This window comes from Balaenoptera borealis (genome assembly GCF_965194805.1).
Source record: "Balaenoptera borealis genome assembly, chromosome: 15".
Taxonomy (NCBI): domain Eukaryota; kingdom Metazoa; phylum Chordata; class Mammalia; order Artiodactyla; family Balaenopteridae; genus Balaenoptera; species Balaenoptera borealis.
Genome location: NC_138871.1, coordinates 12,776,317 through 12,847,556, shown reverse-complemented (window position 1 = coordinate 12,847,556; position 71,240 = coordinate 12,776,317). Strand labels below are relative to the sequence as shown.

The 71,240-nt window shown below is 45.2% G+C and overlaps 1 protein-coding gene across 2 annotated transcripts; it reads left to right on the top strand.

Annotated features, from left to right (window-relative positions):
• Window positions 1-26,821: 26,821 nt before the first annotated feature.
• RPIA (ribose 5-phosphate isomerase A) lies at window positions 26,822-60,015 on the top strand. Of its 2 annotated transcripts, XM_082357887.1 has the most exons (9): window positions 26,822-27,319; window positions 33,034-33,094; window positions 35,247-35,302; window positions 47,268-47,327; window positions 49,534-49,598; window positions 50,841-50,909; window positions 51,615-51,756; window positions 53,265-53,364; window positions 59,074-60,015. In XM_082357887.1, exons 1-9 carry the CDS (start codon window positions 27,047-27,049, stop codon window positions 59,166-59,168), a joined length of 921 nt encoding a protein of 306 aa, XP_082214013.1. In that variant the 5' UTR covers window positions 26,822-27,046; the 3' UTR covers window positions 59,169-60,015. The 2 variants fall into 2 exon arrangements, with proteins under 2 accessions (XP_082214013.1, XP_082214014.1); XM_082357888.1 differs by lacking the exon at window positions 53,265-53,364 and having other exon boundaries at window positions 26,831-27,319.
• Window positions 60,016-71,240: the final 11,225 nt, after the last annotated feature.

Here is a 71,240-nt window from a genome sequence, read left to right as displayed (position 1 = left end):
GAGCTTAATCCTTGACCCAGATACCAGGTATCAAAATTATAATAAGAGATAGCAAACCAGTAACACTGAATGAGCCAAGGGTAACATCTGGAACACAGGCAAAGCAGGGTCAAAACAGATGTAGCTTACAAGGAGACGAGTGGTGGAGCCATAGGACATCCATGGACAGGCCTGATGGTATCCAGGATCCTTGTAAGGACATGGACTTCCCCTATATGAGAAAGTCCCCCACCTTTTGTTTCTTGTTTTTCAAAGTCAAAGACCTTTGAACTGGCATCTAGCCCTTAAGAACTCCTGGAGGTATCAAATGTTTCTTTGGGGGATCCTGAAGGAACATCGTTCTAGAAGGGTGGGGAGACTCATAACTGGTATCGAAGAAAGAAGCGTTAAGAGATTAAGAAGGGGAAACTCCCTTATTTTCCCAGGATCCTATGTGAATGGGGGAGTCTCTTGAGTCTGGGATCAAGCTGTAACTTGGATCCAAGCTACCTCCGCTTTCTTCACATGTTGATCCCAACCTCAGGGACCAAGGAATTATTGCCAGACTTCTGAAAACCCATGCAATCACCAAGCCTTTGGCTGTAGGTAGAATAAACAATGTGTCACACACATATATGACAATCCAATAAATGTAGAAATGGCATCTTTAATAAAACTCAAAGATATTTAAAATCACTGAAGAATTTATAGCAGATTTTTCATTGTGAGTTTCATTTGGTTCACAAATACTGGAAAAAACAACTGCTAACAAGTAGAGATCTACAAGCTTTTTTTTTTTTTTTTTTACATAAGTTAAAAAAAAGAGCCCTCATACTTAAGTATTGATATCATTGCCTACTCCTTCTTGAAGTAGGGATTGTTTGCTCACAGCTGTTTCAGAAGGTCTAATAGGAAGAGTTTGTTCACAGCTGGGCAAGCGAGGAAAAAGACCAAGGAGTCTGAACAAGGGTGCAACCTCAGGGCCCAGCTGCCTGCACTTCACATGGAGATTCTTGGTCTAGTATCCAGTTTGGAACCTGGGTTTTGGTTTTATTAAGAAGGCTCCAGGGCTTCCCTGGTGGCACAGTGGTTGAGAATCTGCCTGCCAATGCAGGGTACATGGGTTCGAGCCCTGGTCTGGGAAGATCCCACATGCCGCGGAGCAACTAAGCCCGTGCGCCACAACTACTGAGCCCGTGCTCTAGAGCCCACAAGCTGTAACTACTGAGCCGCGTGCCATGACTACTGAAGCTTGCACGCCTAGAGCCTGTGCTCCGCAACAAGATAAGCCACCACAATGAGAAGCCAGCGCACCGCAATGAAGAGTAGCCCCTGCTTGCCACAACTAGAGAAAGCCCATGTGCAGCAATGAAGACCCAACGCAGCCAAAAATAAATAAATAAAATAAATAAAATTTTAAAAAATGCTTAAAAATAATGGATCTCTAAAAAAAAAAAACAGAAGAAGGCTCCATCCTGTCTCTGATTCAAGGTCAGAGAAGTACGAGAGAAGTCCCACTTGGAAGGTATCTGAGGTAGCAGCATAAAGGTAAAAACACAGACAAAATCCTGGACTGGAATACAGTCATTCACTCATTCAACAAACAGTCTTGGCTATCAACTATATGGCAGGTAGAGAACTAGTATCTCTGAGGATGATTGATACCACTCTTGCCCCCAGGAAGCTCGCAGTTGAGTGAGGGAGAAATGCAAATATATTGGTGACCAAATACAGGGGTAAAAGTATCAGGATGGGGCATTGTCAATTAGGACCATGTTGAAAGTGACAGTGATCTATAAAAAAAGAGAAAGATTCAGTCATTTATCTTTCATTTCCTATACAAACATTACTTCAGGCTAACCAAAGAGTAGACAAAGGAAGACTTATCTTTATAAACATCTGTATCTGTTCTCTCAGAGCCTAAGTATGACACAGGAAATGACTGCATCTCACTGAGGTTGGAGGAGGGGATGACGCTGTTGACGGTGCCTCATGATTCACCCAGCCTAGACTTAGGTTCTCCTGAGGGTTGCTGGATGGTTGCTCACCCGCCCTCCCCAGGTGCTGCCGTTCTCAGGTGCTATGAGTCATTATCATGGGATGCCTGTCTGTTCCTGCTCTGGTTCCCTGTGAGATCAAACACACTAGCCACAGAGACAATTGTCCACAGAGCCCTGAGCCTTGTTTCCCTTGAAAACCCGTCGCAGTCACTGCAGCGTATCCATTATTGATGTACAGGCTGTACGCGCTTGTCTACCCCACTGTCCCTCTTTGTTCCCAGCGCTGGAACAGCTTTCCAATGACAGCTCCAGGTGACAGCTTTCTTGGCCCAGGTGATCCAAGTTTGCACAATCCACATAACTCATTTTAAGCATGGAATTGGTGGTTGCTCTTACCACGCTTAACCGGACACAGAGCAGAATACAGAGCTGTATAATCCAAACACTCATTAGCCTCAGAGGGTTGTTGTGTATGTGTGTGTTGCAGTGGGCGGTATTGCTGAAGACTATGTGTGGCTGAGTATTTTTATTAGCATCAGCTGAACAATTCATTGCCTCTGCTTCCCCCAAGTTTCATGCCTGAATCACTGTCCGTTTGCCTATGCCCATTCCAAAGGTGAAATGGGGTTCCCAGAAGAGCAGGCAGCGTGACCCTTTGGGGGACCTGCTAAAATATCACTCTCTCTCTCTCAAAGCTCTAGTCTTTGCTACCAAAATTCTCCCCAACACCCAGCACCTGGGGCTGCACCCAGGCTCCACTCCTCGCTGGAACCTGCCCACCCCAGTGGCCTGGCATGTGGGCAATGGGCACCCGCTGTGCCAGGGGAGGCTGTCTGGTCCTACATTCATGCTCCCATCCATTTCAAGGATGGTAGCAATTGCATCCTGAGATTCTGCAAGAAACCTCCAATGGTTTTCTGCTCAGCTCTGGCATCGGGCTGGACAGCAAGGGACAAGTTAGGGGGATTGGGCAGTGAGTGACCCTTCAGGATTAAGGGTGCTCAAAAGTGTTCCCTGTTTTCCTGTTTCTCTCCTTTTTCTTTCTTTTATTTTTATTTTATTTATTTATTTTTGGCCGTGTTGGGTCTTCATTGCTGCACGCAGGCTTTCTCTAGATGTGGCGAGCAGGGGTTACTCTTCCTTGTGGTGCGCGGGCTTCTCATTGCGGTGGCTTCTCTTGTTGCGGAGCTCGGGCTCTAGAGCACAGGCTCAGTAGTTGTGGCACATGGGCTCAGTAGTTGTGGCTCATGGGCTCTAGAGCGCAGACTCAGTAGTTGTGGTGCACGGACTTAGCTGCTCCGCGGCATGTGGGATCTTCCTGGACCAGGACTCGAACCCGTGTCCCCTGCATTGGCAGGTGGATTCTTAACCACTGCGCCACCAAGGAAGTCCCTCTCTTCTTTTTCTATCATGTCTCCCCGCTCTCTCAAATTTCCTTATTCTGCTGACTCTCAGGGTGAAGCAGTGTAGACAAGCATGTTCTAAGGGCTAGGTGTCTATCTTTGGGGGACTCATCCTGGATCCATACCACAGACTCTGTGAGGCCTGAGGCTGGGTGCCTGAGCTGCTTCTTAGCTACAAAGTTGGGCTTGGGAAAGTGGGGTGACAGTCTGGTTGAAGCTGTCTTGGTGGCTGCCTTCTTCCCTCGTCCCATGCCCTGGACCCTCAGATGATGGCACGGGGGTTCTTGCCAGTCTGACACTATGAGTTAATTCAAACAGTGGGCGCCTCCCAAGTGCTCTGCTTTCCCTCTGGCTGCCTCATGGTCCACTCTGCCCACAGCAGCCAGGGTGATCTTTTTGCAGCAAGAACTGTATGATGTGCTCCCCGCCACTCCAAGACTCTCCAATGGCTTCTCTTTACTAAGAACAAAATCCAAACTCTGCACCAAGGCCCGTAAGACCACACCTGACCTGGTCCTGACACCTGACACACTCACTTCCTACCCTCCTTCCCCTTTTCACTCTCCTCCAACCACACAGAGTGTATTGTCGTTTCACCAACACTTTAAATTTCTCCCTACCTCAGGGCCTTGGCATTTGCTCTCTGTCTGCAAGGCTTTCCCCCAGACTTTGCATCGCTGCTTCCTCTCCATTTGGGGCTTAGTTCAGCTGCTGTGTCCTCAGAGTGGCCTTCCTTGGACTTGACTATATTTCCCCAGGCTTTGCTGACTCAGATTTGCAAGGGGACACCATCCCAGGGTGCACAGGATAGATTTAGGTCTACCTGACAGCTAGTCGTAGAACCCTGGTTGGCAGGCCTCATGACAAGCCAGGCTTAGTGACAACCCAGGAAAAGGTCACTCTGAAATCCCCTCAGACTGGGAGGAAGAGCAAGGTCATCCCCAGGTAGGGGATGCAACCATTTCATTTTGCCTGGAACTGAGGGCTTTCATGGGATGTGGGATTTTCAGATCTAAAGCTGGGAAAGTCCTGGGAAAACTGGGACAGATTGTTTACCCTACGACCCCAGATATTTTGAGAAGGTACAATAGTTGGTTTGAAATCCAACTGAATCACTTTTGCCCACTTGGTCTTATTCTTTCTAGCTTTGCCCAGGCTATAGCAGTTTGGGTGCAAAGTAGAACAAATGCTTTTTGCAATACCTTGTGTGATTTATATAGGAGGATTTGATGGAAAACCACCTTGCAATAAACACACACACACACGCACACACACAATCTAAAAGCAGCAGTGCCATACAGCCTACGGCTCTGGTCCCTCAGCCCTTCGCACAGTTATCTGTCATATGAGCTTGATGAATATTTGATATACTGTTGAACTAAGTTTAACTGAGTACAGGGTTGGATCATATTCAAAATCTCAGGGCCAGAAAATCTGGAGAAACTGGGCTGTTCCAGAAATTCTTCACAGCAGTAAATAGAACAAGACTTCAGAGTGGAAATACAGCGGGTTACCATCACCTCTGGTGACCAAATTGATCCTTCAATACAGAGGATGGCCTGCCACCTAGTGGTAACTCTTAGCATTGCTCCCTGGTAAACCACAATTCCTGTGTTGGGTGAATTTATTGGGCATAGAATTCCTGAAGGAAAGGTAAGGGCTGGGCGAGTCCCAATGCTATGACTATATTTCTAACCACTAAAATAGAGAAACCTGACAAATGTTTTAATGATTTTTGAATTCTTTTATATGAGAAATCTCATAATGGGATAAAGGAAAAGATAAAGAAAACTAAAATCTGTGGAATACTTAACGTGAGCTAAACATTCTATATAAATTTCTTCACCTCACAACAACCTTGTAATATGGATAGTATTATATCTATTTTACAGATGATGAAATGGATACTCAGAGAGGTTAAGACATTACTCTGAGATTAAACAATAATGGGTACAGCACAATTCTTGCTGGCTCCAAAGCATGAATTCAGGCTGTTACACTGCATTTTGCCAAACAATTAAAAGATCACTTAAAAATTAACTTTATTGTAGTATAGTTTACATACAACATAATTATATCTGTTTAACATTTTATGTTGTAATACTTATAGACTCACAGGAAGTTGCAAACATTTTATACCTTACCTAACTACAGTAACAATAGCAAAGCCAGGAAATTGATATTGCTACAGTACATGTGTGTGCACTTTTTATTTTATCACGTAAAAATTCACGTAAGCACTACTGCAATCAAGAGACAGAACTGTTCCATCACCACAAATACTCCTGAAAATCATGCCGTTTTGTGTACCTCTCAGCCTACAGGTAGTGATGCTTTGGGCTAGAAATGCCTAGGCTATAATGTTCTTGATAAGCCCCCTCAGACGTTTCCCCTTTTGGAAGCAGTGTTGCAGCTGGACTGGCCTTTGTGGTTCTTATTATGATTACAAGACACACCTCGTCAACAACCATCAGGGAACTTTGAAAAAACAAGGTTTATTACCCACAAGTCCTGGAAGGTACACAGCATGCCTGGGGCCACACAGCAAGGTCACAGGGAGAGAGAGAGAGAGAGAGAGAGAAAGAGAATACGGACCTGGGGTTCTGCCTTTACTGGGCTTGAGGATGGGTTGCCTAGGGTTTCTCAGGTTTACTCTTTTGGGAATTAAAGTGTGGGAAGGGAAAATGGGGTCACTCACTCAAATGGTCAGTTGTTGAGGTCAGCCAGGGCTTTCCAAAAGGGGAACTTCATGGTTGGGGCAGACTGGCTCTTTATCTGGTTGTGTAATAAGCAGTGTGTTTGTTCAAGATGAATGCCTTTGAAGTAGGTGCCTCAGCAATCGAAAGCTTAATGTCAGACACTTACATTTTACAATCAAAAAAGCTGATAGTCAGTTACTTACACTACACGCACTCACAACTCTCCCTTCCACCACTCCTAAACCTTGGCAACCATTAATCTGCCCTCCATCTCTATAATGTCATTTGACAATGTTATTTAATCGGAATCATACAGTATGTGACCTTTTGAGATTGGCTTTTTTTCACTCAGTGTAATGCTCTGAGGTCCATCCATGTTGTCGTACGTATCAATAGTTCATTCTTTTTTATTGATGAGTGAAGTTCCATGGAAACGATGTGCCACATTTGTTTAACCAGTCACCCGTTGAAGGACATTTTAGTTGTTTCCAGTTTTTAGTATTACAAATAAAGCTTTGATGAACAGTCGCACGTAGGTTTTTGTGTGGACGTGGATTTCCATTTTTCTGAACTAAATGTCCAGGAGTGCAATTGCTGGTCATATTTTAGTTGCATGTTTAGTTTTTTTAACTAAAGTAAGTTTGCCAAGCTGCTTTCCAGAGGATATACCATTTTATATTCCCACCAGCAATGTAAGAGAGATTCACTTTCTCCATATCCTTGCCATCATTTGGTATTGTCACCCATTTTTATTTTAGCTGTTTTAATAAGTGTGAAGTGATATCTCAATACGGTCGTTACCTGTGTCAAGCCAAAAGACACAACCAAGATAAAAAGCGATAGAAGGAAGGATTTATTACTTGCATCAAGTAAGCAGAACATCAGAGATCTTTTCCAAAGCAGTGTTGATGCCGAAAGCTCGGCCTCTGTGCACCAGCGCTGAATTGAATCTCAGAGACGGAGTTTTGGGTGAAGTAGAAAAGAATAATTCTATTGCTTTGCCAGGCGAAGGGGGACACAGTGAGCTCCTACCCTTGGAACTGTGTGTCCCAACCCAGGGGAGTTTGGTGAGGAGTTTTATAGCAGTGGTTCAAGGGTGGGGTTGCTGATAAGGATCAGGGTGTGTGCAGGGCCTGCACTCCTTTAATCTGGCCTCAGGTGGTCTCCTGATCTTCTCTGAAGAATGCTTCATCCAGCAGTTCCATCTTCCATTTGTTGGGGGTTTTCGTTCTATAAAGAGTTCAAAGATATTGTTATGTGTATCCCTTGGGGTGGAACCAGGACCCTGCCCCAAGCCTGCACTATTGTGTCCTGACTGTTCCTGCCTTGTCTCTGCAGTCCCTCCCTTCCCTGATGAGCAACTGTTTGAACCTGCCCTTTGGGACTCAGGGAAGGTCAAGGAGGCTGAACAGAAAGGGTCCTGTGCTCAGGAGCCCCACAGGGTCCTGCTCGGTTTCACTGTCTCCTCAAACAGCAAAATTGGGGAAGTTTTAAGCTTCATGAAGGGGCTGGAGCAGCAGAGAATTCAGCACAGAACTGGGGCAAAGGATGACAGTGTCCAAACTTCAGTTGATTGAAGTCATGAGGGTCAGAAAAGGTCAACATCATCATTCCACCCTCCACCTAGGTGGGGGGCTGAGTTCCTGCAGAACTCAAATGTAAGTATCAGATTGTGATGTATATCTCTTGAGGAGGAACTATTGATAGGACTCTGTTTTATCTCTGAACTATTGTTTCTTGACTGCTTTTCCTTTGTTCCTGCATTCTTTTGTTCCCTTAAAGATCATTAATTACTGAGACCTGTTCAAGGGCAAGCATCGTGGCCAGGCTTAGATCACAAAATGGCTTAGGCCAAAATGGCTTCTCTTCTGTCAAGAAAGCCATGCCTTGTTCTCTTTCGCTGGGGACCCCCTACCCTATCTGCTTAGAGTCTTAATTTGCTTTTCCCTAGGGGCTAGTGATGTTAAATATCTTTTTATGTGCTTATTCCTTTTTTTCTCCCCATTTCCTAATTGCATTCTTTTGTTTCTGTTTTTTACTGTTAAGTTTTCAGCATTCTTTATATATTCTTGTCCAACAATAATCAGATTGAGGCTGAAAGGAACAAAGAGTTTTATTTGGGGTCTTAGGAACTGCAATTCAGGAGACACAGATTCAGGTAAAACAGAAAGAGTGTTCCAAGGTAGAGAAAGAATCAGGGGCTTATAAAGGCAAAAGCCATAAGATTGTTAAAGTTGTCTGTCAAGCTTATGATTGGCTCTGAAGCAAAAAGAAAATATTTGTCCTAAAGGGGTAGCCTGTCATGAGTTATGTAGAGTAATGGTCTGATAAGCTATCTTGAGTTTCTGGGACATTGTGCAGATGTTCTGGAAGCCTGCTTTAAGACAATAAGTGGTCAAAGTTCAGATTCCATCTGGTTGAGCTGTGCATAAGTCACACTTCCTCAACGGTCTCCCGGCTCTGGTTTAGAACTCTCTTAGCAATACCGACTCCATTCTGATTTTCCTTTCACATTCTAGATATATGTCTAGATATATGTCCTTCTTCAGATTTATGGTTTGCAAATATTTTCTTCTAGCCTGTAGCTTGTCTTTTCATCCTTTTCATCATTAACAGGGTCCTTCAGAGAGCAATATAGAAGAATAAGAAATATATTTGGTTTTCATCTGTGATTCCTCCTAAAACCCTCATGTTTTCCTAAGTGATAAGAGCTATAGGAGCATCTTTTGTTATAATATTTAGTTTTTGTTCCCAGCTCCCGAAATAGTGTCAGAGCATAAAAGTGAGTATCTTGAGTTATTGTTACAAGCCCCTTGCAACTGAAGAGAGGAAGTGCACAGGGCACAACCTTTAAAAGAATGACAAAGCCATTGAGGGCACACCGTAAACTGGTTAGAAGCAGGAGTTCCCTGGCGGTCCAGTGGTTAGGACTCTGAGCTTCCACTGCAAGGGGCACGGGTTCAATCCCTAGTCAGAGAACTAAGATCCACGTGGCAAAAAAAAAAAAAGACTGGTTAGAACCAACTAAATCCAAGATGGAGAAAGATTCGACTTCCAGTAGACCTTGAGCTTCATTATAATCTCATTTTAATACATTAGCATATGCTAAGCAGACCATAAAAGGCCAAAAAGTGGGCGGTAACCCAATTCCTGGAAATCTCCGCCCCTTCCCCAAAATAGTTGCAATAATCCTCCCACTCATTAGCCTATGAAATTACCCAGCCTATGAAAACTAACTACCTCATATTTCAGGGCCTCTCACCTTCTGAGATGGAGCACACTCTGTCTATGGAACGTGTATCTCTCTAAATAAACCTGCTTTCACTTTACTGTGGCTCACTCTTGACTCCTTTCCTGCGCGAAGCCAAGGACCCACGCTCGGCAGCCCGTCCCAGGGACCCTCCTGAGACCTGGGATGTGACCATCCTCTAGAGGCCCACTCCTTCCGGCAACACAACCACAGCCTGAGTTTATGTTAATGAGGTGACTTTTGGAAGGACCCTAAGAATGGGGTGGGGAGTGCTGGTTGCCAGGGGAGCCAACCCTGTGATTAGAGAGCTGGAACTTCAGCCCCAACCCCACCCCAGGGAAGGGGAGAGGGGCTGGAGGCTGAGTTTAATCACTAATGGCCAATGATTTAATCAAGCATGCCTGTGTTATGAAGCCTCCATAAAAACTCTTAAAGTAAGGGGTTTGGAAAGCTTCGAGGTTGGTGAACACATGGAGGTGCTGGTGGAAGCAGAGAGGGTAACAGTCCCCGGAGAAGGAGAACCAGGCATGGTTTTCTTTCATTTTGACCTCAGGCATTTTGTGATCTAAGCCTGGTCACAAGGCTTGCCCTTGAACAGGTCTCAGTAATGATGGTCTTAAGGGAAGTGAGGGAACACAGGAACAAAGGAAAAGCAGTCAAGAAACAACAGTTCAGCGATAAGAGTCCTAGCTCCTTCTCAAGGGATATACATCACAATCTGATGCTTATCTTTGAGTTCTGCAGGAACTCAGCCCCCCACCTAGGTGGAGGATGGAATGATGATGCTGACTTTTTCTGACCCTTGTGACTTCAGTCAACTAAAGCTTGGACGCTGTCAACCTTTGACCCAATTCTGTGCTGAATTCTCCACCACTCAAACCCCTTCATGAATATACATGTTCTCTTAGCTTAAAACTTCCCCAGTTGGGCTTCCCTGGTGGCACAGTGGTTAAGAATCCACCTGCCAATGCAGGGGACACGGGTTCGAGCCCTGGTTCTGGAAGATCTCACATGCCGCAGAGCAACTAAGCCCGTGTGCCACAACTACTGAGCCTGCGCTCTAGAGCCCGCGAGCCACAACTACTGAGCCCATGAGCCACAACTACTGAAGCCCGCGCGCCTAGAGCCCGTGCTCCACAGCAAGAGAAGCCACCACAATGAGAAGCCCTCACACCGGAACGAAGAGTAACCCCCGCTTGCCACAACTAGAGAAAGCCTGTGCACAGCAACAGAAACCCAACGTAGCCAAAAATAAATAAATAAAATAAATTAAAAAAAAAATTTTTTTTTTACGTATTGAGAGTAATAGTAGAGCAGAGAGGCAAAAGGGGTTTTTCTTTCAGTAATCTAAAAGTGTGAGGTTTACAGTGACGTTTGCCATTGTTTTCTTACGGTTATTTGCGGTAGGCTGAATAACAGCCCCTCAAAGATGTCCAAATCTTAATATCTGGAACCTGTGAATGTTACCTTGTATCCCTGTATTGATCTCGGGTGGCCTCGACCTGCAGCGGCTTGAAGCAGGATTTCCGTTCCCCACCAGAGACTGAAGTCAGGCCACGGCAGTGAGAGCGCTGAGTCCTAGCCACTAGACCAGTGGCCGGTGACAAAGCCCTGGCCCATACAGCTTTGCAGAAAATGAATTTCCACAAAGAAACTGAAGGTAGTGAAACAAGTTAAAATGTTTATTAGGAAGAAAAAGAGTACGTGTGGATAGACGCGTGGGCGGGCTCAGAGAGAGAGCTGCGCCCTGGTGGTGGTTTGAATCACTTTTATGGGGCATTCCTTCCAGGTTTCCTCTGGCTAATCATCTTGATTTGCCTGGTTCTGAGTCCATATTTGGTTTATCTCAGGGTCCTCCCACGTGTGCGTGCGCATCTCTTAGCCAAGATGGATTCTAGTGAAGAGGCCTATGGTAGGTTGAACATCACTCCCTTTTTGACCTCCAAGGAGCCTTTCTTCGCCTGTATAGTCGGGAAGGTCTCCTTGACCTTGAGAATGAGAAATATGTGGTCTCTTATCTGGGCAGGGCTTAGCTCCTCCTCCTCTTCATCTTGGAGTATCTGTCCACAAGTGACAAACTCCAGCTGTTCAGCCTGGGGCCCATCTACCTCCTGCCTCAGTATCACAAGAGAGATTTTTGCTGATGTGATTACATTAAGGTTCTTGAGAGGAGGCGATTATCCTAGATCACCCATGTGGGTCAGGGGTAATCACAAGGCTCCTAATAACAGGAGTCTAGGAGATCAGAGTGGGTAGTAGGAAATGTGACCACAAAACCAAGATGTTGGGGTGATGTAGGAAGGAGCCATCAGCCAAGAAATGCAGGCAGCCTCTACCTGTTAGTGACAAAGACAGGACTAAAAATCGATTCTTGAAACTCAGTTTTTTAAAAATTGAAGTATACTTGATCTACAATGTTTCAGGTGTACAGCAAAGTGATTCCATTTTAGATAGATAGATAGATGGATAGGTAGATAGATAGATTCTTTTCCATTATAGGCTATTATAAGATATTGAATATGGTTCCCTGTGCTCTACAGTACGTCCTTGTTGTTTATCTATTTTATACATAGTGGTGTGTTCTAACTCAATTCTTTATTCTTCCCATCCCATCATACAGTTTCTATATGATGTTATAAGTTAAATCAGATATGTTGTATATGTTAAATCATATTTTCATAAACTGTAAGCTATTATACAATTTCTGGGTTGTACCATAATCTTAATATGCTGATTTTGTCTATTCATCATCCAGGAACCACATACTGAGCGCTTACCTTGGGCCACTGTAAAGCCCTGTGGACACAGACAGAATAGATGCAGGCTGTAGGCTCTGAATCAAGGAGCTTGCCCTTTAGTGGGCAAACACATGTATATCAATGTGAAAAGTACTATGATGAGTTTATTCAGGAAGTGAAGCCTGAGCCAGGTCTTAGCAGATGACGAGGTGTCAGCCAGAAGAGGATGAAGCGGGGGTGGGGAGGGAGGGGTACACTGGGGAACTCTGTTGGCTGGCTATGATTGGTGCTTAGGCAGTGAGGGTGCTAGTGAGAGAGGAGGATGCTGAAGGAAAAGGTCAAGGTCAGCTCCTGGGAAGCCCTGGCATGCCTTAAGATGTCTGGAACTCATCTTGAAAACGATGGGGAGCCATCAAGGTTTAAACAGGGATAATATGATCAGATTTGTTTTTTAAAAATTGCTCTGATGACTGCAGAAGGGAGTTGAGGATGAGGAAGGAGAGAAGCTACAAAGCTGTTGCAGTAATCAAGAATTGGTAGATGCTGGAACAGGAAGGTCCCCTCGGACATAGGGAAAGGGGCCGGGTCTGAGAGTTATAAAGGAGGTAGGACCTGTAGGTAAAAGTAATTAACTGACTAGAGTGAGAGAGAGAGAGGACTATTCTTAAAATCCTAGCTCAGAATTTGTTCATTCATTCATTGCAATGGTTCTTGCTCATTGGTTGCTTAAATCTATCATCTGCAGGGAAATAGAGACATCCCCGGTGTGGATCTATGATAGTATTTAATTCAAAAAGCATTGCAAATCAACTTTCCTTTGTTTTGTATAAAATATCCAGAATGGAAATTGGCTACAAAAATATTTTAATTCCAGCTGTTTTTTTTTAACATCTTTATTGGAGTATAATTGCTTTACGATGGTGTGTTAGTTTCTGCTTTATAACAAAGTGAATCAATTCCAGCTATTTTTTTCCCTTTGCCACTTGCTCACTCACTGATCATATCCCTGACACTAGCAGATGGTAGGTGTGTATGCGAGAGATGCCAGCTGTGTATGCGAGAGATGCCAACCCATTCCAATATTTGATTGATTGTCTCATGTATTTATAACTCCACCTGTTTCCAAAAAGAATTTGGAACAGCCTACTATGAACACACATATACAATAAGCCTAAGCTCAGTGGATACAAAGCAAAAGATTGATAATCTTTGTACTCCCATGCGTGGCAGCCGTGTGCTGTTTTCAAGTTCCTAACATGCATTTCTTTCTTCAACCCTAATTTTTAAAAATTTATTTTATTGAAATATAGTTGATTTACAATGTTGTGTTATTTCTGCTGTACAGCAAAATGATTCAGATATATGTATATATAAAAATATATAATAAATATAATAAATATTTATATATAAATAATAAATATTTATATATAAGTATATATATATATATATATATATATATATATATATTTATTTATATATATATTGGATTGGCCAAAAAGTTCGTGTGGGTTTTTCCACAAGCTCTTATGAACAAACTTTTTGGCTAACCCAATATGTTCTTTTCAAAATTCTTTTCCATTATGGTTTATCACAGGATATTGAATACAGTTCTCTGTGATATACAGTAGGACCTTGTCGTTTACCCGTCTTCCACCATAATTTTTATTCCACTCCTCTCCACAGTTCATAGGCTTCTGAGGAAGATAACTCTAGCTCCTAAAGAATTTGGACTCAGACTAAACAAAATCCACTTCCACACCCCGCCCCACAATTGGTTCTGAGTGGGCATATCCCTAAATTGGTCTAATTAAAGCTGAGGACTTTTGCTTAGAGGGTCTGGGACACACACCTGAAGTTTCTGGTAGCCGTCTTGAGATATGAGGGCCAAGTCCATCTGAGGCTGGAGCCAACCTAGAGAAGGTCAGCCTGAGACTGGCTTATTATCACATCCTTTGAAATCGAAATCAAGCTGAGCCGTGAATTACTTGGTTTTGGGAACCAATCAATTGCTTTGTGGCTGGGGCCAGGCTGAGCTGGGTTTTCTGTTGCCCAGAAGTTGAAAGATTCCCTAACTTGAACACCTCCATGGGAGGCCAGTAAGTCAAGGCCAGTAAGAACCAATGCAGAGCCCAGGGGAAAAGAGGTTTGATACTGGACACTGAAACCTACTTGTCCTGGGCAAAAGGTATCCTTTTCAGACATCATGTTCAACTGTTACTCCATTAGGTTGGCAGGGAGGGGTGGGAGGCAAGGTCCCTGGGGCTAATAAGGTATGTTTGCCTTAGTGAGGGACTCTGGGTTCCTCAACCAAAGGATATCACCCTTTCCCCAGAAGCCTCTGTCATAAATACAACTCAGTCCCAATAATAAGTCTTAGAGAGATGCTGGGGGTTTGGAAATTACCAAGGTGGGGCAGCCTCATGAAGGGACCTCAACCAGATTTGCTTTCAACTGAGACCTGCAAGGCTTTTCTTCCTCCCAACTCCACTGTCTGTTCTTTACTGTATAATGAGCTTCACTAAATACATCCTTCCTCCAGGGATCTCTCTCCTTCTCTGATACTGAATTACAGAGGTGCCAAAAGTGTATATTTTAAACTGCTGTTCTCCATTCACTAGGGGTTGTGAAATCAGCTTAGTAGGTCTCAGCTAGTGTTTAAAAAGAAAGAAAGAAAGAAAATATTAGTACATTAGATAGAATAAGAGTAAGAACTGTCTTCATGAATATTTTTTCAGAGTTGCTATGTATCAATAGAATGTGGTCCTTGCTGTGGGCTGGGTGAAAGGTGGAATTGGTTTTGTTACCAGAAGGGAGACCTCTTCCAGGGCCCAAGAGTGGGCTCTTGTCTAACATTTGGAAATGAATTGTCCGAGGAGACACACGTACTGATAAAGCAAAAGACTTTATTAGGAAGGGGTGCCCGGGTGGAGAGCAGCAGGGTAAGAGAATCCAGAATTGCTCTGCCACATGGCTCACAGTCTCAGGGTTTATGGTGGTGGCGTTAGCTTTCCGGGTTGTCTCTGGCCAAGCACCTTGCTTGTGCCCATATTTGGTCTGACTCAGGGTCCTTCCTGGTGGCACGCACATCTCTCAGCCAAGATGGATTCCAGCATGAGGGTTTCTGAGAGGTTGGCAGGACATATTATGGGCTGGTGTCGCCTCCCTCCTTTCAGCCCTTCCTGAATTCTCCAGGTTAGTTTTCCTGGAGAAAACACGTGGCAGCACTGTGTTCCGTAGTGGGACCTCCTGTTGTGACAACTCATGCAATCAGTTATTATTATCGTGCCTGGCCAAGGTGGGTAGTTTTGGTCAACGGTTCCCTAGCACTTTGGCTGAGACTCTTCTCAGAGCAGTGGAAGGCAAGGGTGGGGTGGAGAGAGGTAGAGAGGATGAGGGAGGGGAAGAAGATTGGAGAAAACTGAACTGCGAATTACAGCTGTTTTTGCATTTGCTTTTGTGGCCCAGGGGAGAGGGCAAGTCTGTGGCTACTCCAGTGTTCATAAGATCCTAAGACTTGGACACTAGGACTAGAGCTATTGTAGAGAAATGCAACTGTGGACATGAATTGGTGTTTGAGAAATTTTTGCAGAAGGAGAACAAAAAATAATTGTTCTAGGATTACTTGTGTCTTTTAGTTGGTGCTGGGGTCGGTGCTGCAGTATTCATGTGTGCCTGTATCACCAGCTCAGTGGTTCTCACCAGGGACAGTTTTAGCCACCACCGGACATCTGGCAATGTCTGGAGTCACTGTTGGTCATCACAAGTGTAGGGTGTACTGCAAGGGTGCTACTGACACCTAGTGGGTGAAGGTCAGGGATACTGCAGTCCCCCACGATAAAGAATGATCTGGTTCAAAATGTCCATAGTGCCGAGTCTGAGAACCCTGTGCCAGCTCCCTGTAGCTTTAGAGAGATGGGACGCATGGGAGTCTAGACCTTGGCATCATAGAGAAGATTCTGTGCTTCAGTGGAAAACTGGGCATCATCTAGATTGGAGAGGACACCCCTCCAAGTTATCTGATTCTATAAAAGCTATTTGCAGGTCTGTAAATTATAGGTAACCAACAGCAACACAAAATTATAATTATTCTTGTTTATAGACATGGAAAATCTGCTCCATCTGGCAGAGGTTCCGTGGGCATCCCTGTTATACTGTGGAACAAGTGTGTTTTCCTCTATCAGCACATTCTATTCAACATTCCTTTACTCTATTTAATTTTGTGATTTAAAAAAAATCTCTCCTTTAGATTGGGATTGACATATATACACTAATATGTATAAAATGGATAACGAATAAGAACCTGCTGTATATTAAAAAAAAAAATTCTCCTTTACACTGGTTATAATCCCTCACTACTTTCCTTGCTACTGAGTTAAATAAAATCATTCACATGTGGTCATCTTAAAAAATGTGTGTAAGGCTTTCCTGGTGGCGCAGTGGTTAAGAATCCGCCTGCCAGTGCAGGGGACACGGGTTCAAGCCCTGGTCCGGGAAGATCCCACATGCCACGGAGCAACTAAGAGCGTGTGCCACAACTACTGAGCTTGCACTCTAGAGCCCACGAGCCACAATTACTGAAGCCCGTGAGCCTAGAGCCCGTGCTCTGCAACAAGAGAAGCCACCGCAATGAGAAGCCCGCGCACCACAATGAAGAGTAGCCCCCGCTCACCGCAGCTAGAGAAAAGCCCGCGCACAGCAACGAAGACCCAACGCAGCCCAAAATAAATAAATTAAATTAAAAAAAAAAGAGGCAAACCATTTTAAAAAAAAGTGTGTGTAGGTGGGGGAGGCGAGATAAAATAGGAGTTTGGGATTAACATATACACACTACTACATATAAAATAGATAATGAACAAGGACCTACTGTATAGCACAGGGAACTCTGCTCAGTATCTTGTAATAACTTATAATGGAAATGAATCTGAAAAGGAACATATATATATATATATATATAAATACAAATATATGTATGTATAACCAAATCACTTTGCTGTAAACTAGAAACACATTATAAATGAACTATACCTCAAGAAAAACATTTAAACATTTTAAAAAATAATAACTATATTCCCCACACTGTAAAAAAAAAAAAGAAAGAAAGAAAGTAGGCAAAAAGCAAAACCAAAAAACCCTGTATCGGAGTCATACTTCATTTTTTTTTGGAGAATTCTCTTTTAACAGCATCATCTACCTTTGAGGTGCTGAGGAAATGGAATCATTTCCATTGGAAGATATGCCCTGGCCTTGGCAATGGAGGCAGGAACCCAGACTCCCCTGAGAGCTTCAAAATGACAGGCGTTGGTCTGTGTGGCCCATTGCTGTATTCCTGGTACTGGAGCAGCATGTAGCACATAGGAATTGCTCCATAAATATTTGCTGAGGGAATATGCGAGGCAACTGAATGGAAACCTCCTGCTGAAGCTGAGCAGATTCTAGAAGAAAAAGGGAAAGAAAAGACCTGTGTTCTCTGTGGGAACAAAGAAGGGGAGATTTCTTTAAGGGGAGGAAAAAATTGACTTGATAATGGGAAGAAAGTTGTGTTTAAATGGGTAGGGGGCTAGGGAATGCGCAGTCCCCGACATTGCTGGCAGCTCTATCATCTGGTGTACATTGCGTGGGCCAGTCTAGCCAGTGAGCATAATTTGAATGAACAGAGGGTGACTTCTCACCATCTTCTCACAGTGTGGCTTTGAGATAAACTCATTTATTTTATTATCAGTATTATGTTTTGGCTGTGCCTTGTGGCTTGTGGGAGCTTAGTTCCCCGACCAGGGATCTAACCTGTGACCCCTGCCGTGGAATCATGGAGTCCTAAACACTGGACTGCCAGGAAATTCCCCTAAACTCATTTATATCAAAGACTTCCGGGATAAAAATTAAAGGCATTCATAAAATATGTAAGGTGCAGTGCTGCCTATATTTTTGGCCCCAGGTGAATATATAAGGGGATAATACAAGGTAACCTCAAACATACTGGGATAATAGGAGATATATAAAATAGGAAAAACTTACTTAAGAAATCCACCAGCTGTATTCCATCACTAAAAAGTGGAAGCTTTGAGTTCCCCAAAAGCCTGAGCCTAGCTTTTGTTGTCTACTAGCAGGAAGTATACCTGTTAACCAGGGGGAACAAACACAGGTTTCTGGGGTCCTGAGGTCTGAGGGTTCTGGAAAACTGGACATCCACGTGCAAAAAAATTAATCTAGGCATAGACCTTACACCCTTCACAAAAAGTAACTCAAAATGGACCACAGACCTAAATATGAAATGCAAAACTATAAAACTCCTAGAAGATAACATAGGAGAAAATCTAAGTAACCTTGTGTTTGGCGATGACTTTTTAGATGCAACACCAACAGGAACAAGCCATGAAAGAAAGAACTGATAAGCTGGATTTCATTAAAATTAAAATTAAAATTAAAATTTTCTTCTCTGTGAAAGGCACTGTCAGAATTAGCAGACAAACCTCAGACCGGCAAAAAATATTTGCAAAAGACATGTCAGATAAAGAACTATTGGGAATTCCCTGGCAGTCCAGTGGTTAGCGGTCCGCGCTTCTGTTGCAGAGGCGTGGCTCACCCCTGGTCTGGGAACTAAGATTCCGAATGCCGCTAGGCTCGGCCAAAAAGAAAAAGGGAACTGTTAGAACTGTTATCATCCAAAATACACGAAAAACTCTTAAAACTGAACAATAATAACACAAACAATCCGATTTTAAAAATGGGCCCGAGACCTTAAAAGACACTGCACCAAGGAAGATATACAGATGGCAAATACACATATGAAAAGATCCTCCAAAGCATATGTCAACAGGGACATGCAAATTAAAACAATAATGAAATACCACTACACACCTATTAGAATGGCCTAAATCCATAATACTGACAACGCCAAATGCTGGCGAGGATGTGGAGCAAAAGAAACTCTCAACCACTGCTGGTAGGAATGCAAGATGGTATGTGCACTTTGGAAGACAGTTTGGCAATTTCTTAAAAAACCAAACCTCCTCTTACCATATGATGCAGCAATCACACTCCTTGGTAGTTACCCAAAGAAGCTGAAAACTTATATCCATTCAGAAACCTTCATTTGGATGTTTAGAGCAGCTTTATTCATAATTGCCAAAACCTGAAATCAGCTAAGATGTCCTTCAGTAGGTAAAATGGGTAAACTGTGGTCCATCCCAACAATGGAATATTATTCAGTGTGAAAAGAAATGAGCTCTCCAACCATGAAAAGATATGAATGAAACTTAAATGCATATTCCTAAGTGAAAGAAGCCAATCTGAAATGACTACGTAGTATATGATTTCAGCTATTTGACATTCTGGAAAAGGCAAAACTATGGAGACAGTCAAAAGATCAGTGGTTGCCAGGGATGGGGGGAAGGAGGGATGAATAGGCAGAGCACGGAGGGCTTTAGGGCAGTGAAACTATTCTAAATGATACTACAACGGTGAATACGTGTCATTATACGTTTGTCCAAATCCATAGAATGTACAACATCAAGAGTGAGTGGTAACGCAAACTATGGATTCTGGGTGATAATGATGTGCCAGTGTAGTTTCAACCATGGTAATAAATATATTACTCTGGTGCGGGATTACCATATATTTATTACCACGTTGATAACGGGGGAAAGCAATGCATGTGCGGGGGCAGGGAGTATGTGGAAAATCTTACTTTCTACTCAATTTTACTATGAATGTAAAACTGCTTTAAAAAATAAAGCCTATTTTTTAAAAAAATATTTCTTTTGTTTTTTTAGATGTTTTTATTTATTTGTTTATTTTTATTTTTGGTTGTGTTGGGTCTTCGCTTCTGTGCGAGGGCTTTCTCTAGTTGTGGCAAGCGGGGGCCACTCTTCAATAAAGCCTATTTTTAAAAGTTATAATCAAAACATGTTATTCATAAACCCAATAAATATGTAGATTATAATTTAGAAAAAATTGAAGCTTGGGAGAGCGTGGACTTTCTAACCAACTTAAGAAAAACATGCTCAGAAAGCTAGTAACTCGTTTTTGCTTTTATTCTCCCGGTAATCATAAAAAGCTCATTTCCTGCAGCTTCCTTTTTCATTAATAGAACGTATGTCAGGCCACTCTAAATGGTGTTCAAGATATGGTGTCCTGCTTTTCTAGTGGGGGGAACAGAAGCGGCTGACCTCAGGTCTGTTCGGCTCCTGCTTGAACCGCGCACATGTGTGGTGACACCAAGGCCCAGAAGCCCCTCCCCTCTGAGCTCTGGTTGGGCCTTGAGTCAGGGAAATCAGCAAGGAAACAGTTGCTGTAAAAAACATCAGAGACACTGTGCAGTAGTGCCTACAGTGTGCTTCATACATAGCAAACAGTTCCAGAGAAGCAGGAGAAACATTTGGGATGGAGTTATCTTGGTCCATTGTTTTATCATAATTTCTTGGTAAAACTATTTCTTACACTCTTAAACATTCTTGTAAGCTGATAAAGAGGGAGGTTATTCCACACCAGGCCTGAGGTAGAGTGAGGCTGAAGGTGGGGAGTTGGAAGATGAGGGGAAGGAGGAGCCAGGGGCTGTGGATTCATTCATTCTGCAAGTGCACGTATCCAGCAGTGAATAAGAGAGACAAGTTTTCTGCTTATATTCTACAAATAGGGGATACAGGCAATACACAAAGAAACAGATTACTTAATGAGATGATGTTACAGCAGAATAGGATGATCTGGTGGGCACGAGGTGGGGATTGGAGGGCTGAGAATTGGAGCAGTGGTACTTTATTAAACGATCAGGGAAGACCTGGGAGTGGGAAAGAACCTAAGGGAGAGTGAAGGTCTATGGCTAAAACGTGTGGTCCAGCCTTAGAAAGTGCCCCTGATTCCTCTGGAGGACTCATTTATACATTGAAGTGGCAAAACAGGTTATTTTGGACCTGCTGGACCACATTTAAAAATGTGGACCATTTTTAAAGTCTTTATTGAATTTGTTGCAATATTGCTTCTGTTTTATGTTTTGGTTTTTTTGGCTGAAGGCATGGGGGATCTTAGCTCCCCGACTAGGGATCGAACCCGCACCCCCTGCATTGGAAGGCAGTGTCTTAACCACTGAACCACCAAGGATGTCCCCAGCCTCCTTCTTGAAGAAGGACACAAATCCTTCCCTTCTTTGGGGCCGGGTACCTGGTAAGCCAGGCTGATGCTGCTCAAGGCTGAACAGACACAGGCTCTTGGGGTAATAGTGCAGGCGTTAGGGCCAGAGCTGATCCCTCTGACAGTGTGAAAAGGATGGACCTTCTCGTGGATGTTTCCCCCCACCTCCCATGCCCACCAGGCCAAGCCTGTGTTCCTTCATGTCCTCCTACCCCTCCTCAACTCGCAGGGATGTGAAGCCTCTTCCAGCTCCATCCAGAGGAAAAATAACAATGGAACTGAGCGATGACCTTGACCAAAGAGAAGAGGTGAACTCCTGAGGGCACTCTGGGGAAGAGGAAACAACCAACAGGGGTGGTGGTGATAGGAGGTGGGGAGACGTTTGGCGATAGGATGGACTGGAGAAGGCCAATCACGTGGAAGTTCTGGGTGTAGATGAAGCAGGTGAAACAAACTTCCTGGGGTAGAAGACCCCCCTGTGAATTTCCACTTGAGGATGCTTTAAGGTGAGTTTTTCAATCTCAGCACTACTGACACTTTGGGTGGGAAAATTCTCGGTGGCTGTCAGCGCATGTAGAATGTTTAGCAGCATTCCTGGCCTCTGCCCAGTAGCAGCGACCAGTCATGACAATTAAAAATGTCTCCAGATATTGCCAAATGTCCCCTGGTGGGGGGCACAAAATCACTCACCGAGTTGACAACCATTGCTGTAAAGATTTGAAAAGGCAGCTTGATCCTTACGCAAGGAATGGTTTCACACAGCAGTAAGAAATTGTCCTATACACATTTTTTGACCATGTGGTCAACCAGAAGGAAGACTTGCTTTTGGTAAATGGACTTCTCTATGCTTCCTTCTAGTACTAAGTGTCTAGCAAGGTCAGAATACTGACATATTAACCACGGCTCATTTTGATCACTAGACCATCAGAAATAACAAGGTCTCATTCTCTTCTAAGGCTTTAAATCTCAGTCAAAATTATTAGTAGACAATGAACCTGTTCTTGTGGAAAGGGGATGAAGGAAGTCAGGCCACAAGTTGAGGCTCCAAAGGCCCATTCTAAGGTTGTGAGAGTTGGATGTTAAGAGGACGTGAGCTTGAGTCCCTATTTCTAAATTAGTGTAACTCCTGAATACAACTAGGGGAACTCTAGCCTGAGGTGTATTTGAGCTAGCCCCACGCCAGTCTCTGTCAGGATCCTCAAGTCCCTTCCAGCATCTGTACAGTCTTCCCTGGGAGTCCCCTTCCAAAAGAACACACTGAAGAAAAAGAGAGGGAGAAGGGAGTGGAAAGGGAGGTGGGGAAGTGGGGATGGAGAGAGTTTTTCTTGCTTTACTGAAGCCCAGGCAGGCACGCATGCTGGCTGTGTATCTCCCTGGGGGAGCCTACATCCTGGGATTGAGGGAGTGGCCAAGGTGCCTTGTTTCCTCTCAGACTGGACCACACTGGAACCATCAAGGAGGTGAGGTACTCAAGGCCCTCCCTCTCACCATCAATAATAGTGCTGGAAAATGGGCTCTGTGATCCTTCATTCTGTCCCTGAAAACTCTTTTCCAAGGATATTAGGGCCCAAGAAAGAGGGGAAAATGAGCCCCATGTGGTTCTTTCCAGTGCGAGTAATCTAGAAAGAAACAGAATTTTTAGTGGTTTGTTAAGATTATAACATGGATTGATCTCCCCTCTGTGAGACCCTGAAAGTGGTCCAGCAGCCAAAACTTGGACTTCCCTTCAGTTACTACTTCTTCATTTATAGAGTTTTTCCTTCCTTTTTCCCCTTATTAACTATTTTGTCTTAAGGTCCGTTGCTATTACTTGTGACTTGAAAGAGAAAAAACATTACCTGTGTGGTTTATACAAAGTTTAGGGCTATATTGTGTGTGGGAAGGCAATTAATACATCTCCACCTAGGTGATTCTGTTAGATCAAAGTTTGATCCTAGAGTCACTGAAGGTTTGCAGCCCAGCTTCACCTACGAGCAGTGTGACCTTGGGTCAGTCAGGACTTCTTTCATGTCTCATCTGAACAATGGGGACAAGAGTACCCACTTTTTGGAGTTGTTAAAATTAAATGTGATAACATCCGCAAAGCATTTAGCATGGTGCCTGGCACTGTTATTAATACATATGCAAATGCAAAGCGTCATAGGAACACGATACTCAAACTATTCTAAGGGTCAGCATAATCTTCAGCCCCAAGAGCTGCCAGTGGAATTTCCGATTGGCCATGAGAGTCACTGGGTACCATTGGCAGACCTAAGGAGAAGGGTTAAAAGTGAAGGCAGGAATGAGAAATGATTGCAAGATGGAGAGAAGAGAGACAAGAAAGAAAAAAACAAAAAAACAGAGGCACAGACAGGTGGACCTTTTAGGACACTGCTTACTCCCAAATTATTGAGCCAGGCACTGTCCATTCTATGAGGAATAGACTGTCTGTGCTATCAAGAGACACAGACAGTTTCACAGTCTTTTGAGAGAGACAGTCGCGTGAATAGAGCAAGGTGGACCATCACAGAGAGGGTAGAGGTGAGTGGAAGCACAGAAGGGCAGCCAACCCCGGTAGCAGTGGGGTTCAGGGTTACAGAGTAACATGTACAGGAGTGGAGACCTTAGGAACATCCGAGAGAAGAGTATAGTGTTTTCCAAGACATGGAGGTAAGAGCATATGTGCAGGAATTGAAATACTGTACAGCTGAAGGTGAAGTGTGGGGTTAGGCGTGAAATGTCTCTGTTATCCAGTCATGCTTTAGGTATTTGTTACGGACCATCTACATGTCAAACACACGGAGGATACTGTAGAGGAAAAAAAGCAAATTCCTTCTTCTCAGAAATATTATTATTATTATTATTATTTTTGGCCATGCCACACGGCTTGCAGGATCTTAGTTCCCTGACCAGGGATTGAACCCAGGGCCATGGCAGTGAAAGTGCCGAAGTCCTAACCACCGGACCACCAGGGAACTCCCAGAATATTATTTTCTAGAGAGGACAGATGACAAACAAATACAAAACCAAGTAAACATAAATAATCAAGGAAAGTTCTAAGAATGAAAGGAAACACTGGTAAAGTGATAGAGGATGGGTGGGTGGGAACCCAATTTCGATAGGGTAGTCAGGAGGACTTCTCTGAGGAGGTGGATTTCAGCTGAGTCTAAAGAATAAGATGGAGCTGGCAGTGCAGAGAGGGGCAGACAGACAGGCAGAGCAATCAAGATGGTGAGAAGCCCCAGTTCAAATGCTGGAGACTGGGGGCAGCTGGGGACGGTGGGGAGTGAGGTGGGTAAAGCAGAGATTGGCACTGATATTTGCTCCAGTAACCTTTTGATGGAGAAATCTGAAGGGGGGGAGACTGCCTCCAAGAGGATGCAGGAGAGGCCACAGGTTTGTAGAGACCAACTGTAGTGAGGATCCACGTATTTTTCTTTTTTTTTTTTTAGAGATTGGAGTTTGTTTGTTTGTTTATTTATTTATTTATTTATTTATGGCTGTGTTGGGTCTTCGTTTCTGTGTGAGGGCTTTCTCTAGTTGCGGCAAGCAGGGGCCACTCTTCATCGCGGTGCGCGGGCCTCTCTCACTATCGCGGCCTCTCTTGTTACGGAGCACAGGCTCCAGACGCGCAGGCTCAGTAGTTGTGGCTCACGGGCCTAGTTCCTCCGTGGCATGTGGGATCTTCCCAGACCAGGGCTCGAACCCGTGTCCCCAGCATTGGCAGGCAGATTCTCAACCACTGCGCCACCAGGGAAGCCCCACGTATTTTTCTTTTTTCCTGCATCTTAGCCAGAACTTTGCGCTAATTTCCAAATTCTGCCTAAAACGTAGGATTCAAGTATCACCTCAAATAACTTTTCCTCCTGCAGGCCAAGGTGGAGGTGGTTGAACTATTGGTGGGCGATTGTAGTGGGATCAGTATCGAGGTTGTCAAGCAGAAAGAGCTTTATTTGGGGTCTTAAGAATTGCAATTTGGGAGACACAGATTCAGGTAAAACTCAAGAGTGTTCTGGGGAAGAGAAAGAGCCAGGAACTTATACGGACAAAACCACAAGGTTATTAGAGTTCTCTAGCAAGAATTGTAATTGACTCTGAATGCAGGTAAGAAAATATTTGTCCTGAAAGAATAGGCTGTCACGAGTTATTTTAGGGTAAGGGTCCCAATAAGTAGATAGGCTGTCTGGAGTTATTTTAGGGTAAGGGTCTGATAAGTATCCTGAGCTTCTGGCAGATGTTCTGAATGCCTGCTTTAAGACAGAAAGTGGTCAGCTTAGATGTGCATAAATCACACTTCCCCAACGGCCTCCTGACTCCATTTTAGAGAACTCTCTTACTGACTCCATTTTGATTTTCCTTTCAGAAGGTCCAGGGGCTGACAGCCTCAGGGGTCATGGCAAAGAGAATCCAGGTGACCAGGGCGATAACACAACTTTTACCGGTGCCTTGCACACAGAAGAGGGAGAGGACCTGAAGTGACTTTGAAGGAGATGAATTCATGGCAGACAGAATGGATTCCACCAACATGGAAGGGTAGCACAAAGGCTAGTGCTTTTAAAAGACCTCTAAGTAGTTTATATGGCTGGTGTTAGCAATAGCTTTCTCACCTGTAAAACGGGGACAATAAGAATTCTCTGACCCTCCCTATTCCCTCTGTAAACAAACAAACAAAAGGACAAAGAGTCTCACTCATCATCCAGTTACACGAAGGGCTAAGTCTCAATCCTGCAGTTGCCCCACCAACAGTGCACCCTGAGGGGAATTCAGGATGAAGAAAAACAGCATGAAGCATTTTGTGTTTTGGATACATGGCCCCTAGATAGTTAAGATGCATATCTAAGGAAGAATTTCAATGAGCCTAGATTCTTGGATCTTCCCATATTTGGGAAAGCACTAAAATCATTAACTTGAGATATATTCAATATATATATTTTCAATGATTAGCAGTCATCTTTTACCAAGATGTATGCTTAACTACATTTCCTAGATCAAAAATTCATATGTATACATATACATATATATGTATACATATGTATACATATACTGGCCCCTCCCCTATCTTTTCGTAATAGTTCCACATAGCAGAGAGGTTATCTCCCAGGCTAGAGTCCCTAGTAAGGTCCCAAAATAAAACTGAAAGTCACTGCTCTTACATCGTGCGTTTTTTTCCGTCCACACCTACAGCAAGACACTTTACAGGTAGAGAAGAAAAAAGAAAGCTGTTAGGTTCAGTGAAAGCCCTTTTTAAGTCAACAAGTATTGCAGGGTTTCTGCAGGTCACACGTATGTTCCCAGCCAGGCTCCATCTGGAGGGAAACCGTGCCATCCAACGCTGCCCAGTGCAGAACAACAGCTAAGGCTGGGCGTTCTAATTTGTAGCCTTGGGCCTGCGGTGGAGGGCGGTGGGGGGGCCTAAGGATGGACTAAAGTGGGAGCCGGAGCCCCCAGGTGCGTTTCCCTGTGGCGTCAGTCTAGAGAAGTCACTCCCAAAAGGACATCTCCAGAAGAGCGGCTGCCCTCAGAATTCGTCCACCGCCACGTTCTTATTTCTAGAAAAAACAACAGGGTCAGATCGAACACTCCCTTCTCAGATGCTGGGGCAAAGAGAAAAACCTCCAGGATTAACCCCACCGGGGCTACTTGGGCGGTACAAGCCGTTGCGCCAATTCCTGTCGCCGAGATTTGCGAACCCGGTCGCGGAGCATTGTGGGGCTGGTAGTCCAGGCTGGGGCACGGCTTCAGGCCACTGAAGCCATAGAACTACATTTCCCAGGAAGGCCCGCGCTGCAGCGGACGCGGACCTAGTACGTCAGCTACCAAACTTCCGGCAGAGCCGGGGGCGGGACCGTGGTGGAGGCTGGAGCGGGGCGGCGGGATGCAGCGACCCGGGCCCTTCAGCACCCTCTACGGGCGGGTCCTGGCCCCGCTGCCCGGGCGGGCCGGGGGCGCGGCCTCTGGCGGAGGCGGGAACAGCTGGGGCGTTCCGGGTTCCCACGTGCAGTTGCCGGGACGCGCGCAGTTCGGCGCTGGCAGCGCAAGTACAGCTGGCGGGGACGCTAACAGCGTCTGCCCGGCCCCCTCCACGATGTCCAAGGCCGAGGAGGCCAAGAAGCTAGCGGGCCGTGCGGCCGTGGAGAACCACGTGAGGGTGAGCAGCTCAGGACGTGGGGCGCCCGTGCTCGGCCTGATGGGCTCGTGCTCTGGGCACTGCCGGGCGCGCCTAGTTCCTGGCAGGGAGGGGGCTGCGTGGGAGGGGAGGGGGTACGCATTTTACCCGCCTTGAGACCTATTCCTTCAAGGCCTTTTAGATGTGGAATCGGTTGGGGTCGCGTCCCCTAAAGTTGTGCTATCTAAAGACTGCTTGTCAGGCCAGCTAAGTTTGCAAAGTGGAGGCTGGTGGTGTGCGTCTGATGTTTGGAGTGGGGTTAGTAGGGACTTAGCGTATGGCTTCCTTTTCAACAAATACGAGACTGGGACTGCGAGAGGTCTTCACTCGCTTCACTGCCCTGGGAAGTCGGTGGGGAGCTGATTTTAAAAGTGTTTTGAAATTTTACTCCAAGAAAGTGCTTAGCTGGGCGCGCACCCGCTCCTGAGTGTACTCGCTGGAGGGAAGAGGAGACTGAGCCAAAGGAGAAACCCAGGCTTTAAGCCTCCTTTTGACAGGGCTCGGGTGGACGCTTGAAGTCTGGAGGACTCTCTTCTTTAAGGTCGGGATGTGGAGATGTTTAGCTCTTACTTGGCGAGGTCGTGGCCCTACTTGTTTGCTGTGTTGCGGGTGTGGTCCTCTTGGGTGGAGTCTTTTAACCCGAGGGCATTTGCTGTCAGCAGTCAGTTATCTTAATTGTAATACCGGCAGCCAAGTGGAGTATCTCTGCCCTTAGGTGGAGTTTCCTTGACTAATTATTGGCTTTTAATCTTTCTTTTCTGATTCCTGGAAAGTGGTATCAGATTCCCTTTTCTCTAGTGATGGTTCTTTATTCTTTACATTTGGTAATGCTTTCGTGTACAAAGTTATTTTGCCTAGATAGATGTTTGATGCTCCCACCGCCTGGCTAAGTGGGAGGGGCGAGTGTGGTAACCTTTGGCTCTGCGTGTTCTGTAGGAGGAATGACCCAAGGATCCTCCAGGACCCAAACCGAGTGACTTCCGTTCCAGGACCCTTCCACCAGTTACACAGCTGCTCTGTTCTGGTTTAATAGTGTGGTTAGCAATAGGATTTTCTATGGGGATTCACAGAGATAATGTAAAATGTGTAATCTGGCTCTCCTTTTGGGATTCACGTGCCTCAGCTGCAAAATTGGGACGGTAAGCTGAAATTTAAAAATGCCTGGATAAAGTGAATCGTAATGGGTAAATGTAATGGATAAATGGGATCTATACAATTAGAAAAGACCCATATCTTAGATTTCCTATTAACCTATTTACATTACTGTTTGGTGGCATGCATCTCCCTGACCATTGTTTTATTATTATGTATTTGGTTAAATTACAATTTGCAAGCTCCCACCTTAGGCCAGAGCCGCAAAACACTGGATTCTGGCCACATTATTGCATGAAGTTACCAGGCAATCCTGGGGAGATCTCCATAGGCCTTTTGGGGGCACCTCACCCCCATCTCAGTTACACCCACTTTCCTTTGCAAACTTCTTTTCTGAGATGCCAACACTACTTGAATTTTGTATTTTCTGCTTTGCAACTTTGATTCATTCATTGCAGGTATTTGTTGAGTGCCTACTATGTGTAGGTAGTTGGTGTGGTGGTCAGAAATGTGGCTAAAGGGAGGAGGAGAGGCTGGTCCTGGATACTTTGTGGACAAGATAACTTAATTCAAAGCCACAGGTTTATTGAACTTAATTCAAAGCCACAGGTTTATTGAGCATAGTCCGGTACCTAACTGTCAAGGCTTAGCTGCTCTCTCCAGGGGGTATCCTTTTTTCCACCTAAGGCCAAGTTTTCCTTTAGCACTTTGTGTCTTGAAGTTGTTCACTTGTTACACAACTCAGGTTTGGCTGCTCACCCCTCCAAAGACAAGTGTTGGTTGGAAAGAAAAGGTTACTTTATTCTGGAGGCGGGCAACCTGGGGAGAAGGCAGACTCCAAGAATCAACTCCAGGGGAGAAAGGGGAAGTTAATCGCAGTTAATCATTTGTGGAGGGGGGGTTCAGAGTCTTATCTTCCACTGAGTGCAGACTTTCTTCTGATTGGTTGATGGTGAGGTAACTGGGTGATGTTTAGCCCGAAGTCTTGCACCCAGTCTGAATTTACTGTCTTCCACCTGGGTGGGGCCTTAGTTTCTGTAGAAGAACTCAGAGTTGTATTGTTTTGTATATTCCTTGAGCGGGAACCAGGACCTTGGCTGTTGCAGCACCATTGTTTCTTGACTGCTCCTGCCTTGTTTCTGCAGTCCCTTCCTTCCCTGATTAGCAACTGTTTGAATCTGCCCTTTGGAACTCAGGGGAGGTCAAGGAGGCTGAAAGAAGCCTATTTCCTACAAGCAAGAAACAAAGGACACGGAAAGGATTTGTACGGGAGGACCCCATAGGGTCCTGCTCCGTTTCATACTCACTTGTGTAAGTTTATCAAGCTAGGCTGTGTGCGAGGTCCTGTTGGTTCCACCTTTGGAATGTTCTTAGAACTGACCCTTCCTATTGACCTGCCGACTTTCCCGGTTTAGGCTCTCCTCGTGGCCGGCCAGAAGATTGCAGTTGCCCTTATCTTGTCCCCTCTGTCGAACACCCAAGTGGTGCATTATCCTCTTCTGAAGCTTTAATCTACTCTTGTCACTGTGCCCCTCAGGTGGCCTCATCCTAACCTCCATATGACACATCAGGAGCATCTACTGTAAACCAGTACTGAGGCAGGTGGAGGGGATACACAGATAAGAGGCTCTGGTTCTTGTCCTTACGCCCACAGTCTTGTTTCCTTCTCTGCTCCCTTCTCTCCCAGGTACCAGCACATTGGAAAGGACAGACTACTGGCATAGAGTGTGTGTTTTAATATCACAACCCTTGACCAAGAGTGCTTTTTCTTGTCTGCTGCTTTTGCCTATTAAAATCATATATGTCCTTCAGGGTTTGGTTCAAAGGCCATTCTTCCTTTCAGTTTTTCCTTAGCCTTGTAGGGGAAGCAGTTCTCCCCTTTAATTCTGTAGCACTCCATACCTCTTAGGTGCCTTATACCTCTTTATGACCTAGTTATGTGTATGTGTGTCTCCCAGTTCCCTGAAGGGTGAGCTTCTGGAGGGTAGTTAACCTTGTTTTCATTCAGTGTTGGTCACAGTGGGGCCTTCCCAGTAAATGCTTGATGAGTTGTGTGGAGTGTGGACACAAATGTGGAGGTTGTGGGGTGAATCTCCCTAGTCCATTGGTGACTACTTGCATTTCTGGGTGGGAGGAAAACTTGGAGAGTTCTCAGCTGAAGCCTCTGGATAGCCACCCGGGACTCAGGTGTGCCTGTTGCAGGCTGGGTCACCATGCAGGGCCATGCTCTCCTGAAGGTCCCTAGCCTCCTTTGTTTTCTTTGGAGCCTGGGCTTAGCTTTTTGGCTGGCTTAGCTTGGAGAAGTTGGTGGGCAGTGGTTCCAGTTGGTCAACAGAAGAGGTTACCCCAGTGGACAAGGTGACCCGAGTTGTGCTGTTGCGCGTACGGCCTGTTGTCAAGTATTGCCGTCAGGAGAAGCCTGCTCCTCCAGCAGCCTTCTGCTGTTGGGGCACCTCTGTTTGGCTTTGGCTGGTACACTGATTCTTGGCCAGTCATTTGATTGCAGGGTAGCAGGACCACAGGGTTGAAGAGCTTTGGGCCTGGCAGGCCTGTGCAATTCCTGGCCTCTTGCGAAAGCCGAGGGAGGAGCCTTGCACAGAGCTTGTGTGACTCACCCAAGTTCATCTGTGTGCCACCTGCCTGCCGGGTGACATGAGTATATGGCAGAGTATGGTAATGAGGAATCTGACAGTTGAATTACTGTATAGCTAGAGCTCTCAGCTTCAGGTTGGGTGGGAAGGTCAGGTTGAGCCTACCTAGTCAAGACATTTCCTCGTTACTTGAAGGTTTGTACATTTTCTGATATTCAGCTATTTTGTGTTGTGATGCAGCATTTACTGGTCTTGAAGACCTTGCTATTGAGGTTTCCCAAGTAGCTAAACGGCTGTTGGATGCATTGCCTTCTTGAGGGCGTCATCACAGGTGAAATCCTGACCTAGCACAAGCTCTGTTTTAAGGCCCCTTGGTGTTATTTGGTGACTTTGAAACTTTGAGCAAAGGCACACACCCCTGTAGGATCAGATACTACCTGCAGATTCCAGCATTTCATTGAAAGTATGTCTAATAATCTCTTGCTCATTTCTAAGTCTTAAATTTTTCCTTAGGGTGTTGAGTTCATCTCTAAAGTGGGGCTAAGGGCCTTGAGGTCACAAGGGGTTGTTGCGAGATTTGACTTATATTAACATTTATGAATCTTCTTAGAAGCTGCTTAACAGATGATATTAAGCTTTGGCTTGTAGCTGTTTTGCCCTAAACAGGCAGGAGATTACTCCCAGGAAGTTGCTTAGGAACCAAGCTTCACATTAGTTCCTGTTTGTACTCTGACCTTGTTTTGCTGTTTGTGGTCTAACTGACCTTGGCTGGGCCCCTACTCTGCCCCTGGTCTACTCTGAGGTACCTTCCCCCTTTTCTTAAGATGATAGGCTCAGTAGTATGATGCCTGTTTCTTCTCCTTTGTACTCAAGGAGTGGCTTCCTATATGGCAGATGAAGACTATTTCTCATGTTCCCACCTGAGCCTTCACCCTCTCCCCATTTTCTCTGAAGCAGGCTTGTGCAAAATGAGGACCCCTTGGGATCAGTCGGACAGAGTTGATGTGATTTGCTATTCAAGGTTGCTTCAGACTCTCTTCTGTTGACTTTGGTTGGCGCTCTGGATGGTAGGCTTGATGTGTCTCTGAGGTTCGCTGTGATGCCACCAACTTGATGGGGACTGTGGTCAGTCCCTTCTTTTAGATGTTAAACTTGTGTGAAAAGTCGCTGAAGCCAGAAACCTCTGTTTTCTGCTCTTAACGTTCAGCCGGGCTCTGTTTTTCTCCTAGGGTCTTTCCTTTCTGATCGTGCTCCTGGGGATGGCCAAAAATCGTTCAGCGTTCCTCTGCAGGCCATTTCTGTGAGGCTGACTTAAGTTGCTCTACGTTGTAAAGAAGCCAAATCTCTTGTGTTGATAGGAGGTAGGGAGTGTTCAAAATGAGACAACAGACCCAAAATGGAGTCGCTTATGCCAAGCCCCGCATCACCAAACAATACCTAATTACACTTTTGGCTCTCCCAGAAATGGAATCTTAGTATGGAATCTTAGCTCAGTCAATCAGGAATCACCTGATCAGCACTATTGAGGTCATCTGCCTGGTAGACCCCTGCCGTCCCCTAAAGGGAAGTAACCTTACAATAACCAGCTTGCTTTTTTGCCCAGTATAACTTCCTTGTCCCCACTTGCTTCTTGCTCTAAAAGTCTTAATTTTGTACAGCTCCTCAGAGCTCCCTTCTGCCTGCTAGATTGAGTGCTGCCCAATTCAAATTGATTTTTGCTGAAATAAATGCTTAAAAATTTTAATAGGCTTCAGTTTATCTTTTCACAGGAGGAAATGGTGATGTCATTGTCAGGGATGAAAGGAGGAGGGCTCTGCTGATAAATTGCCACTGGGCACCAGGACAAAGTACAGCTTTGAGGTTCAGTGATTATGTTTCTGTGGGCACAGTACCTTGCACCCGAGTTGGTGAATTGCTGTTCCTAATAATTTTATAGCTCTAGGAAGTGGGCTGGAGAAGGGAGTAAAGCATGGTATTAATAAGTTTTGGATTTCCCTCCTCCTTTTTTTGCAGAATAACCAAGTGCTGGGAATTGGGAGTGGTTCTACAATTGTCCACGCTGTGCAGCGAATAGGTACGTTTTCAGGCTGACTCCTGGATGTTTGTGTGGGGTGACAGGGGTGGGGACATAGAGGAGAGGGAGGAAGCAGCGCGCAGCTTGGCACCAGCATTGTGGAGCCTGTGGTCAGGTGAGTGTTTCTGCTCTTCTCTGAGTGGGATTCTTGGGGTTTTGGGGTTGGCAAATTTGGGGTTGCCCTGGCTTTGTTTACTCTGCTGAGCTGGGTGAGGAGCTGACTTAGGGTGAGGTCTCTGCAGAATCTTAATTGTCATCAGGGGTGTGTGCGTGTGGCCTCATGGATCCTGAGGCAGGCAAACCCTCTAAAGCCCGCGGTTTCTCAAGCAAACAAATCGAGGTCGGCCAGGCCAGCGCAGGCTTGGCCTGTCCGTGACCCTGCAGTTGGTGGCTGGCTCTGCAGATGCTGACTTCATTCTGATGTGGGTGTCTCTGGGCTCAGGAAAGGCTCAAGAATTATCAACCCCGGTGGCTGCTGGACAGGTTTGACCGCCCTGCTCTTGTTTGTGAGAACAGAGCCCAGAGGAGAGGCTTGCCTGAATGTGGATCTCCTCTGGTAGGTGCCAAGGGGCTGTGCTCAGGGCACAAAGCCCAGGAATGCTTTGTCTTTAAGGAATGACTGTGGTGCAGGTGTGATGGCTTCTGAAAGCCTCAGTGTTGCCCACCCTTCTGCCTCATCACTGAGTATGTGAAGGATTTTAGGGCACAGGGATTACTGTGGATTTCATAATAGTGGCATCTGAATCTCCCAAGGTGTACACCCAGTGATTAAGGAGACTTGAAATTTTTAATAAGGCAGTTTTTCCCTGTCGACTGAAAAAAAATGCACAACCTCAAAGTTGAGAATTATGTTTTGTGTGTGTGTGTGTGTGTGTTTTTTTTTTTTTTTTGGCCATGCTGTGTTGCTTGTGGGATCTTAGTTCCCCGACCAGGGATCAAACCTGCACCCCCTGCAGTGGAAGTGCGGAGTCCTAAACCACTGGACCGCCAGAGAATTCCCCAAGAATTATGTTTTATTTGGGGGTGTTACTGAGGACTTAAGCCTGAGATACCACCTCCCAGATAGCTCTGAGGGACTGTTGAAGAGCCAGGACATATAGGAGTTTTTGCCAAAAAACCCCGAGCAGTCGAACATCAAAAGATTACCGTTAATTAAAGAAAAACCAGACATCTCAAGTTAATGAATGTAGTGCTTTCCTATGTATGGGAAGGTGCAAGGGTCTGGGCTTAATGAAATTATTCCTTTGATGTGCACCTTAATCTAGAGCCAGTATCCTGTTTTTTCTGTCCTGAATCCTCTCGGGTGCACCGCCTGGGGGCAGCTGCAGTGGCTGAGGGCTTGATGGCTGCGGCATCCTTTGTTCACTGAAATGACAGGAGACGTTCTTTGTCTGCATCCCTTAAGACTTTCCTTTTTGGTTTTTGGTTTTTTTTGGCCGCACCATGCGGCTTGTGGGATCTTAGTTCCCCGACCAGGGGGTTGAACCCATGCCCCAGTAGTGAAAGCGCCGAGTCCTAACCACTGGACCGCCAGGGAATTCCCAAGACTTTTCTTTTTGTTTAAATCAAGTTTTCCCGAAAGGTACAAATCCAAAGTGAATAAATAAACCCTCTTTAACCACCCTCTGGGGTCTATAAATGATTATATTTTTTTACTAACTGTAAAAGTCAAATTCTAGCTTTTCTCTGTAAAAGCCTATATAGGGAAGTAGTTAAGACTGGCACTAGACTGCCTGGGATCAGATCCCAGTTCTGCCGTTTGTTAACTGTGTACCAGTTACTTTGCCTCTCTGTGCCTCAGTTTCCTCATCTGTAAAGTGGGGATAGTAATTGTAAGTTATCTTTGGGTTACTGGATTAAAAGAGTTCATGTGTACAAAATTCTTTGAATATTGCCACGCACATACTAGCAAACCCTGACGTTGCTCTTTCTGTGGTTAATACTTACCTCCTTAGGCTTTTTTGTCCCTGTCTAGTGACATGTGAAGGCTGTTTACCAACTTTTCAGCAAGGGTGGGGACATAGAATGAAAGGGACATTTCAGTGGGGGGAGGGGTTGGACCTTTTCTGTTGGATTTGAGCAAATGTGAGTACAACAAGGAAAATAAGGTGAGGAGAGAGAAAAACCACCAACGCGGCTTTTGTCTCCACAGCTGAAAGAGTGAAACAAGAGAATCTGAACCTCGTCTGTATTCCCACTTCCTTCCAGGTATGTCCTGCTTTCCATTCTGCATCTTGGCAGTTGCCGCTGAATCTTCTGGGTCCCTGAGGATATAGGGGTGTGGCTCTGGGTTGTGTACCAGGGTTGTTCTGGGTGAGAAAGCCAGGAGCAGGAGAGCAGTTGATTGACTGGAGATTGCTCCTCGGAAGCATGGTTTTTTTTTTAAATGTAAAGCATTTTTCCCTTTACTTTTTTTTTTTTTTTTTTTGGCTTTATTTATTTATTTTTGGCTGAGTTGGGTCTTTGTTGCTCTGCGTGGGCTTTCCGTAGTTGCAGCAAGCGGGGGTTACTCTTCGCTGCAGTACACAGGCTTCTCATTGCGGTGGCTTCTCTTCTTTCGTAGCATGGGCTCCAGGCGTGCGAGCTTCAGTAGTTGTGGCACGTGGACTCAGTAGTCGTGGCTCGCGGGCTCTAGAGCGCAGGCTCAGCAGCTGTGGCACACGGGCCCAGCTGCTCTGTGGCATGTGGGATCTTCCTGGACCAGGGATCGAACCCGTGTCCCCTGCACTGGCAGGCGGATTCTTAACCACTGCGCCACCAGGGAAGCCCGGAAGCATGGTTTTAGACGTGAATATTTTAGTATATCTTGTATTAGGCACCATGGAGTATGTAGAGATAACCACGTGGTCTCCGTCCTCAAGGAATATTATCTCCATTTATAGATGAAAAAACTGAGGTTAAAGGGCATTAAGTGATGCGTTAGAAATGCAAGTGCAGTAGTTTGAGTCCGTGTCTCATGCTGTTTCACCATAAAATAGTAGGGGCTGATGAAGGAAAGCAATGGAGCCAGTTAAATACAGGGAGAGATAAGGGAATAGTAGACTTCAGGAAAGGAGGGAAGAGAGGTGCCTAGATAGAGCCCCATCCCTCACCTGGCTGTCGTGGGGAGGGTAGGTGTGTCGTCTCTCTTTGGCTTCATCGCGGGGATCCTGTGAATTGGGGTTAAAGGTTGGCATTGCTGGTGATTTGTGCTCCTGTGATGTTGTGGACACGGTTTTGGACAGCTGGGTCTTAAGAAACTCTCAGTCCTGGAGGCAGGATGTGTCAGGTGTGTGACCCAACCTGTCAGAGTAGGGAGTGGAGGAGGGATTCCAGGTAGGCAGGATAGGAAGTTAGGATAGTGCACACTGTCAGAGCTGTTTTGAAGTTAAATCTCTTGGAGGCTCTGACAAGCTGCCCGGACACCCAGGGAACTGAAGACAATACCATAATTCCTGCTTCAGGCTAGAAAAGGAGTGGTTTCACCTGGACTTTCTTGCTTTTGAAATCCTCATGTTCTGAGGAGATGCTCTTAAAGTCAGAGGGGCTGTGATGGGTTGCCTTGCCCTTGAAAAAGCTAAGTGTCTGATTTTTCCAAGTGACTTGATCATCTAGTATTTTTATTTCTTGTTTAATAAAATTATTTGATAATTGGTGCTTATTTTTAATTAAAGTTATCCATACACATAGATTGAAGAATCAAATAATTCAAGTCATTTTATTAAAAAATAAGACACTCCCTTCACACCCTCCCCCACTCCTGACCACCACCATTTCTTGCTCTTTAGATGGACATACCTTTAAAACTCTTTTAGCTGATTGGGTATCTGCTCCAAAGTCTGGAGACTACATGCTTTTCTTGCCATTTAAATTTTTTTTTTCAACTTGAGGTAATAATTCCATGCTGAATGGACGCAGGGAAGACGAGCATTCGGTTATCTCTTCCCTCCTTGCTCTCGCAGGTCAGACACCCTTCTCCTAGTCTTCAGTACAGTTACGCTTTGGTGAGGCCTCACTCAGTGTTTACAGAATTGTGGTGTCCAAGCTACAGCTGAACTGTGCAGTCAGCTATGATTACGCTTCCTTACCTGCTCATTATTTTGTTTTCCTGAAAGTTAAGTAAATGATGCCTTTGTTTTTTCCACTTCCTTGGTTGTCTGCGTACTCCTTACTAATTCAACCCCAAACTCTTACCTGGATGGAAAATCTCACCTCGTTCTGGCCCAGGGGATATGCTACTCCCGTCAGCTTCATCTTCTTGGTACTCTGGTTGGTAGCAGCTGCCCTCGGCTGTTGTCTTGGGATCTCCCTTTGCGGTCAGGAACTTTCCTTTTCTGTCTCCTCTTTTGGATCATCCTGTTCCTCCTCACTACTCCCCCATACCCTTTGGTTTCGTTTCCTTCAGTTTCGGTGAATCACGTCCTTTAGGTAGCTATCCAAGTGCACGGGATGCAAACTTGTCGGCACTTTGGATGTCTGAAAATGTCTTTAGCCCCTCTGGAAGTCAGTTATTTGGATAGAGAATTATTTTTTTAAAAAAATATTTATTATTTATTTATTTGGTTGCTCCGGGTCTTAGTTGTGGTGGCAGACGGGCTCCTTAGTTGTGGCTCGCCCGCTCCTTAGTTGTGGCATGCGAACTCTTAGTTGCGGCACACGTGTGGGATCTAGTTCCCTGAGCAGGGATTGAACCTGGGCCCCCTGAATTGGGAGCGTGGAGTCTTAACCACTGCGCCACCAGGGAAGTGCCCTGGGTAGAGAATTCTGTGCTAAATCACTTCTTAGTACTCTGTTGTATCTTCTGGCTTTTTTTTTTTTTTTTTTTTGGCTGTACTGCACAGCCTGCAGAATCTTAGTTCCCCGACCAGGGATGGAACCCGTGCCCCCTGCAGTGGAAGCGCAGAGCCCTAACCACTGGACTGCCAGGGAAGTCCCTCTTCTGGCTTTCAATTTGCTGTTGAGGAGCTTGTTGCCATTCTGATTCTTGATCCTTTGTATAAAACCTATTTTTCATTCTCTCTGAACTCCTACACCCTTATATTATCTTTTCTTTGTCTCCAGTGTTCTGAAATTTCACCATGCTGTGTCTTGGTGTGGGTTTATTTTTGTCCACTATGCTGGGCGCTTGCTGGGACATGTCATTCTACAAATTCACACTCTTCAATTTGGGGGATTTTTTTCCCCCTATTATTCCTTTAATTTTCTTTTCTCTGTTTTCTCTGGTCTTTCCTTTTAGGGTACTTGTTAATGTCCTTGGTGCTTGTGGCCTGTTTTGTCCTTTTGTCTTTTCAGCTTTACCTTTTTCTAACCCTTCTATTGAGCTTTCTTTGCTCTCATGTATTTAATTTCAAATAACTCTTTTTTTTATTGTTCTCTGAAAAGTTTTTTTGTTTTTGTTTTATGGGTGCAGTTTTTTTCAATTGCTTCTCTTAGCTCCCTGAGGATGTTAATACTTTTGTTTTTGTTTTAGGATTTCTTCTCCTATATCTCTTTTCTCAAAGTTTTTTTCTTTTTTTTTTTTTTTTTTACAGTTTGTTGGAGGTATAATTTACATAGAAAATTTACTCTTTTTTTAATATCTATAAAAATTTATTTATTTATTTATTTATGTATGGCTGAGTTGGGTTTTTGTTGCTGTGTGCGGGCTTTCTCTAGTTGCTGTGAGCAGGAGCTACTCTTCATTGTGGTGCGCAGGCTTCTCATTGCGGTGACTTCTCTTGTTGCGGAGCGCGGGCTCTGGGCGCACAGGCTTCAGTAGTTGTGGCACGCGGGCTTCAGTAGTTGTGGCTCGTGGGCTCTAGAGCGCAGGCTCAGTAGTTGTGGCACACGGGCTCAGTTGCTCCGCGGCATGTGGGATCTTCCCGGACCAGGGCTCGAACCTGTGTCCCCTGCATTGGCAGGCGGATTCTTAACCACTGCGCCACTAGGGAAGCCCCCAAATTTACTCTTTTTAGCATATAGTTCTGAGTTTTGACATAGTCATGTAACAACCAACACAGTCAAATATTGTTAGAATGCTTTGTTCTTTTTTTTTTTTTTTTTTTTAATTCGAGCTCATTTTGAAGACTAGTGGACTAAGAAGCTGACCGGAAACCAGCTCTCAGGGTGAGGGTGGACCTTGCTCTCTGCCAAGAGCTTGTCTGCCAGGAGCCCTCCTGGCAGACAGATCATTGGGGAACTCCTAGTGTCAGATCATTTTTTTTTTTTCCTCTGGCTGGTCAGGTTGCCCAGAGGAGACTGCCCAGTGCCCTTTTAGGAGGGGTATGTGTGGCTGCCTGGAGCCAAGTAAGAGAAGAGGGCTAGAAGACGTCTGTCGTTATTTGGGACATAAGCCCTGTTTTCACTGTAGTGCCTGTGGTAGATGGGGAAGAAGTGCCTGCTACATTCTGCAGTATTTCTTTGACTCTGGGCCTGATCGTGTTTTGCCAACGGGATGTGACCAAATGGCAGGCCATCAGTGGCTTGAACAGTGAGTGCTTTTGCTTTGTGGCTTGGCCCTTTTGCTGCTGAGACCATTCTGCTGCCATGTGAACAGGCCTTGACTACTCTTCTGGAGGATGAGAGGCTCTTTTAAGCCTCTGAGTCTTGGGGTAGCTGCTACACAGCAAAAGCTTGCTGATGGAGTACCCCCATCTTCAGCTGTGCCTGGCAGTTCAGTCCTGAGACCTGCTGTTTGACCTCCAGAGAATAAACATGCTGCTTTTGGGAGCAGTGGAGAAAGATGAGGAGCTATAACAGGTTCTCAAACAGGCTTTCAACCAGTCTTCCCTTTTTCACTCCCACCGTTGTGTCTGTTTTCTGAAGTTCGCAGGGCCGCTGAGTCCTTGAACCTTTTGGGAGGTTCTGTGCCGTTTATTTGGTCGCTTCTTAGCTTTTTCCAGTACTGGTTTAGGATACTGGCTTAGGATTTCTCTTTCTCGTTTCTGCCATTTACCATTGCCCATCAGTGATCTAGCTTTTAGACGTTGGTTGCTGTTTTTTCCTCTTTTTGGTTTTTCCTCTTTTTGCCATTGAGAAAAATTCCTTTATTGTATTATAGATGTAGAGAGGTTTAGGGAAGGAGCTGAGCTAAATACAGGTGTTCAATTGCTATCTTTAATTGGAAGTTTGATCTGTGTTTTTAAGGTAGCATCCTCCCAGCCCACCTATATGTTGTGGTGGTTAGTAATAACAGTGTACCCAGACTGGAAAATGCTGGCCAATTCCAGCTGATCAGGTAGAGGAGTCATTCACAGTTCACAGGACTTTAAGAAATTCACTTGTTCAGAGTTACTGTTTTTTTTTTTTTTGTTTGTTTGTTTTTTTTTTAATTTAATTTAATTTAATTTATTTATGGCTGTGTTGGGTCCTCGTTTCCATGCGAGGGCTTTTTTCTCTAGTTGCAGCAAGTGGGGGCCACTCTTCATCGCGGTGCACGGGCCTCTCACCATCACGGCCTCTCCCGTTGCGGAGCACAGGCTCCAGACGCACAGGCTCAGTAGTTGTGGCTCACGGGCCCAGTTGCTCCGCGGCATGTGGGATCCTCCCAGACCAGGGATCGAACCCGTGTCCCCTGCATTGGCAGGCGGACTCCCAACCACTGCACCACCAGGGAAGCCCCAGAGTTACTGTTTTAAGTTTCGCCAGCTGCAATCTTCCTGAAATGATTGAAAGGAAATCAAAATATTTCATGTTCTGCCTTTTAAACAAGTAAACCCATAGGTGTTTAAAGGATTTTTGTAGATTTTCCCTTTAAAGTTAAAAGCTTTTGGGAGAGAAAATTAAAAGAAAGGATTTAAAAGCCAGATCTGGTCTAGGCAAAAAAACAGTGTTTGTCCATGCTGGCTTTCAGTCTACCTCTGTTAGTTGATAGAAGGGGAAATGCAACGTTTTCAGGTATTATTGTGAAATTGATGAAAAACAGGACTGCTAGCCTGCCACATGCCACTGTCCTTGATCACATGAGGCATTTGGGGCACCAGCTGTGGGATTGCGATGAGAAGCCATTGCTTCCTGTCTTTTTTTTCCAAAAGTACAAGCTAATCATTAACTTTCCTGCTCCCTGCACTTTTAAGAGCTGAAAGAGACAGCAGTTGCTCTACACCCTCAGGAGCCCCTTAGCTTGTGAGCCTGGAGTGTCTGGTGTCTAGCAGGTACTGATCTCAGTTAAGCACCTGTGTCTGCATTACTACTGGCTGAGCCAGTGATGGGTCCATATCTCCACAGTAGGGCTGTAGTGTTGAATTCAGTGGATTCGTTTCCCAGGGCTGCCATAACAAGGAACCACAAATTGAGCGCTTAAAAAACAGAAATTTATTGCCTCTCATTTCTGGAGGCTAGATGTTGATTGCTTTAGAGGCTATGAAGGAGACTCTGTTTTGTCTTTCTCCTAGCTTCTGGTGGTTTGCTGGCAATCTTTGGCATTGCTTGGCTTGTAGGCACATATCCTTGCTCTCTGCCTTCACGTTCGCGTGGCGTTCTCCCGGTGTGCCTCTGTCTGTGTGTACAAATTGCCCTTCTAAGGACACCAGTCCTAGTGGATTAGGGCTCACCCTCATGACATTCTGACTCGATTACCTCTGTAAAGGTCCAATCGCAAAATAAGGTCACAGCCAGAGTTACTAGGAGTTAGGACTCCCACATACCTTTTTTCTTAGGGGAGCACAGTATAACCCGTAACACTCAGGGAGGACGAAGCTCCTGCCACCTGTGATGGTGACTCCTCTCCGTGTGCAGGGCCATTCGCAGGGGTCTTGTGGGGAGTCCGGTCAAAGATGGGGAGAAGGGAGGGTTGGAGGACCTGCTGGTGGAAGCAGGACTTAAGGGTCCCACCCCAGTGGGCTCTTTGAGGTCATTGTACGGGGTCCTCCACGTCGTGAAGGGGGATACAGACGATCTAAAGGGAGAACAGATCCTGTCCTTACGTTACTGCTTATTGTCTGGGAGGACAGGGGGCTTGTGGAGGAGGTTGGGGCGACCTCCCAGCCACATAACATAGACAAACGTATCTGCTGGGCTCCTTTCGTGTGCGGACTCTGGACAGGTATTGAGACAGGCAGCTGGTGGTGGTGGTGAAGAGGCAGATTTCAGTCAGCATGGTGATCACCGAGGGGTTACCTTTCTAAAGGGGTGCGAGGCTCCTTGTGCACAGCGGGTGTTACTCAGCGTTGCTCGTGCCCAGTGTGGTGCCTGGCTCTTAGCAGGCACTCTGCCTGGTGGATGAATAAATGCTACATTTATGTGTGCCATTTTTCACAAATATATGGTAGAGAAGAAGTAGAGGTAACGTGCCTTTTGGAGGAAGGAGAGCCCACTCCTCGCACAGGGGATTGGGGGCCTCCTGGAAAGCCGGGCGTGAGGGGCTGGAGTTTGGGAGGAGGCAGGGCATGTCAGGTAGAAGAGGGAATGCCAAAGAACTCCTTTTAAAATTGTCATTGTTAAAAACGTTATTAATAGCATAGTATCATTATGTAAGATGACTTCAATTCCATTTATAAGCAGAGGCCGTCCTCTCCTTTCCTTTTTCTTCTACGTTCCCTTTGTTTGCCTTATCTTCTGATTTCCTTCCTAGTCCCTAGACAGGGCAGGAGAGCAGGAGACTGTATTTCTGGTCCTCGCCCTGTCCCTAACTTAGCACTGGGACCTCTCTGGGCACCCATTTCTTTCTTAAAACAGGAGTTTGCACTAGGTAACTTGACTGAACTCAAAATAATTATTCACTCAACTATTGGCTTAACTGACCCTAACTGCTATAGGGTGAAAAGTGTATGTGAAATGTGCTCTCTGATTACAATCTAGATGGACAAACAGGACATCCTCATGAAAGAGTAACGCTGGCAAGTGGTGCAGGCAGTCTTTAAACTTAAATGTTAAATTAAAATGATATATTTATACAGGATTTTTCCCTATAGGCATCATGATAGAACAGTTTCCTGACACCCAGTTTTCATGTAATACGTTTGAATGCAGTTTAGTATTGTTTGTAAAGTAGTACATAAAATTAACAGGAACCGTAGTATATAACACAGTTTTATTTGCATGATAGAATATCACACTGCACTTTATGCAGTTCATATTATTCCAACACCATCTGTATTAGATATCTTTGCTGGAACAAATTACCCCCAAACTTAGCAGTTTAAAACGAACATTTATTAGCTCCTAGTTTCCAAGGGTCAGGAATCTGGAGCGGTTACCTGGGTGGCTCTGGCCTCGGGTCTCCGGGGAGGTTGCAGTTAAGCTCTTGGCCAGGGCTATAGGCCTCTCAGCTGTGCTTGGAGGATCTGCTTCCAACTCCATCTTGTGGGTATTGTGGGCCTTAATTCTTCACAGCCCCTGCCCCCAGGGCTGTCTCCATGTCTTCAGGGCTTGGCAGCTGGTTTCCCCCAGTGTGTGTGATAAGAGAGCGAGGGTGAGGGGGAAGGAGGGAGGGAGGGAAGGATCTTGTGGGAGCTCGCCCCCCCTGCTTTATAAACTAATCTCAGAAGTGTCTTGCTATCACCTCTGCTGTGTGCCACTGGTAACACAGAACAGCCTTGGGACGTTGTGGGCAGGGATTCCCCAAAGGCATGAATACCAAGAGGCGTGGGGGAATTTGAGGGTTCATCTTCCAGACGTTCCAAATGTTTTTATAGCCTTAGGGTCTGGAATTAGTATGGTTTCTCCAATGTTACGTTTGGAGAAACCTAGGAACTGAGAAATAATCCAAAAATACCATTTTTATTGTTGTTTTCTCCCTTCATTATATATTTCTCTTTAATAGGAGCAAAATCATGGGTTTTTTTCTTTTGAACTTTTTTCAGTCAGCATTTTATTTTAGCTTTTTATTGTGGAAAATTTCAAACTTCAAGAAGGATAAAGAATAATGTAATGAACTTCCACCTACCCATCACCCAGTTTCCACAATTATCAATTCATGGCCAATTTTGTTTCATGTGTATCTCATTCTCCTTCACCTTTGTTATTTTGAAACAAATCCCAGGCAGAGTATGATTTCATTGTATGTATTTTATTATGTCTCTCTGAAAAGTAGGGAGACTTCTAAACATCTCAACAATACTAAAAAAATTAAACAGTAACCTTTAATAGGATCAAATAAAAATCCAGGATTCAAATTTCCCCTATTGTCTTATCCTTTAAACATATTTTTTACAGTTTGTTTGAATCAGGATCCAAATAGGTCCCATATATTGCAAATCCCAGGGTCTTTGTATTTTATTGTTAGAGTCTTAGGATTTTGGATTTGAGGATTGACATTGGTCATTATCCATCTGCATCTTTTTATAGATGAGAAAACTTGCCAGGGGTCATGTGGCTGGTTCATTTAAGATTAGAACCGAGACCTTCGGATCCTACATCTCAGGTGCTTTTGACTTTAAGCAGAAAATATTTTCAAGACATGGCTTTTGAAAAAAAGTTTTCCATCCTTTAGTTCCTCTGCGTATTGTAAACAGTGGCATGAACACAGATCCTTATCACTTGAACTTGAGTGGTCAGACTGAAAGGTTCATGGTCCATTTATTCCAGCATCAAGTTCTGCTCTGGGCCCTGTGGTGGTGGTAACCTTCCCCTTCAGTCAGCCTGTGTGAAAGGCATGTCCGTAGAGTCGGTGGTGCTGACTTTTCCCACAAACATCCTAAATCTTTCCCAGTCTGGTGCTCTCAGGTGCTCTCACCTAGCCATTCCGGAGGTCCTGCCTTTACATATTCTTCTGAGTGTATGTATTCTTTTGCTTATTTTTATTCAACAGTGTAGCCTGGAAATCACTATGTATCAATTTGTAGTGATCTTCCTCAGTCTTTTTTCATACTGTTAGATATTTTTTAGAGAGTTTCTAATATTTTGTAGATTTGGCTCTTAGTTTAGGAAATTTTAAAAAACGTTAGTTCCCCCTTATCCACGGGGAATATGTTCCAAGACCCCCAGTGGATGCCTGAAACCACAGATAGCACTGAACCCTGTATACACTGTGTTTTTTCCTGTACAGCCATACCTATGATAAAGTTTAGTTGAAAATTAGGCACAGTGAGAGATTTAACAACAACTAATAATAACATAGGACAATTATAACAATACACCGTAATAAAAGTTACATGAATATGGTTTTTCTTTCTCTCAAAATATCCTACTGTACAAATTTAATGCCTTTTCCATCTTAACTAGGCACTTATGCACTGTAGTCTTGTAACTTTTGCAGTTTGAGATGTGACAGCAAAATTAGCACAAATTTCTTTTTCCTTCTTTAACTTCATGGATGGAAAATTCATTCTTACCATAGATCTTAGCAACCTCAGCATATAACTTTTTTTTCTTAATTCACTAAACTGAGAACTTTCACTTTTTCACTTAAAGAAAGCACTTTATGTCTTGTCTTTGACATATCTGAATTGCCAGCATTGCTATTGCGCTTTGGGACCATTACATTGGAGATATTGCAGGTTTGGTTCCATTCCACCATAATAAAGTGAGTATGATATAAATCGAGTCACATGAATTTTTTGGTTTCCCAGTGCATATAGAAGTTATGTTTATACTGCATCATAGTCTAGTAAATGTGCAATAGTATTATGTCTAAAAAAGCAATGTACATACCTTAATTAAAAAATATTTTATTGCTAGGGACTTCCCTGGTGGCGCAGTGGTTAGGAATCCGCCTGCCAGTGCAGGGGACAAAAGTGCGAGCTCTGGTCCGGGAGGATCCCACATGCCGTGGAGCAGCTGGGCCCGTGCGCCACAACTACTGAGCCTGCGTGCCACAACTACTGAAGCCTGTGCGCCTAGAGCCTGTGCTTCGCAACAAGAGGAGCCACCGCAATGAGAAGCCCGTGCACCACAACGAAGAGTAGCCCCCGTTCTCTGCAACTAGAGAAAGCCTGCGCACAGCAATGAAGACCCAATGCAGCTATAAATAAATAAATAAATGAATAAATAAATAAATAAATAGACTTTATTGCTAAAAAATGCCAAAACAATTACAGTAGTAACATCAAAGATCATTGATCACAGATCACAGTAACAAATATAATAACAATAATGAAAAAGTTTGAAGTATTGCGAGAATTACCAAAATGTGGCACAGAGACACAAAGTGGGCAAATGCTATTGGAGAAATTGTACCCCTAGACTCCTTGGAGTCAAGGTTGCCACAGCCTTCAACTTGTTACAAATGCAGTACCTGCAAAGTGCAGTAAAGTGAAGCACAATAAAACAAGGTATGCCTGTATTAGGTAAAGTAAGGGTTACTTGATACACAAGCACTGTGGTACTGTGACGATCAATCTGATAACTGAGATGGCTTTTAAATGACAAATAGGCAGGGTACGCTGGACAAAGGGATGAGGGCTGGACGGAGTAGATGACGAGAATTTCATCATGCTACTCAGAATGGCATGCAGTTTAAAAGTTGTGAATTGTTTGTTTCTGGAATGTTCCATTTAATGTTTTTGGATCAAGGTTGCCCCTGGGTAACTGAAACCGCGGAAGGTGAAACCTTGAATGGCCCGTTACGGGGGAGGGTGGTGGAGGGAGAGGGAACTACTGGTACTGTATTACCAGAGGCTTTAGGAGGCCATGATGCTACCTTTATTGATTTATTTACTTACTTACTTATTTATTTTTGGCTGCGTTGGGTCTTCGTTGCTGCGTGTGGGCTTTCTCTAGTTGTGGCGAGCGGGGGCTACTCTTCGTTGCGGTGCGTGGGCTTATTGCAGTGGCTTCTCTTGTTGAGGAGCACGGGCTCTAGGCAGGAGGGCTTCAGTAGTTGTGACATGCAGGCTCAGTAGTTGTGGCTCGCGGGCTCTAGAGCGCAGGCTCAGTAGTTGTGGCGCACGGGCTTAGTTGCTCTGCGGCATGTGGGATCTTCCCGGACCAGGGATCTAACCCTTGTCCCCTGCATTGGCAGGTGGATTCTTAACCACTGCACTACCAGGGAAGTCCCCCATGACATTATCTTAAGTAACAGGTCACTGAGGAGGAACTCTTAGCCTAGCACTGGAGCAGTGTTCACTATGTGCTGTTTACCTTCTTCCAGCTTCTGCAATGAATTAACTTTTGCTGTTCATGAGGCTAGATCTCCTACCTCGTGGTGGACCAGGTTGGATTTGAGAGGGAGCCTTGGTGGGACTCAGTGTCTGACACTTGAATCCAAGGGGATTCTGAGGATCCTCGCCGTCACTAAGAGTTAATGATCATGGGTGCTTTTCCCTGTCCTCCACAGGCCCGTCAGCTCATCCTGCAGTATGGTTTAACTCTCAGTGACCTGGACCGACACCCAGAGGTAAGTAGAGAGAGGCTGCTGGGTTTTTGGTCTCCTTTCTTTTTTTTTTTTTTTTTTAAATAGCTGTCACTTGTTCATGGGCTCTGGATATCTTGTTGAGTCTAGGAGAGAAGTCAGTTAGTCATACTAGCTTTTCTCCTAGGACTTTGAATATTAATCCTGGCTGAGGTCAGAAGAGAAGAGCTTGTTAATTTCTAGGACATTCCCTGTGGTTTAACCAAGAGGGCTCAGGGACCCAGGGCTTCCTGCAGCCCTCACACAGACGTATACGAGCAGGGCGGCCCTCAGAACTTATCGCTAAGTGGAGATAAGAAGCATCATCTGAGGCAGCCATGGGTCTTTGAAGACAGATTAAAATGAAGTTTTATGGTGAAGATGATTAAACACACAGGCAATCTAGAGGAGACTGAAGTTGATGAGAGTGAGGCACATGCTCACAGCTGGCATTTACTGAGCCCCGACTGTGTGCCAGTTACTATGCTAAGTGCTGGGCCTGTACTAAACCACAGTCATCCCTGGGTATCTGTGAGGGAACGGCTCCAGGACCCACTGCGAATACCAGAATCCGCAGATGCTCGACTCCCGTAGTTGGCCCTCTGTATCTGCGGTTCAGCATCTGTGGATTCAACCAACCGTGGGTCATGTAGTACTGTAGTACGTATTTAGTGGAAAAAAATCTGTATAAGTGGACCTGTGTAGTTCCAACCCATGTTGTTCAAGGGTCAACTGTATTTAAGCTCCAGTAGTCTTGAGGGTGGGTACCATTATTATCTCATTTTACAGATATGAGAAAGGCACAGAGAGGGCAAGGCATTTGCGTAAGGCCATGCTGTTTGCAAGTGGCAGAGCCTGAAAGTGAATCCAGGTGCTTCTGGCTCTAGAGGATGCTGCTTAGAAGGGTTTTGTGGGAAGAGGTAAAGTTTGAGCAGAGCTGTGAAGGCTAGGTGGCAAGGGCAGGAGAGAGCATTCCAGAGAGGGGTAGATGGGAACCATGGGAGCGGTTCCGGGCTGGCATGTGTGCGGTGCTGAGACTGGCTGGGGTGTCTAGGCCCGAGTGAGTGGAATGGGTTTGTGCACAGCAGGGGGAGGGGGAGAGGGAGAAGGAGAGGGCAAGGCTGGATTGGAAGAGTGAGGTGGGATTACGGCAGCTTGAAAGCAGACTTGGTGGTGGTCTACTAATCCACTGTGTCATGGGACATGTGGGCCACAGATGGGTTAGTAAGTACCACGGGAAGGGCTTGTTCGGAGATATCTGTGGGTAGAGCCAGGGCACAGGCTGAATCAGCTGTTCAGCGCTGTGGGGAGAGTGGTTTGGGCTGAAGGTGGGCATGAAACCCAGACAGAAAAGGTTGCCGCCTTCCAGGCCCCAGAGAGCTGCCGTGGTGCAGAGTGGGGAGGAGCATCGCAGGCTGTAACTCCATCCTTGTGAAAGGGTGGAAGCGAGGACGCCCTGTTGAAGCTTTGTAGGCCCTGTGCCAAGCAGCTTCTAACTGCGGCTTGAACTGAGTTTGCACCCTGAGGTCTTATACTACTGTTTTAAAAACCATACTTGAGGCTCCCACATTGTCTCTGCAGAGTGCCAGGAGTGACAAGAAGTGCATCTCTTTCTTGATTTCAAATTTTGAAACATGAATGAACCTATTCCCTCCTTGACTGCTTTTGGGCCTGGCAGTGGAGCTTCCTGTAAAGGGAGTGGGCAGGCCCAGACAGGTGCCTTGGTGGGTCATAGTGGGGGTACCTCAGAAAATTTCCACTTCCGTATTGCATCAGATGTGTGTCAGCATGCCAGTATTTTTGCCACATTAGTACGGAGACTTCTGAATCAGTGTTTCTCAGCCTTTTTTCCATTAATGCCCACCCCCAATGAAATTTTAATCTCACAGATATACTGTATACCTCCTTCTGTACTTGGAGGTGAAGTTACTCACGTTGAGATTGCATGCTCTCAATAATTCCAGCTCATCCACAGAGAAGCCCATCAATGAGTAAAGGGAGTGTAAAGTGGTGGATAAGAGTTGGCCCCAGGTGTGGTTCCCCTATTTGTTTCCTGGTGACCTTAGTGGAATAGCTTAACCTCTCAGAGCCTCAGTTTCCTGACTGGCTAAATAGGAAAAACTGTGCCTGGCTAATAGGGCTGCTGGGACCTGATGAGCTATTGCATGTTCAAGCTTAGTGGTTTTTGTATCTTTCCTTACCCTCAACACAGATTGACCTTGCCATCGATGGTGCTGATGAAGTAGATGCTGATCTCAATCTCATCAAGGGTGGTGGGTGAGTGTTGTGGGGATTTTTTTTTGCAGAGTATCTGCCAGTTAATCCTTAGCAAACAAAGTGGAATACAGAATAAACACATTGCCGCTGTGATGTACGTGATTTTGTCTTTCTACTCGGATGCGGATAGCATAAGGCTGTAGAACCAGCCTGGCATTTCTGGTTGTTAGTAGCAATCTGGTGACAGCAACCTGGGCCTCTTCAATGAAATTATTCATCTTAATGGGTTCTCTTTGCTGCCTTCTACTGACTCCAGCTTTAAAAAGTGTACAGGCTAAAGCAAACATATTATCAGGACTAGATTACTGGGTGTGTGGGCTCTGAGCAGTTAGTGACGTATGTATTCATTCATTTGGAAAACATTTATTGGGTGTTTCTTAGGTGTTGATTTTGGGGGGTTAGGAAGTGGTGAGTTGAAGGAGGTGAAGTCCTGGTCTCCTGGTTCTTATAATCAAGCAGACTATGGAGTGACACAAAATTTGCTTGAAATCGCACTGTGCTCTCTCCACTTTATAACCCTGGCTGTCAAATTGCAGATAGGGCAGGTTGTTCAAAGCTTGTCCTTACTTCTCCAGTTGCAGAAGCTCCGCCTCATGCCATGCTCAGATGGCTTCTCCCCAGGTACAGTGCTTCCTGGCAGATGCATCTTAGATGGGATTATGCCCGCTGCCCGACTGGGAACCATTTCTCCCAGACACAGGCTGTGTTTCCCTAGTCCATTTACTGGAAACAGCATGTCTTAGCTTGGGCTGCCATAACAAAAACCTCAGACTTAGTGACTTAAATGGAAAAATGTATTTCTCACAGTTCTGGTAGCCCTGGGCTTGCAGATGGCGGCCTTCTCAGTGCAGCCTCCTGTGGCGGAGGGAGAGAGAGTAAGAGAGCTTTCTGGTGTCTTCTTAAAAGGATATCCATCCTATCAGACCAGGGTCACACTTTAATGATCTCATTGAACCATAATTACTTCCTTAGAAACCCCATCTTCCAAGTATAGTCACATTGGGGGTTAGGGCTTCAACAGTTGAATTTTTTGGGAGGGGCAGGGACACACAAGTCAGTCCGTTGCACAGGATGATGGAGTTGAGGGGGGGGGGGTGTTCCTTTAAGAATTAAAAATTAAATTTCTCTTTAAGTGCCAGAATTGAGTGGATTTTGGTTTCCCGTATCTGACCTTAGTTCCCAAATTCAGTTTTTGTCTTACTTACCCCTGTGTTCATTTGCTGCTTCTTCCCCATCCCCCAGAGGCTGCCTGACCCAGGAGAAAATTGTGGCTGGCAATGCCAGTCGCTTCATCGTGATTGCCGATTTCAGGTACGACGTTTGGTGTTCTGAACTGTCCGCTGAGGAGGTAGATCGGACCCCAGGCTTCATTTTACAGAGGAGGAAACAGGTGGAGGGAGGGGCTCTCCTAACAGTCTGTGACGTAGCCAGTGTCGGGGAGGATTATGCTCTGCTCTCGTGCTGAAGTTAGGTGCTGCTGTTTCATGTGTCCACTGGAAGGAGGCGGAAGCAGCTCGGCACCCTTGTTAACAGAGCGCGTCCTTATTTGTCACTCGTTCGCTCCTAGCAAGGCGCCTCAGAAGAAGCAGGTCAAGCCCTGCCCCTGGGCAGTGACCCAGCGCCCCTGCAGCCTCTGGGGCCACACGTGACTTGTGTTGTGGACAGTCTTTGACCAGGCTCTCAGATTCTCCTTCAGGGAGTCTGATAGAAGGCGCTTGTGCCAGCATGTTAATTAAAAAAAAAAAAATTACAGCTGTAAATGATTATGTTCTTCACACCTGTATATGACAAGCCAGTCACATCCATCCAGGTTTTAACATTTTTGTCATATTTACTTACAAAAGCTACTGCTTTTCTTGAACGGTAAAACACAGCCAAATGCATCTGAAGCCCTGTGCACTCGGCCCTGCTCGCTTCCCTTGTCCTCTTACCTCATTATCCCCATGCCTGAAGTTGCTGTGTCTGTACCACTGAGCTTATTCACACTTGTTGTACTTTCTGACTCTTTCTTTCCAGGAAGGATTCAAAGAACCTCGGGGATCAGTGGCACAAGGGAATCCCCATCGAGGTCATCCCGATGGCCTATGTCCCCGTGAGCCGAGCTGTGACCCAGAAGTTTGGGGGTGTGATTGAACTTCGAATGGCTGTCAACAAGGCAGTAAGTGGCCAGGGAGGTTTCTGGAAGGCATTCCAGGCTCTCAGGGCTGTGTCCTCCTTCCTGCTTCCATTAGGTCTGCGCCTAGACTGGGCAGGTGGCTTCTGTTTATTTATTTTTAATCAGCCTATTGGTTTACTTTTAGAGCCCTGGCTTTATCAGTTTCCACATTCAAACTCATGTAGATAAGACTATACTTAATGCAATGCATATTCTCTGTACAGATGGGCGTATTTTCTGTCCCTCGGGATCTATGCTCCTTAGGTTATCTCTGGTCTTTGTACCTGAGGCCTGGATCTCTGACTAACAGCTGCCAAAAATGGGTTTTGGGAGGCCCACCTGGGGCAGAAAGTTATTCAGGTTTCATGGTGTAATTTTATTTTTCCTCCTCTTTTCTCATTCTGTGGTTAAATGAAGTAGAGTTTCTTGGGGGACGTGAATTCCTCCCCAGGAATATACTCCAGAAACTTAGTCCAAATGTTTCTCTTCAGCTTCTAAAGTGGGTTGCACAGAACTTTTTTTTTTCTTATACTTAAATAAACAAAAAAGCAACAGCAATACTCCAAAAAATAACTGTAGTTGCAGACAGAACTATTTATAAAAAGTTTGGAACGTACAGAAGAGAAAGCAGATTATCTGTAACTCTACCCCGATGAACTTTTATTTTGACGTGTTTTCTGCCTGATGTTTTTGTGACTTTTACAAAATCATAATCCTAATCATACCGGTTGTACAGAGCTATGATTCTGGCTCCCTGTGTAGCTGAAAAGCCAAGAGGAGATTGTTGGGGTGTCCTCTCATGGCTGGGGTTCCTCCACACTAGAGCCCAGCATCGTGCCTTCGTGGCGTTCTGAACTGGCCTCCCACCCCTTCTCCAGTTTGCAGAGGAGTCCTCATTTCCTTGGCTTTTTGACTGTAGTGTTCTGTCAACATTTATGCTCCTCAACGCTTTCTAGTGCCCAAAGCTGTTGTGGAATTCTGGATTACTTAAGTAAAACTACCCCCAGCCTGTTTGACCCCAGGACCCATCTCTGCTCCCTGTCTTTTGGATGGGGCTGCCCCACCTGGGGGAGTGTTGTCTTACGTTGCATTACTGATGGTTCTTAACGTGAGGCTGTGGGAATGTTGAGCCATGTTGGTAGTCTGTTCTGTTGCTGTAGTTTTTCACTCTAGTAATAGCTAAGAATCAGTGAGCCCTCGCTGTGGCTAACGCTTGCCCATGTGGCTTACCCACAAGCTGCCTGATGAGGTATGTTTCATTATCCCTTTTTTGCCGTTGAGGAATCTGAGGCTCACAGAGGTTAATGGCTCCTGTGAGATCTATGCCTGGATGGCTTCAAGACTCCAGTTCTGACTCCCAGGTTCCTGCCTCCTAGAAAGCACGAGGCAGGGGTACTGGTTGGAGCGGGTTAATTAAGATACTTGCCTTTGGTTGTCACCTCCGCTCTCCTGCTCCTCTCTGCCTGCCTGTATCTACATGGCCTCTGTAAGTGTGGGGAATTATCTTCTAGGGTCCTGTGGTGACGGATAATGGGAATTTTATCCTGGACTGGAAGTTTGACCGGGTCCACAGATGGAGTGAAGTGAACACAACGATCAAAATGATCCCAGGTAATGGGAGTGGCGTTCACTGAGCACAGACGCCCACGCCCTTCGCAGCTGTCCCCTGCCTCTGGCCATGGATGGATGTGGGCTTTGCAAGACTTGGTTGGAAAGAATTTCCTTCATGCTGTGTTTGGAATTCCTAACTTCACGCCTTTGCCTTTTCCTTCCGAGAAGAGTTATTGCTCACCTAGCAGCTTCGTTGGTTGGCATTTCACAACCCATTCAGTTGGGGTAGGCCTGGAGCTGATGGGGTGTCAGATGGGGGCTGCCTTGAAATAAGCGCACCCTCTCTGCGAAGAGCCTTTCCTTTCAGGAGCTTGACTGCAGCCTCTTTGATTTTGGCATGTACTCTGGGGTAGAATGACTCAGGTCACCCACACATTAGATTCCTGCCACAGGCAGGGTGCTGTGACACGTGTTACAGGGAGTTCTCCTGTCAATAGAACGTGGGCTCTGCCTCAGGGAGAGTTGATGTGAACCTGGGGAAAGCTGTGTGGGGCTGCGTAGAAGCTGTGCCTACAAATAAGGTGGAATGTGGAATACCAAGAGTCTAGGGTTGCTTCTTCTGCGAAGCGTGGGGAGGTTCATGGAGGAGAGGTGACTTTGGACCTGTGCCTTAGTGTAGAGTGATCCAGACACTGTGCTAAGTGTTGAAAAATGTCTCGTTTGATGCCCCAATTTAATGAGATAGTCATAGGGGAAGACACGGATCGAGGAAGGGTGCATGATTTGCTCAAGGGCTGCAGCCCCAAGGTGGGAGCCTGGGTTGTCTGCCTCTAGACCCTGAACTCTTAGTCCTTCCTTCGTCGAGAGCCAGGTCAGGAGGGGGTTGTGTGACACGGACTTTTGGAGCAGGGGGGTGTCTGCAGTCCACCTTGTGCCAGCGACCTGGGCCCTGGGCGAAGGCTGGGTGGGCAGTGTCGGGGTGAGTTATGAGTCCAGGCCAGAGGTGGTACTGAGGGCTCATGCGAGGGGATTAAAAAGAGGAGGCAGATGTGAGAGATACAAGTCTTATGATATCAAGCGACTAAGAGTCCAACTGGGAATATTCCATGACATGAAGTATTCTTGGGCCAGAGCAAGCTAATGGGGCAGACGAAGTCAGTTTAGTAGATTGTAGTGGCTAGGAGTGGATTCTGGAGCAGACATCCTGGGTAAGGATCCAAACCCAGGCTTGCTCTATCAATATGACCTTTGTGCAGTCAGTTAAATCTCTGCACCTCAGTTTCTTCCTCTGTAAAAGAGGCTGCTCTTAGTACCTACCTCATAGGATTGTTGGGAGGAGTAAATGAGTTAAAATGGTGCTCAGCACACATGGAAATATTTGTTGAATGAGTACATCCCTAGGAAGGAAGTATACTGTCTTCATCATTAATTAAGTTGCTAGATTACATTCTGATTTACCCATGCTATTTGGGAATGAAATACATATAAATATATAAAATGAAAAATATATAGACATGTAATAAAGAGCGAATTCTCCAACCTTACTTTAGTCTACTATTTTAGTCTTCTATTGACAATCTTTTTCCAGATTTACTATGTAAAGAAAATGGGTTGAATTATGCTTATTCCCTTACTTAGTGTTAACTTTTTAGTGGAAGAACTAAAGAGCCAAGAAGGCAGGAGGAAGAGAAGCCATAGAGGTCACTGTTAGTAACATGGGAGACTTAGCCCCGAATGGTAATACAGACAAACCCAGGGACGGCACAGGAAACCGCTCACCATTGCTGGCGCTGTTCCTCTGTAGGTGGATTTCTTGCAGTGCCCACTAGGTAGCTCTCTTGCACCTGTTCAGACCTTTCTTGGTGTATTGAGACATTGAGATCTCCTTGGTGAGCAGATTTCTCCCATGCTTTGCTCTCCACCTTAGTAAGTAGACGCTACATCCTAGAGAAGTTCAGAGTTTCATTAGGAACTTAACATGAAGAAAACGAAAAAAGAGAGGCTAGATGTTAAATTATTTAGTGCAGTGCCACCAGGATCATCAGTGCGGTTGGTTCTCTTTCCTCTTCCTCTTTGGTCTCTTAAGATACTTGCTGCTGGACCATGATCAAGGGAGGAAAAGAGGGCAAGTTTCCCTGTCTGTCCTGTCCCCCTGCCCTTGTCCCATGTACGTTCATTTATGTGAGGACACTTAAAGGACAGTTAAACTGGTCCATGGCTGGTCACGCCCTTGGATGTTCCATTGTTTGCGCCCAGAGCAGAGGTTCTTTCCCCCATGTTCACATTGAGCCACCTCTGCCCTTTCCGCTAATTGGGAGGGTGGGGGTAGGAGTGGGTCAGTCGCTCCTGGCGTCTCAGTAATCTGAAGAGAGGTTGCTGTAAGATCCGACCTTAGACTGCTGCCGTGCACCTCTGCTCTTTCTTTGAAGTCTTTTCTGGAGCCAGTTTGGCTTTCTCTTGGATCAGGTGGAAGCTGTCACCTTGTATTACAGAATTTTTGAAAAGGATGGGTCTTGAGTGGCCACTTGGCATGTCTTTGGGAGGCCCCAGTCGTGGCGGCCCAGTGTGGTGCTGGGGACCTCTGCGTTTCAGCAGCTCCTTTCTCTACCTGATGGCTTTTTATTGCCGGTAGATGATTTTATTTGTTTATGTACTGGGGGGTGTCTTTGAAAATTTTAATTTTATTTATCCTTTTGAATTTACGTAGTTCAAAATTACAAGAGTAAACAGTGAAAAGTCTCTATCTTCTATCCCTTTTGCCCTTCCCCCTGTCTGGAGGCAGCCAGCGCTGCCAAAGTTGTGTGTCCTTCTTGAGTTGATCTTTCATAAACGCAAATCAGCCCCCGCCCCATCTCCTTTTACATAAGTGACAGCACACTAGACACGTGGTTTGCTTCCTATTTTTTTCCCATCTTGAAGATTATTATGTAATGGTTCACAAAAGAGCTTCCTCATTTTTTAAAAAAAATAATTGCATGGCATTCCATTTTGTGGCTATCACATAATTTATTTAACCAGGTCCCCACTAGCAGATATTTGTTTCCTTTTTTTTTTTTTTTTTTAAGAAGGGAATTACCAGATCAAAGAATAAGTGTATCTGATTTTGCTATTGGTGCAGAATTGCCCTCCATGGATGGCATCAGTTTACCCTTCTGCCAACAGTGTATGCAGGTGCTGCTTCCGCTACACACTGGGTCCATCAAACTTTTTTTTTTTTTTTTAAGTATTTATTTATTTATTTATGGCTGTGTTGGGTGGGTCTTCATTTCTGTGCGAGGGCTTTCTCTAGTTGTGGCAAGCGGGGGCCACTCTTCATCGCGGTGCGCGGGCCTCTCACCATCGTGGCCTCTCTTGTTGCGGAGCACAGGCTCCAGACGCGCAGGCTCAGTAGTTGTGGCTCACGGGCCCACTTGCTCCGCGGCATGCGGGATCCCCCCAGACCAGGGCTCGAACCCGTGTCCCCTGCATTGGCAGGCAGACTCTCAACCACTGCGCCACCAGGGAAGCCCCAAACTTTTTTTTTTTAATTTTAATTTTATTTATTTATTTTTGGTTGCGCTGTGTGGCATGCGGGATCTTAGTTCCCTGACCGGGGATCGAACCTGTGCCCTCAGCAGTAAGAGCTTGGAGTCCTAACCATTGGACCTCAGGGAATTCCCAAACTTTTTTTTTCGATAGTTGAACAGTATAGTAAGTCCCCTGCATATGGACGAGTTCTGTTCCAAGAGCGCATTTGTAAGTCCAATTTGTTCATAAGTCCAACAAAGTTAGCCTAGGTACCCAACTAACACAATCGGCTATATAGTACTGTACTGTAATAGGTTTATAATACTTTTCACACAAATAATACATGAAAAGCCAACAAAAAATCAAGAAAACATCTTACAGTACGGTACCTTGAAAAGTACAGTAGTACCAGCTACATCACTGCTGCTTTTACGCTTGCTTCCAGACATCCTGGGCTTGAAACAAAGATAGTATACTACTGTACTCTATGCAGTACTGTACAGTAAAGTACACAAAAGCACAACCACTTGTAGAGGATGCACGGATGTGATAATGTATGCCAGACACTTGAACTTATGTGATTGGATGTGCGAACGCAAGTTCACATCTTTGAAAGTTCGCAACTTGAAGGTTCGCATGTAGGGGAATTGCTGTATTATCTCACTGTAGTATGTGTATATACGTAAATATTTTCAGCGAAGGTTGCTTACGGTTGTAGTTAATTCTCACTACTGAATAGTATACCATCATATTTATGTGTGTGAAAAAAAGTTTGTATATCCATTCTACTCTTACGGGCATTTGGGTGTTTCTAGTTTTTAGCTATTAGTAAAAGTGCTGCTGTGAATGTTCTCATACATGTCTTTTGAGGGCCTAATATATACCTTATATACCAAAGAGTAGAATTGCTGGATCATAAGGTATGAATATGTTCAGCTTTAGAAGATGTACCAACAAACATTTTCCAACGTGGTTTTGCCAATTTACTCCTACTGTTAGCGTGTGGGAGAGTCTTTGCATTCTAGTCAAATTGCATTATACTCATTCTGGTGATTGTGTTGTGGTGTCTTGTTTTAATTTGCATTCTCTTTTGACTAGTTTGAACACCATTTTCTATGTTGTTTTTTTTTTTAACTACTACTTTATTTATTTATTTATTTTTGGCTGTGTTGGGTCTTTGTTTCTGTGCGAGGGCTTTCTCTAGTTGCGGCGAGTGGGGGCCACTCTTCATCGTGGTGCGCAGGCCTCTCACTGTCGTGGGCTCTCTTGTTGTGGAGCACAGGCTCCAGACGCGCAGGCTCAGTAGTTGTGGCTCACGGGCCTAGTTGCTCCGCGGCATGTGGGATCTTCCCAGACCAGGGCTCGAACCCCTGTCCCCTGCATTGGCAGGCGGATTCTCAACCACTGCGCCACCAGGGAAGCCCCCCATTTTCTATGCTTATTGGCCATTTTGGATAACCTCTTTTGTGAAGTACCTCTTTAAGTCTTTTTTTTTTTAAATAAATAAATAAATAAATAAATTTTCTATTTATTTTTGGCTGTGTTGGGTCTTCGTTGCTACACACGGGCTTTCTCTAAGTTGCGGCGAGTGGGGGCTACTCTTCATTGTGGTGCGTGGGCTTCTCTTGTTGTGGAGCACGGGCTCTTAGGCGCTCGGGCTTAGTTTTGCTCCGTGGCACGTGGGATCTTCCCGGACCAGGGCTCGAACCCGTGTCCCCTGCATTGGCAGGCAGATTCTTAACCACTGCGCCACCAGGGAAGACCCTCTTCAAGTCCTCTGCCCATTTTTCTACTAGGTTGTCTGTCGTCTTATTGATTGGGGGAGTTCATGTATTTTGATGTGGTATATGCATTGCAAGTATGTTCCAGCCCTTTGTGGGGAAAACTTCTACGGCTGGTAGTGGGATTGAGGATGACTGGGAGTGGGAGCACTTAGAGTGGTCATGGAGGGCCTCTCTGAGAAGATGACCGGTCCAGACTAAGGCAGCAGTGTGAGCAGAGGCCCTAAGGCCAGAAAAAGCTTTGCGCATTTGAGTATAGAGGGAAAGCCAAGATTGCAGGGGAGAAGGGATTGCAAGAAGAAATAAAAATAATCAGAATCTCTTTTCATTGTCATGAGAGAGGGAAGGCTTTAGACTTGTCATTTCTTTGTCCAGTGCTGTTCATGGTAGTTGCTCCTACTGACCCTGCCCTGTGATCCTGGTTTTCTTCTTGCCTTGGGAACCTGAAACTTAATGCTCCCTCCCGTCCTTCGTCCTGCAGGCGTGGTGGACACGGGCCTGTTCATCAACATGGCGGAGAGAGTCTACTTCGGGATGCAGGACGGCTCGGTGAACATGAGGGAGAAGCCTTTCTAAACCGGCCCTGCAGGAGCGGAATGTGTTCCCCTTGTGTCCCCAGCCCGCCGCCGAGGTGGACATGCCTCTCCAGGAGGCTTTGCCTTAATGTATCTGTGCCAGGTGGACACTTGGCAGGGTGGGGGGTTGAGGGTTAAATCTGGTCTTCTGAAGTATTGTTATTAAATGTCTTTTTAAAAAGAGAAATATAAACATATATATTTTTACTATTAAAAATACTCAGTTGTTTTTTTATAAAGTAGAACTTGATTTCATGTTTTATATGAAACATTTACCAAAAAAAAGGAGGACTGTCTTTTAAACTTTTAACTTGAGCCTGCTTGCTGGTTATGGTGAAGCCTCTGAATATTGGGTTTGCTGAGAAATGTAAATCAAACTTTTCTTTAAACTGGTGAAATGAACGGCCCAGCCAGCAGTGATTCCCTGATGCCTTACTGGAAACACTGGAGTTTGTTTACTTTTCTACCACACTGTTTTATTTTTAGTTTTTGTTGTGTACAGACGCACAGTGTGTAGTTACGTGTTGTAAGATGTGAATGACAAAAGTCCGGTGAGTGTAGGGGTGTGGTGTGTGTGACTCAGAGTGTGTAGACCACCAGGGGGAAAATATGGGGGCTCTTTTGCTGAGAACAGGGGGTTCATTCAGACCCCTCTTGTTGGAAGCCGTTGGCTAGAAGTACTTGCCAGTACTGCCAAAGCACTGCTGTGAAACACCTTTAAATGATTGTCTTTTCGTCGTTAATATTTTTTTTGTTTCTTTATTGTTATTTGCATGGTTTGGCATCAGAAGTTGTTACCTCTTTATATTGTTTGAAGGTTGAAATAAAACAGTATGGTGCCATTTTGACTGTTTGTCTTTACTATGGAATTTTTGTCAGTTTTGCAGTAAAATAGGAATCAGTTTTGCTCACCCATTTTACATTGGATCTTTGGTAAGGGGTGGAATTCACTCAAGAAATCTTGAGCCAAAGAGTAGACAAGTATTACCTTTATTTCTGAGAGAGCTTGATGTCAGTTTTATTCCAGAGACCTCTGTCAAATAAGACATTAGTTTTCTTTGTTAATAGAGGATAACACAGCTGAACAAAAGTCACAAATTATCCCCAAGTTTCACACCAGTCACACTTTTGATCTTGGAAGCTGACAAGCAGTAAAATGGGTAACCTGACTTTTCTCTGTGTTCTCCCAGTCTGTCCTCTTCACAGTGTGCCTAACGAGCAGGGAACCGTCCAGAAAGCCTCAGATGGGAACAGAAAGGCTGTGATCAGCTCAGTGATGGTTCTAGATGGGACTCAGGAATCCATCCCGTTGCAGAGGTGTTTGTGCTGAGAGCCCTGATACCCCCCCGCCACGTGCTGACTTCGCACGATCCTCAGACAGTCATTTCACTCGCCTTGGCCTCTGTTCTGAAGCTTGGATTATAGCTGCCGGACTTAGTGGCATTGGAATTCCTGCTAAATCAAGTTGCAGAATAAAAGTCAGTCAGTCAGGACTGAGCATTGACGAGGCTTTCTTTGCTGAATTCCTTCTCTTCTTTGCTTTTAAGGTGCTCTTTAAAAATAGTTGCCTTGGGCTTCCCTGGTGGCGCAGTGGTTGAGAATCTGCCTGCTAATGCAGGGGGCACGGGTTCGAGCCCTGGTCTGGGAGGATCCCACATGCCGTGGAGCAGCTGGGCCAGTGAGCCACAACTACTGAGCCTGTGCGACTGGAGCCTGTGCTCCGCAACAAAAGAGGCGGCGATAATGAGAGGCCCGCGCACCGCGATGAAGGTGGCCCCCACTTGCCACAACTAGAGAAGGCCCTCGCACAGAAACGAAGACCCAACACAGCCATAAATAAATAAAAATTAAAAAAAAAAAAAGTTGCCTCACACATTGTTAGGAAACCTATTGTTAGGAGTGCTTTATTTTTCTCCAAGACTATTTTGGTCTGGATGATAGGTAATTTTTGCACAAAATGGGCAATAGGTCTTAGCTGAGAAGACTTGATAGAACTGATTTTTGGAATGATCCTTTAAAGCTCTTGGATTAAATTCGGGGATAAAGATAAAGTTAAACTGGGCTTCTGAAAAATGCCTGTACGCTCCACAGCACATGTAAATCCTCAGAGGGTTTCATACGCCTTCACACCTGTGACTCAACTGCAGTTCCCTTAAGTGTGAATGTGAGGTTTTTCTTCTCTTGAAGAAGAAAAAAACACCTGCTGTGCTTCAGGTACGCATACAGCAGTTTGTTCTAGAGGTCAATTTGGATTAAAGTTTCTTCAATAAAATTGTTAGTAAATGTGATCTTGTTGGATGGACACAATTTGCAGGCTTATGATCAGTCGGAGGGGCACAGGGCAAGCTGCAAGTCCAGTGTTTGGGAAAGGTTTTTATTTATTTATTTATTTAATTTTATTTTTGACTGTGTTGGGTCTTCGTTTCTGTGCAAGGACTTTCTCTAGTTGTGGCAAGCGGGGTCCACTCTTCATCGCGGTGCGCGGGCCTCTCACTATTGCGGCCTCTCTTGTTGCGGAGCACGGGCTCCAGATGCGCAGGCTCAGTAGTTGTGGCTCACGGGCCCAGTTGCTCCGCGGCATGTGGGATCTTCCCAGACCAGGGCTCCAACCCGTGTCCCCTGCATTGGCAGGCAGACTCTCAACCACTGCGCCACCAGGGAAGCCCCTGAGAAAGGTTTATAACCAAGTTAAGCTGCCACCTTTCTGGGAGACATCAAAGGGGAAAAATAATCACTTGGATTTGAATCAGATCGATTCTACTTTGGTTTCAGCTAGAGCTCATCAAGCTTTGATACTCTTCAATCATCAAGTGTTTTTCAATCAACAAGTCCCCATCACGTGCCAGTTATTAGTGGGGAATAGTTGGGGGCCGGAGGGGGGAGGGTGGGGAGAGAGACGAGACACCTCCTGTGCTCCAGATGCTTCCAGCCTTTTGGGCGAGACAGATTGACAGAGGAATTGTCAGCGCAGTAAGGAGGAGGGGCCGTGAGGTAGGAAAAGTTACCAGGTGACTGATGACAGAGCCCTACCTGTCCTCACTGTGTGCAGGTGCTGGCCTGGGCCTTTGGCCTGTTGTCTCACAGCAACTTGGTGGTGTCTGTTCTTTTCATTTGAGGAGTGGGAAGCGGGCTCAGATAAAGTAACTTGTTCAGGTCATACACTGGAAAGCAGGCCAGACTTTTCTGGCTCATAATTCCAGGTGGTTGTAGGACTCTGAAGAGTTGGTGTTCTTAATTGTTGTACCCATCATTTGTAACTTGAATCACAAGTAATTTGTAATTTGTTAAAGTACTGAAGTTAGTGAATGGTTTATTGTGTATGTCTGTATGTGTATAGACTCATGGGTAATCCTATAATAATAAATTTCTGTTCTCTAATGAGCTTTCTTTTAATGGGAGAAAGGAGCAGGACATTGTACAACCTAGGGTTGGCTGTGGGAAGGCCGTTGTAGGAGTTGGTCCTTAATGCCACCACTGATTTTCTCCCCTCCCATGCTTGTTTCCTTTCTCCCCTTTCCAAGATACACGCACAGTGGCAACCATAGGCACTGCTAGCCTGGGAAGGATGTTTATGGCTAAGGGTTGTTAGTTCCCTGTAGCCAAAGACTCTTCAGAACACGTAGTTGAACAAAATTGGTTTTATTGACCCACTGAGTGAAGGAAGTCACATGCCATGGGGAGTCTTTGTCCAAGGGTGTTAGGACTTAGAGGATTTAGGCTTATGCCTGGGGCTTTGGGGGAGGGTTTTGTTCTGGATTGGAGGTCATCAAGAAGCAGGAGAATTCTGTGATCGGGCATCTTAATTTTCACTGTGAAGGTAAGAAGAACGGAATGAGGCTAGAGCTGGGATTGGTAAGGAAGCAGCAGTCACTCAAATAGCCAGGGGAGGGGGATGTCTGGTCCTGTTTGTGGTTTGTTAGATGTTCATGTTTTGTCTCTTTTATGGAGACAAAATGATTATGGAGTCCTCTCGTGTTTGTCGTCACAGTCGCAGAGTGGCTTTGTCTGATGGTGTTCTGTGAAATTGTTTATGATGCACAGGAGAACACAACAGCCTTGCTGTGGGGTGCCAGGCCAGCTCTTAGCAACGCCAAGACTGGGCGAGAGAGCCAGGCCAGTTCCCAGCTGTCAGGGGCTGCACTTCTCTTTCTCAGGATCTCCTGACCCCAGGATCTGGAGACCTTAGTGTTCTATGAGCTGCTCTTCCCTTCCCTTTGGTTAACAGGTACTGAGCACTTTCTGTGTCCTGGGCACTGGGATGGAAGAGTCAGGCCACAGATACCCTGTGATGTGACTCTAGCCTTCAAAGACTTCATTGGGGCCATGAAGTTTGCTCACTTCCTGTCGCACCTAGCAGCTGATGCAGCCAGATTTAGGATTGCATCAGCCTTCACTCTCCACTAACCCAGTAATCAGTTGATGTTTTTGACACAGGTTCAGTGCCTTTGCTTTTTTAGTAACCAGGTTGTATTGCAGGACAGCAAAACACTCCAATATAGCCTCACATTCAAATGTGCCCAAGCTGACCTCTGCAAATAAACATCTCTCACGATGCTTTGAGAGGGATGGAAATGTGATGGTTAATGAGGGCAGTGTGGTAAGGTGGAATCCAGAGGGGAAGGGAAGGGTCTTCTCTGGAAAGGCCACCCCAGTGTTCTGTGGACAATGCATCATGCAGACTGATTCAGTGTTGCAACTCCATCACTGAGAACATCTCCGCTCAGCAGCAAGGTGGGAGAGGAAGCAGCTTCTCTGGGAACGGAAGCCCTGGCTGCCTGCATCTCTGTCAGCTTCAGCCCATGGGCAATAAGACCCCCAAATGTCTCCCTGATGACAGAAATACATTGGAGGGAGTTCCCAGGTTCAAGGGTATTCCAAGCTGAGTTGCAAATAGGAGAGTTGCACGCATCCTCATTTTATTTCAGAAGATGTTCTTAGTGGAGTGTTAGGCCCGTCTCCAGTCTCTGATGAGTTCAGTTCAGATTAGAACTCTGATCTGAGTTTAGCTCTACTTGGCCCACGTTCCTGGGCCAGTGGTGCTGCCTCCTGTTTCTTTGTGAACTTGTAAGAAGCATTCACAAGGCGAGAGCCCGCAGGGAGCTGGCACCCAGGGCAGTACAGGTATGGTCAAGAACAGCACTGCCCAGTGGAAATGTGAGCCACATATGCTATTTTAAATGTTCTAGTAGCCACACTAAAAAGGTAAAAAACAAACAAAAAACCAAAAAAACAGGACAAGTTAATTTTAATAAAATATTTAACCCAGCGAATCCAAAATATTACTATTTTAACACATAGTTGCTATTTTACATTCTTTTTTTTTTTACTAAGTCTTCAAAATATCATGTATATTTTACTTCAGTACATCTCATTTTGGACTAGGCATATTTCAAGTGCTCAATAGTGGCTATAGGATTGGGGAACAAGGTTCTACAATTCAAGTGGAACTCTGGTGTTGACCTTGTTCTGGCTTTTTAAAGCCTCCTTTGATTTCCTGGAGCAAGCCTGGGTTCTCCTGTGGCCCTAGATTTTTTTTAAAGCCCACAGAGCATTAAATCAAATAGAGGGCTCCCCGGGGGCTCCACTCAGTTGACCCAATTTTTTTTTTTTTTAATCTCTTTATCTATCTATCTATCTATGTATCTGGGTTGTGCTGGGTCTTAGTTGCGGCATGTTGACTCTCGGTTGTGGCATGCAAGTGGGATCTCGTTCCCCAATCAGAGATTGAACCGGGGCCTCCTGTATTGGGAGCGTGGAGTCCTACCCACTGGACCACCAGGGAATTCCCATCAAGCAGATGACTTTTTTGACCTTATAAGTGGCCTTAACTCCAGGAAAGAGAATACCATTCCTTCAGCTTCTGAGTTCAATGATTATTTTAGTTGAGGTATACTATTTTTTCTGAGAGAGGTAAGTATGATTAAGATAGTAACCTTGGTTTGGAATTCCATTCTTCCACTTACTAACTTTTGAATAAGTTATTTCACTCATAAGCCTTGATTTCCTCAGTGTAAAATGGCTATAAAAATGTTACCTTTTAGGGTAATTTTGAGGGTTAAATGAATTAATTCATGCCAAGGGCTTAGAGCAGTTATTGGCACATAAGGCACTTGAATGTTTTATTCTCATTAGACTGCTGTGGACTTATATTTTCTAGATTCCTTGGGCCTCACAATGAAGGGCATTGGGATGTGCAAAATAGCTTGCTGAAAATAATTAGGGGGCGCATTGGATGGGGAAACCATGAACTGAGTCATAGGTACGTGGGGGTTCCCTGCCCTCTGCTTTTGAATGTGTGATATTTTCCATAATAAAATTTTTCTTAAAATGGCTTGCCAACTTTTGTTCTGGAATTTGCTGAAAGAAAAAATTGTTACAATAATTTTAGATGCCCCTAAGAAGTGCCATATAGGATTATCGAGATGTGTGAGCATATGTGTGTGTTCTGCTTGGGAAAGTCAGGGAAAGCCTCATAGGGTAGATGGTCATTTAGTTGTATCTTTAAAAAATTTTTTTCAGCTCTATTGAGATATAATTCACATACCATACAATTCACCCACTTAAAGTGTACAGTTCAGTTTGTAGTATATTCACAGAGTTGTGTAGCTGTCGCTACAATTCTAGAACATTTCCATCAACCCAAAGAGAAACCCCTTGTCCATTAGCAGTCACTCCCTATTTCCCCTCAATGCCTCCCACCCACACCCCCCAGTCCCAGGCAACCATGAATTCATCTCTCTTTTTAAAAAAATTAAGTAATTAATTTTTGGCTGCATTGGGTCTTCGTTGCTGCACGCGGGCTTTCTCTAGTTGCGGCGAGCGGGGGCTAGACTTCGTTGTGGTGCGCGGGCTTCTCATTGCGATGGCTTCTCCCGTTGCAGAGCACAGGCTCTAGGCGCATGGGCTTCAGTAGTTGTGGCACACGGACTCAGTAGTTGTGGCTCGTGGGTTCTAGAGCGCAGGCTCAGTATTTGTGGCGCACGGGCTTAGTTGCTCCGCAGCATGTGGAATCTTCCCGGACCAGGGATCAAACCCACGTCCCCTGCATTGGCAGGCAGATTCTTAACCACTGCACCAACAGGGAAGTCCCATGAATTCACTTCTTGTCTCTATAGATTTGCCTCTTCTGTAATTTCATATAAATGGAGTCATACAATATATGATCTAGTTGTGTCTTATTTAGCATAACGTTTTCAGTTCTTGTTCATTCTTATAGCATGTATCGATACTTCATTCTTTTTTATTGCTGAATACTATTGTATGAATATGCCACATTTTATTTATTCATCAATTGATAGACACTCGGGTTGTTTCCACTTTTTATGAGTAATGCTGCTATGAACATTGATGTACAAGTTTTTGTGTGAATATGTTTTTTGTTATCTCCTTGTCTGTTTGTACTTCCTTCTTTCGATTTAAATAAATTTTAAAGCCTACTGTTCTAATTCCTCTGTTTTTTGTTTTCTTTTTTACTGTTTATATTTTAGTGACTTTTTAAAGTGGTTGTTCTAGCTGCTGAATCTTGAGGGAAGAGTAAAAGACCACCAGGTAGGCAGTGGTGGGTGGGGGAAGAGTGATGTGGAAAGAAGCATTCCATGGAGGGGGAACAGAATGTGCAAAGGCAAGGGTTAGTGAGGACCTGGTGGGTACGGATACCCTTGAGGAGCTGTGTATGGGCGACAAGTGATGGTGGCTTTGGGGAGGAGCTGAGAGAAGGGAAGGCAGGAACCACTTACTGAAGGGCCACGTTCACCATAGCAATGGATTATGGTCTTAATCCTGACAGTGGGGGATTTAGGCAGCGGAGACGTATGATCCGTCATTGCTGGTGGCAGGGAGGAGGGTGGGATGAACAAGGCAGAGTCTGGGCCGGAGAAATCAGTGATGAGTCTATAGAAAATGTTCAGAAGGGCTTCCCAGTTTATATGAAGACTTTGTTTTTTTTTTTTTTTTAAAGACTAGTAGAATGTTTTCTTTACAGTTTCAGGACACAGCAAGTCTGGGTTGTGCAAGATGCCAGGAAATGGTCTATCATGTGGGTACTTCTTCTGAGCGTCACTAGTTACCCTGGGGGCAGGAACTTTGGCACTTCCTAAATCCATTTACCTTCAAAGTGTTTCCGTTAAAATGATCCATTGTTTAGGAACCCCCCAAACACGATGAGATATAAAGTGGAAGTAAGAAATAGGATTCTTGGGAAGGAGACACAATCATCAATGTCTGTAGAGGGAGATCAATATATAAAAGGCAGATATGCAGAGGCAGATAAAAGGCAGGTGCTGAGTTTAACAGATTTTTTTTTTAAAAAGTCAAGTTTACTGAGATACAATATATAGAGAGTAAAATTCACTTTTTTAGTGTACAGTTCTGTGAATTTTAACAAACACACACAATTGTGTAACTACTGTCACAGTCAAGATGCAGACCATTTACATCACCCCAAAAATACCTTTGTACCTCTTTGTAGTTTACCCCTCCCTCCATTCCCAGTCCTTGTCAACCACTAACAGATTTTTTTTTTTTTCCCTTCTCCAGCATCTGAAGCCCCTATATATATCTGGGGAATTCCTCACTGTGGGAACTTGATGTGAGGCATGTCTTTCCCTTTCTACCACAGCTGAAATGTCCATTCTTCCTGCTCCCTGGCTCCTAGGGCATGGACTCAGGCTTGATCAATGGGCTGCTCCTGCCCAAGGCTTGAACCTTAAGGCAGTGTCCCAGCTATCTATTGCATAGTAAACCGCCTCAAAGTGTAGTAGCTTAAAACCACCACCACCGTTCATTTGCTCACGGTCCTGCAAATTGAGCAGAGCTTGCTGGGGATGGCTCATCGCTGTTGTATGCGGCTTCAGCTGGGGAAACTTGGCAGAGGCTGGAATGTCTGGGAGATGCCTGGGCCTCTCACTCTCCATGGGCCATCTTGGGCTTCCTAACAGCATGGTGGCTGGATTCCAAGAAGGAGTGTTTTTGTGGAAGCTGGAAGGCTTTCTCAGACATTGCACGATGTCTCTCTCACTTAATTGCTCAAAGCAAGTCGAAATGCCAGCCCAGATTCACAGAGGTGGAGAAATAGACACGATGTTCTTCTGCTGGTGGCATCCAGAATTCAGTGGTGGGTGGCAGCAAGGCCAGGAGTGACATTCAGGGTAGCAAAAACAATATAGCATCTTATTCAGACCATTTTAGGGTTAGATCTTGGCCATATTTCCAGTGTGTCAGGTACCCTTGGTTCTATTTTCTAAACCTAATTTTCCAGTCTTCCCATCCGTTTTGGAGCTGCATTATACTCTTTAAATAAATCCCATTTCTGCCTAATTTAGCCAGAACCAACTTCTGTTGTTTACATCTAAGAAGTCTGCCTGATACCCCAATCAATAAGAGAATCAGTAAGGACTGTACAGTAAAATAGTAAAATAGATAATTTACCAAAGAGGAAAAGCACATGGCTAATAAACACCCAAAAAAGTTCTATCTCACTGGGGCTTCCCTGGTGGCGCAGTGGTTAAGAATCCGCCTGTCAATGCAGGGGACATGGGTTTGAGCCCTAGTCCCGGAAGATCCCACATGCCACAGAGCAACTAAGCCCGTGCACCACAACTGCTGAGCCCACGTGCCACACCTACTGAAGGCCACGCACCTAGAGCCTGTGCTCCGCAACAAAAGAAGCCACCGCAGTGAGAGGCCCACGCACCACAATGAAGAGTAGCCCCTGCTCGCCGCAACTAGGGAAAGCCTACACACAGCAACGAAGACTCAATGCAGCCAAAAATAAATAAAATAAAATAAAATAAAACAGAAAAGTTCTACCTCACTAACAACAAAAACAAAACACATCTAAGATAAAACAATAGCCACCAGATGCCTTTTTTTTTTTTTTGCTTATAAAATTAGCAAATAAGGTAATCAATGTTGCAGAGGGCAAGGTGAGACAAGCTCTCTTTAGACCTCTGGTAGGATTGAAAACTGGTGTAATCTTTCTTTCTGGGGATTTTGGGGCAATATTTACCAAGAATCTTCAAATGAATCAATCCTTTTTAGTCGCATCCAGGAATCTAGTCTGATCAAATACTTATAAATGTAAATAGAAATTTATGTACAAAGATGTTCATACCAATGTTATAATCTGGCAAACATTAGAAGTTTGAATGACACAAATCAGTTAAGGTGTGATGTCATGAGATATTATGCAGCCATTAAGAAAGTTTTGTAAAGAATGAAAGATACCAGAAAAACTTTATAGAATAATATTGAGGGATAAATTAACCAAAGATTGTAGATGTGAGTGACATATGTCAGTCATGACCTAGTCAGGAAAGTAAACCACTCTAGGCATTTCAAACAGAGGGAACTCATTATGGGAAATGCTTCACAGGAGATGGAAGGGCAGAGAATCAATCCTTATGTTAAAACAACTCAGAGATGAGTGACGGCCACAGGCCACTGCCCTCCCAGGGCTGGAGGAGGTGGTGTTACCAGAACCCAGAAACTGGGCACTTGGTAGAAGCTAGGACCACAGAGGAGATGTAGCCAGTGCTGGAAAATTCCTCCCCAAAGCAGAGAGGGACTAAGGCCTTGGTTTAACCCTAACTCCCACTCTGTAAACTTTCGCCAGCGCCTCCCATCAGCCAACCAGCCAAAGTCAGTCGGCAATGGAGCCAAGGGCAGGAAATGCATCTGACAGTAGATGGAGCATGATCTCCACTAGATGAAAATTGTGCATATTAAATGATGTTAAAATTAATAGTTATTTTGCTGATGGAATTATATATGACTTTTACTTTCATGTCTTTTTGTATTTTCTAAAGAACCCAGACAATATTACTAAAAAAAATGGTGAGTATATTCAGGGGAGATGCCAAATATTCTTACAAAGATAATATGTACCTAAGGATGGATGTGATGCAGTCAAACAACAGCGTTTTAGATACTGGGTCTCTCTCATTAAGCTCCAGGCTTTAGTGAGTGGTCCTCCTAGCGCTGGATGTTCTCTCTTCATGGCAGCCAGCAGGGGGCACGCCAGCCCCGCACACAGGTTGGCCGGCAGGCTGGGGTTTCCGGCGGCCCTTGCCGAGTGGGACCCTAGGGGAGAGGTTGCTCTGTTGACTAGCCTGGCCCCAAGAGATTTGTCTCTGTCAGGCCTCCATCTCAGAGCTGCCCCTCCCTTCCATTTTACACAAGCTATTGCCAAGATTCATGAGAAAGGCAAGACAAGCACCCCTGGAACTTGAGGGGCTTTCATTGTCCCTTTGGGGTGTTTGGCACATGTGTCCATTGAATCTTGAGCCCCACTGTACTGATTATGCTGGGCCTAAAGGGACTTTCCTGGAGGTGCCAGTGGTCACTGGTTAGACTCTCAGCCCTAGATGTCATATAACAGTACATGCTGTACGAATCCATCTTGGCGTTTCCTTGAGTATGGACCTGAAACTGCTGTGTGCAAGGCTTCATATTTTGCAGTTTCTGCTGTTTCTTCAAACTATCTCACCTAAAGCGACTGATTCTGGTAGACCAGCTTGGGCTGCTTCACCAGCGAAATGCCAAAAGTAGTTCAAGCTGCATTACTGAGTGGCCAGAGGACTTTTTTTTTGCGGTCAACATGAGTACCTTGACAGTCAAGGTACCTCTGTTCACCTAACCTTTATCTTTGCCTATGCCCCGGGGTACACAGAGCTTTCGCATGGCTGGAAGTGCAGGCTGGGCTGGGCTGGGCTGGAATTCCTGCCTTCCCGAAGCAACTCCATGACCTCTTCAGGCAGATGATCTTCCCTGGACACCTATATACAGGTCCCCAGGGGTCACAGGAGATTGCTCTAGGGAGTGGGGAAGCTTACCTGGGGGAGAAGGGGTCAAATTCTGAATAGTGGACATTGTAAAAATGTAGCAGGTCTCTGATACTGAAGGCACCTGCAGCCCCATCAGGAGCCGCCCTGGGCTGCCACTAGGGCCCCCACAGTGAGTGCTGCCAACCTGCTTCCCGTACAGAAACTCTGGGGTAAGAGCTGGGCCCTGGAGTCCCACCCAGGCTGTGTGTGTGTGTGTGTGTGTGTGTGTGTGTGTGTGTGTGTGTGTGTGT

Bases quoted from the DNA above. Each gene is read 5' to 3' on its own strand.
- RPIA (XM_082357887.1), top strand. From the start codon at position 27,047: ATGCAGCGACCCGGGCCCTTCAGCACCCTCTACGGGCGGGTCCTGGCC. The intron at 33,095-35,246 runs GTACGTTTTCAG...TTGTCTCCACAG, and splicing joins CCACGCTGTGCAGCGAATAG to CTGAAAGAGTGAAACAAGAG. The intron at 47,328-49,533 runs GTAAGTAGAGAG...CCCTCAACACAG, and splicing joins ACCTGGACCGACACCCAGAG to ATTGACCTTGCCATCGATGG.